The 72089-nt window shown below is 40.3% G+C and overlaps 1 protein-coding gene and 1 non-coding gene across 2 annotated transcripts; one reads left to right on the plus strand and one right to left on the minus strand.

Annotated features, from left to right (window-relative positions):
- Window positions 1-3902: 3902 nt before the first annotated feature.
- LOC114373562 lies at window positions 3903-4376 on the minus strand. Its single transcript, XM_028331046.1, has one exon. The coding sequence runs from the start codon at window positions 4374-4376 to the stop codon at window positions 3903-3905; it is 474 nt and encodes a 157-aa protein (XP_028186847.1).
- Window positions 4377-20615: 16239 nt separating this feature from the next.
- Window positions 20616-20722, plus strand: LOC114404339. Its single transcript, XR_003664929.1, has one exon. It is a non-coding gene; the product is annotated as a small nucleolar RNA R71 (small nucleolar RNA).
- The last annotated feature ends 51367 nt before the right edge of the window (window positions 20723-72089 follow it).

The following is a 72089-nucleotide window of genomic DNA, read 5'->3' on the forward strand; positions in this document are numbered from 1 at the left end:
ACCCTATCCTCTAACTCCCAGGTTGAATCACCCTCGTCGGGTCCCCACTACACTTCCACCAACGCAATCTCTTTACCTCTCAGCGACTTCATTCTTCGATCAGTAATCTTCTGAGGTTGTGCTTTATAGGTGAGGTTATCCTTCACTTGTACTTCGTCCAGTGCGAGTACATGTGATGGATCCGGGTTGTATCATCTCAGTTGAGAGACATGAAACATAGGGTGCAGATTCGATAAGCTCGGAGGTAGAGCGATTTGATAGGCTACAGGCCCAACCTTCTTTAAAATTTGATACGGACCCAGATACTTGGGCGTCAGCTTCCTAGATTTGAGGGCTCTCTCAACTCCAGTTACAGGAGAAACCTTCAAAAACACATGTTCTCCTTCTTAAAAATCTAATGGCTTTCTCCTTCTGTCATAATAGCTCTTCTGCCTATCCTGGGATGCTTTTATTTTCTCTCGAATCAATTTCACTTGTTCGGTAATTTGTTGTAGCATTTCAAGCCCAAGAAGTACTACTTCCCCATCATCGTACCAACAAAGAGGAGTTTTGCACTTCCACCCATATAGAGCTTCAAAAGGAGCCATACCAATGCTGGCTTGGTAGCTGTTGTTGTAAGTAAATTCAATCAATGGCAAACATTCCATCCAAATGCCTTGTTGCTCTATAATACACGCCTAGAGTAGATCTTCTAGAGTCTAAATGGTTCGCTCAGTCTGACCATCTATTTGGGGATGATAAGCTGAACTGAGCTTCAGCTTTGTCCCCAATGCTTCATGCAGACTTGTCCAAAATCGCGAGGTAAACCTCGGGTCCCTATCTGATACGATACTGGAAGGAATTCCATGTAACCTTACTACTTCTTTGATGTACAACTCTACTAACTTCTCCATTTTATATTTCATATTTACCGGAATAAAATGAGCAGATTTGGTGAGTCGATCTACTATGACCCACACAGCATCGTGTCCACGACTCGTCTTGGGTAAACTAGATACAAAATCCATAGATATGCTCTCCTATTTCCATTCCGGAATTTCTAGCGGCTTTAATTCTCCTGATGGTCGCTGGTGCTCAGCTTTGGCCTTTTGACATGTCAAACATTTTACTACATATTCAGCTACATCTTTCTTTATGCCATGCCACCAAAAACTTCTCTTCAAATCTTATTACATCTTAGTCATCCCTGGATGGAAACTAAGACGGCTTTTATATGCTTCTTGCAAGATCTTAACTTTCAAATCATCTAATAGTGGTACACATATCCTCCCCTTGAATCTAATTAACCGAGTTGTATCCTTTTTAAACTCCACATCCTTATCTCCCATTGCATCTAACACTTTGTCTTGCAGAAACTGGTCATCCTTTTGAGCCTCGCGTATGTGATTTATGAATTCATTGTTGATTTGCAACGCTCCCACAAATAAGCTCTTGGGTCGCATCTCGATTGCTAGATTTAGATCTCGGAATTCCTCTATTAATCTCTGTTCCAGAATCATCATGGTCGCAACATATAAGTACTTCTGGCTCAACGCGTCGGCTACTACATTAGCCTTTCCTGGATGGTAGGAAAGACCAAAGTCATAATCCTTGAGGAACTCCATCCATCTTCGTTGCCTCATATTGAGTTCCTTCTGATCGAACAAGTATTTGAGGCTCTTGTGATCGCTGAAAACTTCAAAACGAGTGCCATATAAATAGTGCCTCCAAATCTTTAAGGCAAAGACCACAGCTGCTAGTTCCAAGTCATGGGTCAGATAGTTAACTTCATGAGGACGCAATTGGCGTGAAGCATAAGCCACTACCCTTCCCTCCTGCATCAATACGCACCCTAAGCCTTGCCCGCTCGCATCGCAATACACTTCAAATGGTCTCTTAGGGTCGGGCAAAATCAACACTGGAGCTGTTGTCAATCGCCTCTTCAACTCTTGGAAGCTTTGCTCACATTTCTCATTCCAGACAAACTTCTCATACTTACGAGTTAGTTTAGTTAGGGGTAGTGCTAATTTAGAAAATCCCTCAATGAATTTCCTATAATAGCCGGCCAACCCCAAGAAACTTCGAACTTCTGTTGGAGTTGTCGGTTGTTGCCACTCCATAACCGATTCCACTTTAACCGGGTCCACCGCAACCCCATCTTTTGAAATCACGTGCCCCAGGAACTGCACTTTCTCTAACCAAAATTCACATTTCGACAGTTTGGCGAACAATTTCCTATCCCTCAGGATATGCAACACAATTCTCAAGTGCTTTTCATGCTCCTTCTTATTCTTCGAATACACTAGGATATCATCAATGAACACAACCACGAACTGATCTAAGTAATCATGGAATATACGGTTCATATAGTCCATGAAGATAGCCGGAGCATTAGTCACTCCAAATGGCATGACTAAATACTTATAATGTCCATGCCGAGTCCGAAATGCAGTCTTTGGAATATCTTCCTTCTTAAGTCGGATTTGATGATACCCCGATCGCAAATCGATCTTCGAAAATACCGTCGCTCCCCTCAATTGATCAATCAAATCATCTATCCTCGGTAGGGGATATTTGTTCTTGATAGTGGCTTTGTTCAGCTGCCGGTAGTCTACGCATATCCTCATGCTTCCATCCTTCTTTTTAACAGATATGACCGGCGCTCCCCACGGTGATACACTTGGGCGAACAAATTGTTTACTTAATAGATCCCACACTTGTGCCTTCACCTCTGCTAGTTCTACTGGAGACACCCTATAGGGCGCGATCGACACTGGATTCGCCCTAGGCACCAAGTCAATAATGAATTTCACTTCTCTCTCAGGTGGTAATTCATAAATGTCATCAAGAAAGACCTCTGGGAATTCTGACACCACCGGTATACTGCTAACTTCAGAGACCTCATCCACATTCGTGGAGAACAACACCATGTAGGTTCGAATGTCCCCCACTCCATCGTTGGCAGCATTCTCCTTCAATGGTTCATTTGGAATTACATTTCCACCAAATACTAGCATCTTCTCTTTGCAGTTTAGAAAGATATGGTTAGTAGATAACCAGTCCATTCCCAATATCACATCTAGATAAGCTAAAGGTAGGCAAATCAAATCGGCCATAAAAAATCGACCCTCAACAGTTATAGGACACTTCAAACGCATCCGAGAGGTGGTTACAGGCTCGTTAGTCGGAGTAGACACCACGATATCATATGGTAACTCCGTCCTACATAACCCCAACCTCTCCACACATGCATGAGATATGAACGAATGCGTGGCACCCGAATCATAGAGTACATCTAGCAGTTTATCAGCAATTAAACACTTACCCTATATCAAATCATCGGAGGCAGCAGCTTCTGATCCACTCATAGCAAATACTCGGGACGGTACCTTTTGTCTTCCACCACTAGTGTTATTGTTGTTGCTAACATTACTGCTCCTCGTGGGATTAGTAGATCCACGGTTGACTATGTTAGAATTGGCAGTTATCGTCGGTCTCCCAGCCATTCTACACTCCCGAGCATAATGGCCTACCTTGCCACAAATATAGCAATGATCTTCCTGTGTTTGTTGGAGTTGTGGGCAATTTCTCCTAAGATGTGGTCCTCCGCACTGAAAGCACTGTACCCTAGTCCCCTTTGATTGGCTCATGTTGGACGTAGCCATAGGTCGTTTCCCCTTGTTGCTGGAATATGGATTCATCCTCTTATTACTGTTTTCTCTAAAAGGGTGGCTTCTTTGTGGTCCTCCAAAGCCTCTGGCTTGCCTCTCTTTCATCTTTTCCTCAAATATTCGTCACTTCATCACCAGTTGATTGAAATCTGTAATCTGCATGTAGCTAACTGCCTGTTGAATCTCCAGTCGAAGCCCATTCTCAAACTGAGCACATAAGTCCTCTTCGTTCCGAGCATCTTGGTATTGAGGCTAGTACTTTAGAAGTTCATTAAATTTGGTCGTGTATTCTCCAACGGACATGTTTCCTTGCTTCAAATCCAGGAATTCCCTCGCCTTTCGCTTTATGAGATCTCGTGGGAAATAGTTCTCTAGGAATTTTTCCTTGAAGGCATTCCAAGGAATAACGCCTCTAGATGTTGCTAATGTAGGTTTCACGAACTTCCACCAGTTCTCAGCTTCTCCCTGGAGCATGAACGACGCATAAGGGACCTTATGCTCCTTGAGGCAACCCATCACCTCGAAAATCTTCTCAGTCTTAGCTAACCATAACCTAGCACCCTCTGGATCATAGTCCCCACTGAACTTCGGCGGGTAGTTCTTATGGAAAGCCATGAGTCCCCGATACTCTGCTGGCTCCACATCATGTTCTTGCACTAGAGTTTCCAGCACAGCTGTGATGCGGTCGAGGACATCACGGTTATGATCCCTACCACGTCCTGCCATACCTAACCTGTAGGGAAGCTATTAGTATCCAAGAAATTTTACTGAGAGAGTGTACCATATAGGCTATGACAGTTATATCAATCTCTCTCTCTCTCTCTCTCTCTCTCTCTCTCTATATATATATATATATATATATATATATACACACACACACACACACACAACAATTCTACTAAATCAATTGCACTTTCCTTCTTAAGACAAGAGGATAGAATTACACACAATTTGTGACTTAACGTCACTCCCCGAAACCTACTTCCAAGTTTCAAAGATACACAACATTCACACAGTAAGACCACGGACAAGTTCACTAAAATCCAACTTTTGCTCTGATACCACCAATTGTGGCGTCCCTAAATAATGACTGGTTTAATAGTAATAAATTAAATAGCACAAACCATGGGAATTTTTTTTTCTCTTTTTTTTCGCACTGTTATTTATTTCACGGTAATTAATTTCAGAAGGAAAATTATCACTATAGAGTCCTAAGTGGCTAGTTCACAACTCTATTCGCATTCATTTCTTTCTAATCACTTATAACCTCCAAACTATTTTTCTTTTTCAGAACGAAATACCAGCCATCATTTTGGGTCGTCACGTGAGAAATAATAAGGTGCGGTCAGTAAACTCTTTTCAAATAAAGTTCGTTAACATTTCTTTTTCAAATAACAAGATAAAACATAATTGTTTTCATCATCAAAAATTGTCCAAAACATGGGAGTTTGCAAAATAGCACAGTGACATCCAAAGCAAAGGTAACAACTGTGGTGGCTTCAGCCACAATATATATACAATCATCAAAATTTCTATACAAGAGGTCTACCCACCCAAAAATCAAAAGAGTAAACCCAGTAGTCTGAACTAGAGACACCCACCCACAAAAGTATGTACGCTTAATCTAAGGAGTCGTCTACTATGATGAAGAGTCATCACTATTCGTTGTCCCTCCAGGGCCACTCTCCTCTGTAGAGTCTACCTCAGATGCTGGCATAATATCCTCTAGAGAATCAACATCAGGGAGCGGGTCCTCATCATCCTCTGGTAAGTCAGGGGCATCCATAGCAGGTTCAGGAGATAACTCCTCTAGGTCCTCTTCAAGATCCTCTTCAGAGGATGACACCTCTATCAATTGAACAGACTCAACTAGTCGAGATGGAGTAGGTGTAGGTAGTATCCACTCCACAGGCTGTTGAAGTGTGCATGCGGGTTGCTTCGGATGTACTAGCGAAGTAGCAGTGAGTCGAACTGTGCCACGGAATCGGCACCTCTCATTGCCTTCGAGGGTCTCCCAAACACCCTCTAGGCACTCCATCACGATGCGATCATGGATCAACTATGCTGCCATCGTGATCTACAAGAGATAAAAGAAAGGGGGTAGACTCTTTCACAAGAAATCTAACTACATAGGTAACAATACAATGCGTCCCATAACGGCTACGCACAGTCAAAATGTCTTTTTCAAGAGATTTCCTCTCTGGTTATCGATTACCAGTGCCCAAAAACAAATTACAACAGCCATTGCACATTGGAACTTAAAATTTACACTGTGTAATCGATTACACATAAATGGTAATCGATTACCAACAACATATAACACTGTGTAATCGATTACACACAAATGGTAATCGATTACCAGCAGCTACTGAACGTTCTGTTTCAATTTTTAAACCCTGTAATCAATTACACAATGTCTTGTAATCAATTACCAGAGGGACTTTTTCAGATAAAAACACAAGATAGATAGTTGGCCAGCCGCCACACAACCCTCCCTGCTTCGTGGACTTTTGTTCCTTTATTGGTTGACTGTGAGGATCTCGCCTGCTGAGGTACGTCACAGGTTCTCACTGGCTGACTTTGCTCGGGTTGGGTCGGGATCGGCCAAGCTTGGTTTTGGGCAATAGCACCCCACCTGACGTGCCCAAGGTCTCCTGACCCCAGGCGACATATCCTCAGGTACCACTCTGTGGTCAACTAATAAAAGTTGGAAGACTGACTCTTCCACGCTTTCTCACACAGGGCTTATTGGGTTATGGGGCACCCGTCCGATGTGGTACTGGGTAGCGATCGGGTGATGGCGCAAAACAAATATCCCATTTCCACAAGCCTAGGCATAAGCACACCATCCCGAGTTGCCCACCTTTAAATTGAGCTCACGTACACGTAGGTAGCCCTTCTCCTCGTTCCTCTGAGCACCGGGTCCCCATCAACCCCTCCAAGCCTTCACAATGTCAAATCAATTCAATTCCATTTGACATGAAACTACCTTGAAAAAAAATAGAGTGGAGGCAGAAATCTTTACACAAGATTCATTCGAATTCCACAGAGTTTTTCCTACCAACATACCTCAGTAAAATCCTCATCCCCAATTCGTTAACCATTGGATCGCCTTGAAAATTTAACTGGGGGTTCCTAATACAGAAATCTAGGTTGTGACCGTTAGGATCTTCTAAAGAATATCAAGAACACGAGATATACTACCTTTCCCGTGACAACAAAAACTAGCACTACACAACAAGTTTTTTTTTTTCTGCATAATTGGCAGATTTGCTGCATAATTGGACAGCTTTTCTGCATAATTTTGCAGATTTTCAAAATCCAGCTTACATGCATCCAATTCCACTCAAATTGGATCCTACAAGTCCTAAACCATGTATAAATCATGTTCAAGCCAAAAACAAACTTCAAACCAAGGTAAAGCAAATTATAGGTATCCAAAACCCACCAAATTTAGTGAATTTTCAAGGTTTGAAAGGTGAAAATGAAAATTGGGTGATTTTGGGGGTAAACTCTCATCTTCATCAAGTCTATAACATTGAATTAGACTTGCTCAAACTAATTTTAAGGTAAAATCTCCACCTATTCAAAATTTGACCTCTCAACACTCAATTTACACTATAAATGGCTCTTTTCTTTCACATTTGGCACAAAATTTGTCATTTGCTCTGACCAAGCTTTCCTACAAGTCCTAATTGACATTCTAAACTAGAATCAACTCACTTTAAACTCAAATTTCCACTAACACCAAATTTGGCTTTCTAAACCTCAAAATCTCACACTTTTCCACCTACAACACTACCACTCACTTTAAGTTCACCCCCCTTTTCGTACTTTATGGAAAAGTTACGGAAGCCTTATGGAAGTTTTTCGGATTTGATTTTCATCTTTTTTTCTCTTCCCTTTCACCAATGTTAAGAGAAATATGCTTACCCAAGGTTTTCAGAAATTTTACGGAAGCATTCCGGAAGCCCCAGAAACCATTTTTCAACAATGTGGAGGAGCTTGCCGCCCAATTGCTTCCTCCTTAAGCAACCCAACTTCGATAATGTTCCCGAAGGGCCTAGATTTAAATTTCTATTTACACCCCTATCTTGATAAGTTCACCCCCCCCCCCATTTTTGTGTTTTTGGCCGTTTTCTTTTCGAAATCTCACGAAACTTTACGGATTCCACCGCGATGAGTGTTAAGCCTTCTAAAGCGATCATTTGAATACTAAACTTCAGATTTCAAAGCTCATTTGGAGCACAAAATTTCGTGCTCTTCTCTCCCTCTCCCTTCATTCATCTCCTTCTTCCTCCAAGCTTTTATCCATGGCCTCCTATGGTGGTGAGCTTCTTCTAGACTCATCTTCTCCTTGAAGTGGCGTCTCCTCTCTCTCTTCCTTCTCCATTCCACTGCCATTCATCTTCCAAGAAGCAAAGGAATCCATTGATGAAGAAGATCCTAGGCCTACAAGCTCCAATGGAGCTTACACCAGTGTCCACCTTGTAACAATACAACTCCAACTCCCACTCTAGGGGCATCACATTCTAGCTCAAAAGTTTTAGAAAAGCCAGGAAGAGCTAGAACAGGTGCCTTAGTAAGTTTTTCTTTGAGCAAAGCAAAGGCTTGCTCTTGTTTTTCAGCACAGGTAAATGCCACATTCTTCTTCACTAGGTCATTGAGAGGTGAGGCAATTGTAGAGAAATTAGGAATGAACCTTCTATAAAAGCTTGCAAACCCATGGAAGCTCCTAATATCTCCCACACTTTTTGGGGTGGGCCATTCTTGGATGGCCTTGATTTTCTCAAGGTCCACTTGGACCCCATTTCTACCAACTATAAACCCTAACAAAACTATATTATCTATACAAAAGGTACACTTCTCTATATTTGCATAGAGGGTGTTTTTCCTAAGGACTGAAAGAACTTGCCTGAGATGTCCTAAGTGATCATCTACGCTCCTACTGTACACTAAAATATCATTAAAATAAACAACTACAAATATACCTATGAAATCCCTTAAGACATGATGCATAAGCCTCATAAAGGTGTTTGGTGCATTAGTGAGCCCAAAAGGTATCACTAGCCATTCATACAAACCAAAATTGGTCTTGAAAGGAGTTTTCCACTCATAACCCTCTTTCATCCTGATTTGGTGATAACCACTTTTAAGATCAATTTTTAAAAAGATGTTTGCACCATGCAACTCGTCAAGTCTAGGAATGGGGTGCCTATACTTTACAGTAATGTTGTTGATGGCCCTGCAATCTGTACACATTCTCCACGTGCCATCCTTTTCGGGCACCAACAACACTGACACAGCACAAGGGCTTAGGCTCTCTTGGACCCAGCCCTTTTGCAACAATTCTTTAACCTAAGACTCTATCTCCTTAGTCTCCTGAGGGTTAGTCCTATAAGCTGGCCTATTAGGAAGGCTTGCTCATGGGACTAAATCTATTTGGTGTTCTATTCCCCTTAAAGGAGGTAGCCCAGGGGGTATCTCTTTGGGAAATATATCACCAAATTCATGTAAAAGTTCTTGGACCTTTGGGGGTAAGGTCTCAAATGTAGGAATTGTGGCAATGTTAAGGGATGTTTCCCTTGATAGGAGAAGGTAGAAAGATTGTTTAAGGAATGCTCTATTAATACCACCTTTTGTTGCAAAATGACTTTCCTTCTTAACAACCTTCTTGGAGGAATCCTTTTCCCCTTTTTCCTTCCCCTGGACCTTTGAAGACAAGGCCTTACTTGTAGAAGCAAGCTTCATGATGATGAATCAAGTTGATTCAAGTAGTTTTGATGATGACAAAGATGATGACAAAAAGCCAAAGAGAATGATTTCAAGATTCAGTAACAAGTTCAAGATCAAGATAAATTTCAAGTTTCATGAAAAGAAATCAAGAAGATTCAAGAATCAAGAGAAGTTTGATTTCAAGATTCAAGAGAAGATTAATTCAAGATTCAAGAGAAGAAATCAAGAAGACTTCACAAGGGAAGTATTGAAAAGATTTTTCAAAAAACAAACATAGCACAGTTTTGTTTTTCAAAACAGTTTTTCTCAATATTTTCTAAGTTACCAGAGTTTTTGCTCTCTAGTAATCGATTACCAGTGGCAAAGTTTGATTTAAAAAGCTTTTAACTGAATTTGCAACATTCCAATTGTTTTTTAAATGGTGTAATCGATTACAATATATTGGTAATCGATTACCAGTGTATCTGAATATTGAAATTCAAATTCAATTGTGAAGAGTCACATCTTTTCATAAAATGCTTTGTGTAATCGATTACATGGTTTTGGTAATCGATTACTAGTGACAAGTTTTGAATAAAAATCAAGAGATGTAACTCTTCCAATGGTTTTCAGGTTTTTCTCAAGGTTATAACTCTTCCAATGGTTTTTCTTGACCAGACATGAAGAGTCTGTAAAAGCAAGACCTTGACTTGCATTTCAATAACTTTTTCATATATTCTTTTACAACCTTTGAATCTCTTTGAACATCATCTTAAACTTCTTCTTCTTCTTCTTCTTCCTTTGCCAAAAGCTTTCTGAGTTTTCTGGTTTCCAATCTTTTTTCTTTCACAGAAAACAAAAGTGTGCTATTCATCTTTTCATTCTCTTCTCCCTTTGCCAAAAAGAATTCGCCAAGGACTAATCGCCTGAATTCCTTTTGTGTCTCTCTTCTCCCTTTTCCAAAAGAACGAAGGACTAACCGCCTAAATTCTTTTGTGTCTCCCTTCTCCCTTTTCAAAGAATTCAAAATGACACAGTCTGAGAATTCTTTTGCTTCTTCCCTTTCCCTTAAACAAAAGATTTCAAAGGACTGACTGCCTGAGATATCTTTTGTTTCCCCTTCACAAAGTTTCGAAGGACTAACTGCCTGAGAACTTTGTCTTAACACATTGGAGGGTACATCCTTTGTGGTACAAATAGAGGGTACATTTACTTGGGTTGTTGTAACTGAGAACAAGAGAGGGTACATCTCTTGTGGATCAGTTCAAGTGGAGGGTACATCCACTTGGTTGTTCAAAGAGAACAAGGGAGGGTACATCCCTTGTGGATCTTTGCTTGTAGAGGTTTTTACAACGTTGAAAGAAATCTCAAGAATAAGGTCGCTTGGGGACTGGATGTAGGCATGGGTTGTTGTCGAACCAGTATAAAACTCTTGTGTTTGTCTTCTTCTTTCCTACACTCTTTAATTTCCATTGTGCACTTTATTTATCGCTTTTACTTTTAGTTAAGTTTCTATTTCTGTTCTTTACTTTCTTAACATTATAGTAAAAGCCTAATTAAATCTAGTAACATTAAGAAGGATATATTTTTAATTAGTGAAGGCACATTGATAATTAATTCAACCCCCCGTTCTTAATTATTTCGAGGCCACTTGATCCAACAAGTGGTATCAGAGCAGGTATCTTGTAGAAAGTTTAACCACTTCAAGATTCATGGCCTCTTCAAATTCTTTGTTTCCTGAAAGAAATTTCATCCATAGGCCACCTATCTACAATGGTGAGGGTTACCACTATTGGAAAACCCGTATGCAGATTTTCCATGAAGTCACAGATTTAAACATTTGGGAAGCAATAGAAATAGGACCTTACATACCCACCTTAGTAAATGTAAGTACTAGCACCACAACACAAAAACCTAGAGACAAGTGGACAAAAGAAGATAGAAGAAGAATCCAGTATGATCTTAAAGCCAAAAACATTATTACTTCAGCCCTAGGAATAGATGAGTATTTTAGAGTGTCAAATTGCACAAATGCCAAGGAGATGTGGGATACTCTCCAACTTACACACGAAGGCACTACTGATGTAAAAAGATCTAGAGTCAATACCCTTACACATGAATATGAATTATTTAGGATGAACCCTAATGAGAACATCCAAAGTATGCAAAAAAGATTCACACATATAGTCAACCATCTTGCCTCTTTAGGAAAAATCTTCCCTAATGAAGATTTAATTAATAAAGTTTTAAGATGCTTAAGTAGGGAATGGCAGCCCAAGGTAACTGCTATTTCTGAAAGTAAAGATCTTTACTCTATGTCTCTTGCTACTTTATTTGGAAAATTGCAAGAACATGAAATGGAACTCCAACGACTTAATCAAAATGAAGAAACTGACAAAAAGAAAAGAAGCATAACACTTAAAGCCTCCTTATCAATACAAGAAGAAAATGAAGAAGAAGAAGAATCAGAAGATGAAGAAGACTTCTCACTCTTTGTGAAGAAGTTTGAAAAATTTGTCAAGAAGAGAAGAATCGAGAGGTGTCAAAACTTCAACAATGGAAGAAGATCTCAAGAAGACTCTCAAATTCTTAGATGCTACAAATGCAACAAACTTGGTCACATCAATGCAAATTGTCCCTCAAATGAGGAATGGCCTGAGAAGAATGATAAGAAAAGGTATGAAGAAAGAAGGACCAAGAAGGCATACATTGCATGGGATGACAATGACTCATCCGATGGTTCAGATAAGGAAATCAACCTTTTAACCAAGGACTATGAGAGTGATGAGAAAATCTCTCAAGAAGATTAAGCAAAAAGTAAAAGTACGACTTCCATCTTTGAAGATCTAGACACTTCAATCATGAAAAAGGTAACATCAAAACCATTCTCTTTTAAAATTTATTTTGGTTGAAATTTTCCTTTCAATTAATTTGATTATGATGACTAACAAAATTTTATTTGTTTGTCTTGATTGATTGAAATTTTGAGTATGTGTTTATATGTTTTTGATTGAGTGTATTTTCTTTCTCAAAGCATGAAGTTTCTATTTAAATATTTGATAATGTCTATGATCATTATTCTTCAATACTTGTGTTGATTATTTTGATATATACAATGATTTTTTTAATTATGCATGATTTTGAATGTGATATGTGAATTACTTGCTTAAGGTTCTTTCATAAAGTGTTTTCAAAATTTAATGTTAAATATATTTATTTTTAAAAGGTATTTTGATTTTCATTCAAATCCCTTTTTCCCCTTAAAGTCATTTAGCATTTAGTTTTGGCTGAAATGCTCTCTAGTAATCGAATACCAGAATAGTGTAATCGATTACAGGTAGTTAAGAAGGGTATAATCGATTACCAAATACTGTAATTGATTACAACGTATCCCTGCCCCTATATATTCAAAATTCAAAATAAAATTTTTGCAACTTCTCATTTTCTCGCAAACCCTCATGCCCAATTCTTGTTTCTGCCATATCTCACTCATTTCTTGTCCAAATCACTCCCCACAAAGCCCAAACTTCATCTTTTTTCATTCTCTTTCACTTCAACCAATTGAAATTTCAAATAACTCCCTCAAATGGCTGAATCATCAAAAGAACAACGGATACGGTACACAAATATTTTCTCTTCTCGTTCCATTATCGATCCAAAATTCATTGACATGGATTTGTTTTCCAATGACAGTTTTGAATGCATTCATGCATTTTAGAACTCAAATCTCATTCCTTTCATGTCTTTGAAATTGCCTATTTATTCTGAGTTAGTTAAAGCTTTCTATTCTAACCTCAAAATTCAAGAAAGTACTTTGATTTCTGAGGTATATGGGATAAAAATGGTCATTGACCAATCCCTATTCTATAACTTAACCCAATTACCTAATGAAGGTGTACCATTTGAAGGTACACTGAATGATGATTGGAAATTTGATTTCTATGTACATGATGCCCGCTAGTTGGTTTACACTAACCAAACAAATATGACCGGAAGGCTTCTTTCCAGATCATTGTCTTTTGAAAGCCACATCCTTCACTATCTTATTATGCGTATTTTACTTCCAAGATCTTCAAACCTTGCACAGGTTTCTGAAAAAGATCTTATTGTTATGTGGGCTTTTCATACTGGCCGACAAATTGATTGGGCACACTTAGTCCAATATCGCATACATAAGGCATTGCGATTAAATGCTCCGTTGCCACATCCACACCTAGTCACTCTCTTCCTTCAACACTTTGACATCCCTCTTGATTCTGAACCTTATGTTCCAATCAAGATATCCTTCTTAATCGGTGCCGCTGTGATTGCATCTTTTGGTTACCGTAAAGAGCATGATGACTCTTGGGTAAAAAAGGGTGCTCAACCCATTGATGAAGAAGGACACTTACCAGTTGGAGAAGATTCCTCTCTTTTTCAAAGGATTTTGGACAGGTTCGATGGTCTTCAAACCTTTGTTGGTGAAAGTTTTGATGCTTTGGAGTTACAAGTGGACATGCGATTCAATGAGATGGATTCAAGGATCACCAAGGTTGAAGGAGATGTCTCTTACATCCGCACATGCTTTGATCTACCACCACCACCACCACCATCGTCTTAGACTTTATAAATTTTTAGTATTATTAGTACTTTGATTTGTAGCCGTGTATTTCGCTATATTATTATGACATTTGAACATTTAGTATTTCTTTTAATATTTGCTTAGTATTACTGAACATTTATGGATTATGTTATATGACTATGTGGTTTATATTTTAGTTTGGTTTATTCATGTCTTGCTTCATGATTAGTTTAGAATTTTTTATGATTGATTTACAATGGATGCTATGTGCATGATTTTCTAAAATCATGTATGTTTTACGCACTTTGGCTTTTTGTTGATGCCAAAGGGGGAGAGAAAATAGGGATTAAATCAAGAATTCATATAATTAATTAATTTAATTTCAAGTGAAGCTTAAACTCAAAAACAAAGGGGGAGAATATGGAGAATTACGTGAGTGATCGGCTAGGAAAAAGAATGTGTATGTGTTTCTTGATTTCAGGTTTGTCATCATAAAAAACGGGGAAATTGTAGAAGCAAGCTTCATGATGATGAATCAAGTTGATTCAAGTAGTTTTGATGATGACAAAGATGATGACCAAAAGCCCAAGAGAATGATTTCAACATTGAGTCAACAAGTTCAAGATCAAGATTAATTTCAAGTTTCATGAAAAGAAATCAAGAAGATTCAAGATTCAAGAGAAGTTTGATTTAAAGATTCAAGAAAAGATGAATTCAAGATTCAAGAGAAGAAATCAAGAAGACTTCACAAGGGAAGTATTGAAAATATTTTTTCAAAAACAAACATAGCACAATTTTGTTTTTCAAAAGAGTTTTTCTCAAAATTTTCTAAGTTACCAGAGTTTTTACTCTCTGGTAATCGATTACCAGTTTCCTGTAATCGATTACCAGTGTCAAAGTTTGATTTCAAAAGCTTTTAACTGAATTTGCAACGTTCCAAATGTTTTTTAAATGGTGTAATCAATTACAATATATTGGTAATCGATTACCAATACATCTGAACGTTGAAATTCAAATTCAATTGTGAAGAGTCACATCTTTTCATAAAATGCTTTCTGTAATCGATTACATGGTTTTGGTAATCGATTACCAGTGAAAAGTTTTGAATAAAAATCAAGAGATGTAACTCTTCCGACGGTTTTTTCAAGATTTTTCTCAAGGTTATATAACTCTTCCAATGGTTTTCTCAAGATTTTCTCAAGGTTATAACTCTTCCAATGGTTTTCTTGACCAGACATGAAGAGTCATAAAAGCAAGACCTTTACTTGCATTTTTAGCACTTGATATAGCTTTTAATATACTTTTGAACATCTTCTTAAACTTCTTCTTCTTCTTCCTTTGCCAAAAGCTTTCTAAGTTTTCTGGTTTCCAAACCTTGTTCTTTCACAGAAAACAAGAGTGTGCTATTCATCTTTTTCATTCTCTTCTCCCTTTGTCAAAAAGAATCCGACAAGGACTAACCGCCTGAATTCTTTTTGTGTCTCTCTTCTCCCTTTTCCAAAAGAATGAAGGACTAACTGCCTGAATTCTTTTGTGTCTCTCTTCTCCCTTTGCCAAAAAGAATTCGACAAGGACTAACCGCCTGAATTCTTTTTGTGTCTCTCTTCCCCCTTTTCCAAAAGAAAAAAGGACTAACCGCCTGAATTCTTTTGTGTCTCCCATCTCCCTTTTCAAAGAATTCAAAACAACACAGTCTAAGAATTCTTTTGATTCTTCCCTTTCCCTTAAACAAAAGATTTCAAAGGACTAACCGCCTGAGATATCTTTTGTTTCCCCTTCAAAAAGTTTCAAAAGACTACCTGCCTGAGAACTTTGTCTTAACACATTGGAGGATACATCCTTTGTGGTACAGGTAGAGGGTACATCTACTTGGGTTGTTGTAACTGAGAACAAGAGAGGGTACATCTCTTGTGGATCAGTTCAAGTGGAGGGTAGATCCACTTGGTTGTTCAAAGAGAACAAGGGAGGGTACATCCCTTGTAGATCTTTGCTTGTAAATGTTTTTACATGGTTGACATAAATCTCAAGGAAGGCAGGTCGCTTGGGGACTGGATGTAGGCACAGGTTGTTGCCGAACCAGTATAAAACTCTTGTGTTTGTCTTCTTCTTCCCTACACTCTTTATTTTCCGCTGTCTTCTTCTTCAACCCCCCCTTCTTAATTATTACATGGCCACTTGATCCAACATGTAGGTGAGGACGTGTAGTCCTCTGATGGCGAGGATGTGTAGTCCTTTGAAGGCGAGGGCATGGAGCCCTCTGATGGCGAGGACATGAAGTCCTCTGAAGGTGAGGGCCTGTAGCCCTCTTAAGGCTAGGATGTGTAATCCTCTGAAGGTGAGGACGTGTAGTCCTCTGAAGGCAAGGGCGTGTAGCCCTTTGAAGACGAGGACGTGTAGTCTTTGATAGTGAGGACATGTAGTCCTCTAAAGATGAGGGCGTGTAGCCCTCTGAAGGAAAGGACGTGTAGTACTCTGAGGGTGAGAACGTGTAGACCTTTGAAGGCGAGGGCATGCAACCCTCTGAAGGTGAGGACGTGTAGTCCACCGATGGCAAGGACGTGTAGTCCATTGAAGGCGAGGACGTGTAGTCCTTTGAAGGCGAGGGCATGTAGTTCTCTGAAGGGGAAGGTGTGCAGCCCTCTGAAGGCAAGGACGTGTAGTCCTCTAATGGCGAGGACGTGTAGTTCTCTGAAGGTGAAGGAGTGCAGCCCTCTAAAGGCAAGGACGTGTAGTCCTCTGAAGGTGAGGACGTGTAGTCCCCTGAAGGCGAGGGCATGTAGCCCTCTGAAGTCAATGACATCTAGTCCTCTAAAGGTGAGGGCCTGTAACCCTCTCAAGGTGAGGATGTGTAGTCCTCTGAAGGTGAGGATGTGTAGTCTTCTGAAGGCGATGGCGTGTAGCCCTCTGAAGGTGAGGACGTGTAGTCCTCTGAAGGCGAGGGCCTGTAGCGTCCTCTGAAGGCGAGGGCGTGCATCCCTCTGAAGGCAAGGATGTGTAGTCCTATGATGGCCAGGACATGTAGTCCTCGGAAGGTGAGGGTGTGTAGCCCTTTGAAGGCGAGGACGTGTAGTCCTCTGAAGGGAAGGACGTGGAGTCCTCTGAAGGCGATGGCATTCAGCGCTCTGAAGGCGAGGACGTGTAGTCCTTTGATGGTGAGGACGTGTAGTCCTCTGAAGGTTTGGGCGTGTAGTCCTCTGAAAGCGAGGACGTGTAGTCAAATTCTTGGAGCCAGAGCATCCATCGGATTAACCTAGGCTTTGAATTAGCCTTCTGCAACAAGTACTTTAAAGCTGCATGGTCAGTATAAACAATAATGCGAGTACCAAGCAAATAAGAACGAAATTTTTCAAGAGCAAAAACTATGGCTAGTAGCTCTTTCTCAGTAGTAGTATAATTCACTTGGGCAGCATCTAAAGTCCTAGAAGCATAATATATCACCCTAGGCAATTTATCAATTTTCTGAGCAAGGACAACTCCCAATGCATAATTTGATGCATCACACATAAGCTCAAAAGGGGCTGTCCAGTCGGGTGCCTAGATGATGGGGGTGGTAGTCAGTGCTCTTTTGAGGCAATCAAAAGCCTCTTTGCATTTATCATTAAAGTCAAACTCCACCTCCTTTTGCAACAAGTTGGATAGTGGAAGGGCTACTTTGCTAAAATCTCTTATAAAGCGCCTGTAGAATCCTGCATGACCAAGAAAAGATCGCACCTCTCGCACGCAAGAGGGGTAAGGCAATTGTGAAATAACATAAATTTTTGCAGGATCTACTTCAATGCCCTTATTGGAAATAATGTGGCCTAAAACTATACCTTGCTCAACCATAAAATTACATTTTTCAAAATTTAGAACAAGGTTAGTTTCAGTGCATCTATTCAAAACCTTTTCCAGACTATCCAAACAATTATCAAAAGAGGATCCATATACAGTGAAATCATTCATAAACACCTCTATGCAATTTTCTAAAAAATCACTAAAAATACTAATCATGCACCGCTGGAAGGTACCAGGGGCATTACACAGGCCGAAAGGCATCCTCCTATAGGCAAAAGTGTCGAAGGGGCAGGTGAATGTGGTCTTTTCCTGATCCTCAGGAGCAATAGTGATTTGCATATAACCAGAAAAACCATTAAGGAAATAGTAGTGAGATTTACCTGTCAAGTGTTCAAGCATCTGGTCAATGAATGGCAGGGGAAAATGGTCCTTTTTGGTAACCTGGTTCAGCCTCCTATAGTCGATGCAGACTCTCCAACTGTTCTGCACCCGAGTAGGAATCAACTCCTCCTTCTCATTTTTTATCACGGTGAGGCCGGTTTTCTTCGAAACTACCTGGACGGGACTCACCCATTGGCTGTCGGAGATAGGATAAATGATTCCAGCTTGCAAAAGCTTGGTTACCTCCTTCTTCACTACATCAAGAATCACCGGTTGAGTCTTCTTTGTGGCTGTCTTACTGGTTTAGCCCCATCTTCTAAATTTATTCGATGCATACATGTGGATGGGCTAATACCAGGAATGTCCGCCAGGGTTCAGCCTGTAGCCTTTTGCTTCTTGAGAACAAATAACAGCTTCTCCTCTTGCTCATCAGCAAGGGAGGCAGATATAATTACTGGAAAACTTTTGCTATCATCCAAGTAAGCATATTTTAAATTTGATGGCAGAGGCTTCAATTTTGGTGTGGGCGGCTGGATAGTGGTAGAAAGAGATGGTTTCTCAGCCTATACCTCATAAAGAAAGTCAGAGGTATGTGTACTTCCTGAAACATGGTTAGTTCTATCTGACTCTATAAAATCAATCTCAAGAGGTAAAACATCACTAGACATGTAATCAATATCAAATTCAGATTCACTCTCAGCATCAAATTCAGACATATGATGAAGTGCAAATTCAGATTCAATGCATGAAGAGTGACAGGCATGCAAATTAGAATGAAGATCAGTCATGTATGCATCAACAATATGGTAAATTATTTCAACACGAAATACAGAAAGATCTTCAGATGGGTGTTTCATAGCATCAGGAATATTAAAATGAACAATTATATCACCAAACTCCATAGATAGTGTGCCTGCATATACATCTATCTTAGTTCTAGCAGTTTTCATAAAAGGTCTGCCTAGAATGATGGGAACTGATCCTTTAGAAAATCCCTCCTCCATATTCAAAATATAAAAATCAACAGGGAAAATCAGTTCACCAACTCTAACTAAGGCATCCTCTATGAAACCAACAGGATAGGCAACACTTCTATTAGCTAAATGAATTACCACATCAGTTGACTGCAAAGGACCTAGAGATAGAGAATTAAAAATAGACAGAGGCATAACACTAACAGAAGCTCCTAAATCTAGCATGGCATTGTCAAACTTACTGTTCCCTATAATACAAGGTATGCTGAATGTACCTGGATCTTTACCCAATGCGGAGACATTTCTGCCCATACTAATTCTTTCACCTCCTTTAAGCTTCCGCTTATTAGTGCACAACTCCTTCAAGAATTTAGCATATCTTGGAATTTGCTTTATTGCATCCAGCAGAGGTATGTTTACCTCTACTTTTCTAAATGTTTCCAAGATCTCCTTCTCTGCCTCTTCCATTTTTTGTTGGAAATTGCTCTTGGAGGGAATGGAAGAGGGATATGCTGCTTCTGTCAATCAGAATTACCAGTGGAAGATTCGCCTGCATAGAAATTGTTAGGTAACTTACTCTTTAAATTTTTGTCATCATCTTTTTCTTGAGTAGAGTGAAGTTTGGCAGATTCATTTGCGGATGAGGAAGATGTTGTTGGTTGAGGTCCTTGACACTGCTTTCCCGACCTCAATGCAATGGCACTCACATTTTTGGGATTCTGGACGGATTGAGAAGGTAATCTATTAGAATTCTGGGACTGTTGTTGATTCAACTGTGTAGCCAATTGTCCCATCTGATTAGTTAAGCTCTGAATGGAGGCTCTGGTCTCTTGTTGAAACTGCATGTTTTGCATAGTCATTTGCCTCACAAGTTCTTCAAGGGAAGGTTGCCGAGGAGCCTCAACTGTTTGTTGTTTCTGGGGTTGTTACTATTGTTGCTGCTGGATTGGTGGAGGAACGTATGGTCTGCTTCGGCCAGCAGCATTTTGAAAATAAGGCTGTTGTTGTTGCTACTACTGTTGTGAAGGATTCGACCATCTAAGGTTGGGATGATTCCTCCACCTAGGATTGTACCTGTTGCTGGAGAGGTCATAATTATTTTGTTGTGGCTGATTTTGCTGCTGAGGTTAAGGTGGTCTATTGTAGATGTTTGCAGCATAAGCTTTAGGTTGTTCAATTGCTTCAGATTGTTGCACAGAAGGGAAAAGGTCTATGTGGTGGTTGGTAGAGGAGCATAAACCACAGAGTCTGGCGACAGGTGTAGATTTTTGATTCATGGCCAGTTGGGTTACCAGGTTAACCAAGGCATCTAGTTTACCTTCAAGCTTCTTAGTCTCAGCTGATGAAGATGAATTTGTGGCTACTTCATGCACTCCTCTAATGACAATAGCATCACTTCTGGCACTAAATTGCTGGGAGTTTGAAGCCATCTTCTCAATTAAATTTTTGGCTTCAGCAGGGGTCATGTCTCCAAGGGCTCCACCACTGGCAACATCTATCATACTTCTCTCTATGTTGTTGAGTCCTTCATAAAAATATTACAGGAGAAGCTGCTTAGAAATCTGGTGGTGAGGGAAACTGGCACATAATTTTTTAAATCTCTCCCAGTATTCATATAGGCTCTCTCCACTGAGTTGCCTAATGCCTGAAATATCCTTTTTGATGGTCGTGGTCCTGGAAGCAGGGAAAATTTTTTCTAAGAATACTCTCTTGAGGTCATCCCAGCTCGTGATGGACCTTGGAGCAAGGTAATATAGCCAATCCTTTGCCACTCCCTCTAAAGAATGAGGACAGGCCTTCAGAAATATGTGATCCTCCTGGACATCTGGTGGTTTCATGGTGGAGCAGAAAATATGGAATTCTGTCAGATGCTTGTGTGGGTCTTCACCTGCAAGGCCATGAAACTTTGGAAGCAAATGGATCAATCCAGTTTTAAGAACATATGGGACATCCTCATCAGGGTATTGGATGCACAAGCTTTCGTAGGTGAAATCAGGTGCAACCATTTCCCTTAGAGTCCTCTCACGGGGTGGAGGTTGTGCCATGTTCTCAGAATGTTCATAATCAGAATGTTCAAAACTATAATGCTCAAAATTGCCAATAACAGAATGCCCAGGATGCTCAAAAGGTACTAAATGATGTCTAACTAATCTATGAAATGTCCTATCTATCTCAGAATCAAAGGGTTGTAAGTCAGATGGATTGCCTCTAGTCATACACTATATTCAGCATGCACAACTAGTTGCCTTCTTATGCAAGTAACGGTGTAGGTTTGAACTACAACTACCATTAAATGATATCCAAATGACTTGAAATTTTGTGACCAACCTTATAAAATGATGAGAAGATAGCACAAAAAATTTCAAACAAAAATTCAAAGTCTAACTATAGAAGCTAAAAATGATAAGTTAAGAAAAATAAGAGAAAAATAAGAGAATAATACTTGGAAAATAAAAAACTTTTGACAGAATTGCAATTTTTGGAAGAAGGAGAACTCGGCCGGCTGCCATGGCATGAGAATTTTTTTTTCTACCCCAAATACATATATAATAATTGCGATTCTGATAAGCGGAACAAAAGTTATGGCCATTTGAGGTTTTGATAAAAATCAAATTTGCTACTTTTTTGGAACTTTCAAATCTGACGAAACTAAGGGCTCCAACTGTTTTTCCCACAAAATATGGATCAAAAGAAGTGACCACAAAAAAATTCAGCCAAAAATAACAACTATAGCTACCAAAACAAAAAATCTCAATTAATTCAGCAAGGGTGGTCTCTAAAATCCGTCGCTAAAGGATTTCCACTACTACCCTGTCTTCCAGTTCAACAAAAGTGGTAGCTGAATCCGTCACAAAGCACTATTCACAGCAAACACAAAAACTGAAACAGGGGAAGCGCTGAACAGAAAAACTAAAACAAAACACCACACTAAACAAAATAACAAGACTCTAAACAACACTTAACGCAACACGAACACAACACTAACACGACACTAACACAACACACGAAAGCATAAAACAACTAAACATAAAACACGAATCACTAGCTATTATGAACCTTTGGACACTGCTCCCTGACAATGGTGCCAAATTTTATCGAGGCCGTACCCGAATCAAATAAACATTAAAATGTAGTAACTAGGAAGTGATCCTAGGTCGTTTCCCAATGAGCAATGATACACCAAATGTTCATGACAGATAGTAGGAAAATCGTAACGAATGGGGGGGGGTTGTTTGCTTTTGTAAATTAAACAACAAATAGATGTGAATTAGAAAATATCAGAATTAAAACACGTTGCTTCCCCTTGATTCACAAGCAAGCCTCTTATCCTAGGTTATGATAGTTTATCCTTTATCAGTTCAACCACTTAATCCAACCCTAAATTAAATTACTAAGCGAAATTTAATATAAGGCATTCATTATGTGATTAAGCAACACATACACCAATTAATCATAAACGATCATTAAGCATGAACGTAAATTAAGCGCAGAGACAATTAATCAAGCACTATGCATGCATGAATTAATAGCAACAAATTTAGAGTAATTAGTGAAGAGGAAAAACTGAATAGAATTTAACAGTAATAATAGAACCTCAAAGAGAACTGTGCTTGATCCTCAAGAGAAAACAATGTTAGGGACTTAGCCTTCCATTAATCAATAGAGAACGAAATTATAGACTGAAGAACGAAATTTTATTGCTAAAACGAAAAGTCAAAACTGGAATTGCAAAACGAAAAAATGTCTAAAAGAAGAAGAGAAGCCTAAAACTAAAAACGAAAAAGGAGAGGAGAGAGGAGAAGAGAAGGGAAGAGGAACCTAAACTAGAACCTTGGTGCTGTTATATAGTTGTACAATGTAACAATGCGGTAAATGTGGACTTCATATGCAACAATGCACTGTAATGGAAAGTTGTACAATGTTCATGACATTCTTTTCCTTTTTTGTGATTTTGATTTGATTTTTGAAAGAGGTGATAATTCATGCAACCTCATCCTATCTTTTGAAAATCTCTTCAGGAACTCCCTCAGAGTGTATGTCCTGTTTGATTTACTCACTTGACAATTTTGGAGTGACGGTGATGGAGCCATTTAATTAATCCACTGAAATCCCAGGGTTTGTTACTCCCCCTTTTTTCGTTTAAAAAATCTTGACGGGTGAGAACTTTTGATCTGCCCCTAGGTTCGCTTAAGGCTCATGCACGGTGCCCCTCAATGCCCCAGTGTAATGTTTTGAGGTACCAATCGTTGTCTTTCGTCATTACCTTGTAGTAGGGAACCTATTGGGTGAGAACTTATAATCTGTCCCTAGGTTCACTTGAGGTTTATGCATGGTGCCTTTCATTGCCCTAGTGTAAGGCTCTGAGGAATCCATCATTGTTTTGTTTTCACAACCTTGTAGCAAGGAAGAATGAAAGAGGCAGTTGATTCTCGCAAAAATAATTTTTCAAGGACGAGAAATAGTTGAAGGATTTTTTCAGTTGACAGATTAAGTCAAATGACTCCTATTCTTTATAACTCACTTCTCTCTAAAAAAGACAAACTTTCCGGAATGATAAAATGAGGTCAAATGAATGTCTATATTTTACTTGAAAACATAGACAATCAAATGCTTTTTTCCTTTTCTTTTTGAACTTTTCTGCTTTACTCGTTGTTTACGACATCCTCACCAAATGTGTAGCACGAGTAATTTCTGATTGGACGGTTTCGGAAGTCCAAACTCAGGAGCGCAGGTCACTTGAGCAAAAAAACCAATGGCTTGCACCCACATTCCGGTGGAAGTTGAATAAGCAAAGATGTAATTGTCAGAGGATGGGATAGACAAGGATGTCAAATTTATCCATATTATTTAGCATTGTAACTGTGGTTTACAATAATGGCATAAACTTGAAAATCCTAACGAGTCATTACAGACATCTAGCATCAACCTTCAAATTTCCCCATGTGTGGCATCTCTTGTGAATGTCAGGATTCACAAGCGATTCTCCTCAAATTTCAGCCAGCCCGCATCAATTAGACTTTGAACCTTACGCTTCAAGGTCATACAGTGTTCAATGGAATGTCCCGGATCTCCTCCATGATATGCACATGTTGTGTTCGAGTCGTATCCTCGGAAAAATGTGTGAATGTATGTATACATGATTTTGATGATGTCAAAAGAAGAATCAAACAAGGCTCATTTGCTTCAAGATTAATACAAGATTGTTTCAACAAACAAATCCTTGATTCAAGATTTCTTCAAGATCAAGCCTTGCCTCAAAATGAAAGGTTTCAAGTCATCTAAGACACATGTAATCGATTACCAATACATGTAGTTGATTACCAATGGTTTGAAAGTGTGTAATCGATTACACATCATATGTAATCGATTACTAGAGACTCTAACTGTTGGGAATTCAAATTTCAAATGAAGAGTCACAACTGTTCAAGAAAAATAACTACGTAATCAATTACACTAATTCTGTAATCGATTACCAGAGAGGATTTTCAAGGAATATCGCCAACAGTCACATCTTATCATTTGGATTTTGAATGGCCATCAAAGGCCTATATATATGTGTGACTTGGGATGAAATTGGCAGAGAGTTTTTCTGAACTGAAATGTCTTATCCTCTCAAAAAGATTCCTTGGTCAAACACTTGTATATTCAATAAGGAATCTTGATTGATCTTCAATTGTAATATCCTTCTCTTAAAGAGAGAAACTTCTTCTTCTTTTTCTTATTCAAAAGAGATTGATTAAGGGACTGAGGGTCTCTTAAGTTGTAAGAATTCCTGAACATAAGGGAAGGGTTGTCCCTGTTTAGACTTTGTAAAAGGAGTTTTACAAAGAGAGTGGAAAATCTCAAGTGGGTTGCTCGAGGACTGGACATAGGCACGGGAAGTGGCCGAACCTGTATAAATCACGTTTGCATTTCTCTCTTCCATTAAACTTCTTTTATTTATTGCTATTTATCTTTAGCTTTAAATAAATCTATTTTGAATTGTCTTTTGAAGTAATTCATATTAAGGATGCATTGTTAATCCAAAAAGAGAGAGTGAAATTTTAATTGGGGAATAGTTTTTGTATCTTAATTCAACCCCCTTTCTTAAGATAACTGAGACCATTTGTCCAACACTCTCCTTTCAAAAACCAGGAGATCGTTAATGGTCCAACGCCTTAACGTTTTTCTCCTTTCAAAACCAAGAGATCATTAATGGTCCAACGCCTTAATATTTCTCTCTTTTTCGAAAATCAAAAGATCGTTTAAAGGTCTAATGCCTTGAATGACTTTTATTCGGTTAAAATATATCTTTTGAAAAAAGGATAAAAACAACTTAACCAACGTTTAGTTCTAAAAGAACTACGTAGGTCTGATTTCCTCATCACACCCGAGGATACGTAGGAGCGAGGGAAACAACCTTGTCAACCACAAAAAAGTAAAAAGCATAAAAAACACAGAAAAGTAAAATACATAGAAAACATAAAAAAGGAAAATACATAGTTTTGAAGTCGTAATTGCACATTTGATTAAAGGTTGCCGTCATTTGTGACAGACGCGTGGGGTGCTAATACCTTCCCCGTGCATAAAAACAACTCCCGAACCTTTCACACTTAAAGTTCGTAGACCACACATTTCAGTTTTTTCGACGTTTTCCCCGAATAAACATTGGTGGCAACTCTGCGCGTTTTCCTCCCTTGGAAGACTCACTCGTGAGTCTCGCGTCGCCCTCCCGCTGAAGGGTAAGTCGCGAAAATATTTATTTAAATAAGGAAAGTAATGCAATAAAACAAACATTTTTATGTATTTTCATGTTGATAATTCCTACCAAAAAGTACGACAAACCAAAGGTGTCCCATATGAGCACCTAAGTTTGTATTGAAACTAAAAATAAGAACAAACCTACCTAATGAGTCCGTATGTATGTGAATCATGAAGATGTTGGATGCACATGTGATTTTACAAAAGAGGGTTGCATTACTCAACACATTCATCATATCACCTATTTTAGGGATTTGATGCATCATAATACCTATTTTGGGCACCAACAAAACACAAGGATTTAAGCTCTTACAAACCAAACCCTCATCCAACAACTTCTTTACTTGAGGAATAACCTCAACCTTAAGAGGTATGGCAGTGCTAAGGGATGTTTCCCTTGAAGAATGAGTGCTATTTTGATATGACCTTTTGTTGCAAAATGGTTTTCCTTCTTAACATCTGTCTTGGAGGAATCCTTTTCCTCTTTTTCCTTCCCCTTGGCCTTTGAAGACAAGGCCTTACTATCCTTCTTTTTCTTTTGTTTTTCTAGTTTTTCTTCCTCAGTCCTCTTATCTTTCATAGTTAGTTGATCTTTGGCCACCCATGAAGGTGTTTGAGGATGCAACACAAACTTTGTTCCAAGGTGGGTGAGAGTTATCTCATTAGTTAGACCATTATAGATGATTTTCCTATCATATTGTCATGGCCTACCTAAGAGAAGGTGTCTTGCCTCCTAGGAACTACATCACAAATCACTTCATCCTTATATGTTCCAATGGAGAAGGGCACTTTCACTTGTTGATTGACTATCATCTCCCTTTGCTCAATGAGTCATTGAAGTTTGTAAGGCTTTGGATGGGGAGTGATAGCAAGGCTTAACTTAGAGACTAATCTTGTGCTACAACAATTGCAACATGAACCACTATCTACAATGAGAGAGCAAGTGTTATAAAAAAGTTTACACCTTGTCTGAAAAATATTCTCTCTTTGAGATTGGGTCAAGTCACAAGATTGGTCTCCTAGAAGCCTTCTGACCATTAAAAGGTCCCCTTCTTCTTGGGGGTAGATTTCTTCACTAGATTCTTCCCCTTTTGCTTCTTCAGTTTCACTAGAGGAAGTTGAAGTAATAACCTCATCTTGGCTACAATAAATGTCTTGGCCTCTCATAATCATGGTTTTCTTGGTGGGGCATTGAGAAGCATTGTGTCCTCTTCCAAGACATTTAAAGCACTTTATAGAGCTAGTCTTCTCTAGCATACTAGCCTTAGGGGGTTGCTTTTCGATTGTCTTCCCCTTATCATCTTTGGGCTTAGAAGGTGCAACCCCTAAGATAGACTTTGGTCTTTCTTTGGATAAGAGTGAGAGTCATAATATTTTCTAATAGACTTTCTTTTAAGTTGTTGCTCTACCCTTATTTCCCAATCTAAGTAAGCCTTTACATTGTCCTTCACATGGAAGTATGAGATGTTAATTTTAGCCTCTTAAGGCTTTCTTTCCTTCTCTCTCCTATGGGAGTAAGGTCTAAGATGTGACCTATGCCTTTTTTCATAATAGTCACGAAGTTCTTCACTTAGGCTTTTACAAGAGTCATGACTACTATAGGTGGCATGTTTTTCTTTTCTTAACTCTTTTAGTATTTTCCTTCTTTCTTCTTCCCTCATTTGCTCCCCCTCGTCTTGATTTATTTCTACCCTCTCCTTTCCTTTTTCTTTTCTTTCCATAACTTGAGGGAACTCAACTCATCAAAGATTCTAGATAGAGGATCCTTATGACTAGTACCCTCACCATTAACACTAGATGAATGATGACTCATGTTGATTCCTAAGTTATGGTTTTTTCTTGTTGGGGGTTTGTAAAAGGTAAAATCTAGGGTTCAAAAGAACTCAAGATAAGCGTGATAAGCAAGAAGAAAGTATTATGTAATTACAAGATAAAGTAAACTAGTAAAGAAAATAAGCTATGAAAGTAAACAAGAAATGTAAACTAGGTGGATCCTATGAGTGTTTGGATGACCACATTTAATGTTCACAAAAAAACACTCACTATCCTAAGGAAAAATTGCCTAAAATTATTGCACACAAATGGAAGTTTGGTAAACTATTGGAGGCTCCCAACACACTTCCAATGAAAGGCCTTTTTGTTACAAAACTTCAAAGTAATGAAAGTAAGCAAATTGCCAATTACGAAATCACAAAATGGTCCTCAATTTTGGTGGCTGTTCTCTCTTCGGTGATTCACTCAATTTGGAGTGCTTCTTATTCCAATATCTCTTAAGGTGGTTGGCCCCTTGCTTCTTGACTCAAATTCTTCAAGGTATGGCACCAATCCTCCTTTCCAATTCCCTATATGGCAACTCACAAACAAGGAAACAAAGAGATAAGCAATAACCAAAGACCAAAAAAATGAAATGAAAGCTAAACCAATAGAGTTTTAACTAGATAAATTTTCAAGGATTATTCAACAATTAAAGCAATGAAAAGCACATAAAAGCAAGTTAGGACTCAAAGATAAACCTAGAATGGCTCTAGAGTAGAATAAAAAAACTAAAAAAAAAGCTCAAGAAAACCCTAGTTTTGGCACTTGTTTTCACACTAATTTTCAATTTAAATTTCATAACTATGATTGGTATAAAATAGGAACCAATTATAGAACAAATTTTGAGTCAAACAACAAGCACAGTTCCCTTTCACTTTTTTTTTGGACATTGATTTTTCTGCCAACGTGTATGATTTTTATTATTTTTTTTTCATTTATCCAAATCACTTGGTTTGTTTTTTATAATTTTTCTCAAGATGTCTAGAAAATTCAGTTAAAATTTCAGCTCAAAATTCGTAGTGACCAATTCCCAGTAATTTTTACAAGTTCGTATGTTCAAGCTCGCAACACCAGCGATTTCAACATAGAAATCAAGAGTAGTGTTTATGTTGCTTAAGGCTTGGATAGTTACAATTTGTCTTGGCTTATGCTCAATTGTCTTGAATAAAAAAATTCAAGAGAGCTTAAGACTTATTTTGATTCACAAATCCAACCACAACTCAGCACCACAATTCAACTTCTTCGTAGGCGTCATGTAGGAAATTTAGAAAACAAAAAAGAAGTTCAACAACAAGACTACTTCTAGGAATTGATTTAGAACATGTTATGAACTAAATAAAATGCATGAATTAGACTCAAATTCAAAATATAGGCTAAGAATGACAAGAATACGTAAACAAGTGTATCTAGAAATCAATCAAAAAAATCAAAATTCAACACAAACTTTGAAAATAATGTGAAAATTATTATGACTAAACATGACTCTAAGATAACATGGATTAAGTGATTTACACTTAGATTTTCGTGTTTTTTTTTCTAATAAATATTTTGGAAGAAAATTTAGATCTAAAGTTTTATCACAAGAAGATTATGACTAAAGAATGATAGAACCTAAAATCGGAACAAAAACATGATTCAAGAGTAGATCTATAAAATTTGAACCATAGAAATGCAAGAACAAGTGTAGATCTAAGATTTAATCAGTTAATTTTTTTGAATCTACTCTAAACAGCACCAAAACCACAAGACAATGAAGGATATACATTGAGAATAAGATGAAGAACAAGGAATTAAAATGAATTGACCGAACAAAAAGATAGAGGAAGCAAAAGAACATCGCCTAGATGAAGATGCTCTTGATACCACATGATGTAGCTCCATGTGGAGCTTGTAAGCCTTGGATCTTCTTCATCAATGGAGTCTTTTGCTTCTTGAAGAATAATGGCAGAGGAATGGAGAAGGAGAAAAGGTGATTGGAGATGCCACTTCAAGGAGAAGATGATTCAAGAACAAGCTCACCACCATAGGAAGCCATGAATAAGAGCTTGAAAGTAGGAGAAGATGAGTGGAGGGAGAAGGAGAGAAGGAACACAAAATTTTATGCCTCAAATGCGGTCTAAACTTTAAAGTGTAATTCTCAAATAATCAAAGTTGAAAAAATGCACACACAAGACCTCTATTTATAGCCTAAGTTTCACACAAAATTGGTAGAAAATTTAAATATCTATTCAAATTTCACTTGATTTTGAATTTGAATAATGGAGCCAAATTTGGAGCAAAAATTTCACTAATTACCATTAGTGAATTTTAGCAATGGTTCAGCTAACTAATCCAAAATCAAGTTCAAGTTTCTCCACTAAGTGTGCTTAGGTGTCATAAGGCATGTAAAACATGAAGGACATGCACAAAATGTGACTATATGATGTGCCAATGAGGTGTAGCAAGCAAATGCTCACCTCCCCCTTAAGATGGTCCAAAATTTAATTGGATTAGGCTTCTCCCAATTTAATTAAATTTATCTCCCAACACACACATCAAATAGTGCACTTAATACATTTGAAATTAGAAAACTACCCCTAATACAAAAACTAGTCTAGGTGCCCTAAAATACAAAGGCTGAAAATCCTACATTACTAGAGTACCCTCCATACACTATGGAGCCCTAAATACAAGGCCCAAAAATAATGAAACCTTAATCTAATAGTATCACTACTAGAAAATAGGGTTTCAACATCAGTTATTAAGGACTTTCCACATCGGTTATTAACCGATATTGAAAGTACCAAAGTTGAAAGTAACATGGTTAACATCGATTTTCCAAAACTGATGTTAATATAAAATTACAACATCAGTTATTAAAATAACCGATGTTATACAATAAGAATTATAAGAAAAAAGTAATGTATCTTCATTTCAACATCGGTTTTGGTAAAAACAAATGTTGTTTATGAAGCTTGACATCGGTTTTTTAAAGAACCGATATTGGCTTTTTATTAGAACCGATGTTATTTTTTAGGATTCTTTTTTTAATATTTTGTCTATTTTTTTAATAACCCCAAAATTAACCTACAAATTTTAAAAGCAGAATCACAACATATTGTTAAAAGTAGAATAATTAAGAAGAGGGGGGTTGAATTAATTATTAATGTGTCTTGACTAATTAAAAAATTATCCTTCTTAATGTTACTAGATTCAACTAGGCTTTTACTACTAAGTTAAGAAAGTGAAGAACATAAACAATAACTTAACCAAAAGTAAAAGTGGCAATTAAAAGTACCCAACGGAAATTAAAGAGTGTAGGGAAGAAGAAGACAAACACAAGATTTATACTGGTTCGGCAACATCCCGTGCCTACATCTAGTCCCCAAGCAACCAACGGTTCTTGAGATTTCTTTCAACCTTTTAAAATCCTTTACAAGCCAAAGATCCACAAGGGATGTACCCTCCCTTGTTCTCTTTGAACAACCAAGTGGATGTACCCTCCACTTGAACTGATCCATAAGAGATGTACCCTCTCTTGTTTTCAGTATAACAACCCAAGTAGATGTACCCTCTACTTCTGCCACAAAGGATGTACCCTCCAATGTGTTAAGACAAAGAATTCTTAGGCAGTTAGTCCCTTTAATCTTTGTAAGGGGGACACAAAAGATATCTCAGGCGGTTAGTCCTTTGAAATCTTTTGTATAAAGGGAAAGGGAAAAAGATATCTCAGGCGGTTAGTCCTTTGAAATCTTTTATCATGAGGGAGAAGGGAAGAAACAAAAGAATTCTCAGGTGGTTAGTCCTTTGAATCTTTTGGCAAGAGAAAGAAGTGAATGAAGAAGAAGAGTAGCACAAGTTTTTGTACAATGAACTTTTCTTGGAAGAGAAAGTATTGAACAAAAACTCTTTGAGGGTCATGTACCTTCAGAGGACTACACGTCCTCGCCTTGAGAGGGTCATGTACCTTCGGCTTCAGAGGACTACACGTCCTTGCCTTCAGAGGGTCATGTACCTTCACCTTCAGAGGACTACACGTCCTCTCCTCCAGAGGACTACATGTCCTCGCCTTCATAGGACAACACGTCCTCGCCATCAGAGGACTCCACGTCCTCACCTTCAGAGGACTACACGTCCTCACCTTCAGAGGACTGCACGTCCTCACCTTTAGAGGACCTCACGTCCTCACCTTCAGAGGGATACACACCCTTATCTTCAGAGGACTATACATCCTCCCCTTGAGAGGAGTACACGTCCTCGCCTTCGGAGGGCTGCACATCTACACCTTAAGAGATTTTAAGGTAGAAGGCTACGCGTCCTCGCTTTCAGAGGGCTCCACATCTACACCTTAAGAGATTTTAAGGTCCTATGGCCTTAAATGCTTAATCGAGACTTGCACTCCCGGTTAAGGGGCCAGTAGTTTCATTTTATCAGTTCCTAGGCCACTCCCTAATATTGGAGGAGGGCCAACTATGCAAGAACAACCAGAGAGGGAGGCTATCACGCAACTACTATGCATACCGGGGCAAGATTTCACCCGTGCCGCTGCAAAGAGACAAGTGCGGTTTGTGAGCACCAACATGACCACTCTTACACAGATATGTATGACATTGCTACTTAGCAACATTCTGCCCTGCGACCGTAATGCCGATCTCCCCCTGCGGAAGTATCAGTTGGGGTCGCGTCCACAAGACACCTAGTGGACCCGGAGAAGTCCAATAGGGCCCTGGGGTTTCCAGCTTTGGTTACGGGCCTCTATCAGTCCTACTGGGTGCCCGTACCCCCCGACAAGGTCATTCCATCGCAACATAGGTAAGTATGCATATGGTTCAAACTGATTTCTGATGTCATCTATTGTTTGCAGGGATCGTGCCCGCAAGACACCCAGTGGACCCGGAGAAGTCCAACAAGGTCTTAGGGTTTCCAGCTCTGATTACGAGCCTCTGTCAGTTCTATAGAGTGCTCATCGCCCCCAACAAGGTCATCAGGCCCCTATTAACAGGGCTTTCATCGAGAAGTACTGTGCCCCCAGGTAGGCGCAGGGCAAGGCATCATAGCAGCGGGCAACAGATGCATCGCCACCACCTCTGGAGTTCACCTCAGCTCATCCACAAAAAGGTTAGAGTGTTGCCTAGGACACATGGCTGACCAATAGGCGACCAAGTCCAAAGCCAAAAGTAAGCAAAGTACTAGGTCCGTGACCGACAAGTCATCATGCGTCCAACTCAAGACGTTAAAAAAGCGCTACTAGGAGGCAACCTAGTAACTTTTAAATTTCTTCTTGTTATTTGATCACCTTTTGTTTCGCAAGTCATAGTATGACACACCTAGTTGCTCATGATCCTAGGAATTTAAATAAAGCAAGGAAGGTAGTCATACCTCACAAAATATATATATGTATGTTTAGGTAGCAAGATACCTTAGATATACATGTATATAGCAAAAATACCTCACAAAATATATGTATGTGTGTTTAGGTAGCAAGATACCTTAGATATGCATGTATGTAGCAAAAAGATATCTCACAAAATATATATATGTATGTTTAGGCAGTGAAAATACCTTAGATATGCATGTATATAGCAAAAATACCTCACAAAATGTATATATGTATATTTAGGTGGCAAGATACCTTGGATATGCATGTATATAGCAAAAATACCTCAAAAATATATACACATGTTTAGGTAGCAAAATACCTCAAAAAAATGTGTAGGTCTTGTGCACTTTCGTTCACACACCTTTTTCGGAAAAAAAGATGTGATCTCGGGCATCAACCGTGTCCAAGTTACAAGCTGATAAAAAAGGAGAGAAAAAAGAAAAAAAAAACAAACAAAAAATATATCTTTTGACTGAAAAGCCAACACGCTTTTGAAAAGAGATAACTTCCAACTTTTCTTTGAAAAATTCATTGAGCATAATCAGTTTTTGAAAAAAATGTGTATACACTTGAAGGACGAACGCTATGAAAGTTTTCCCGAACACCCAAAAATGGACTCGGATGAATGCACAAATTGATAAAAGAACATATTTTGGAAACACTGGGTTGACTAAAATAGAGAAAATGAAACCTGTGCCCTAGTATCACATGACCAAAAAAAATTTCGACACTTGAGTGTCCACATAGGTGCATGCATGACTAGTTTTGCATAAAATTTCCAAATCATCATTATTGCATTTGTATCATGAAAATAATGTGGGACATCCCCTTTTATCCCTGAACCAAACCAAACACTGACATATGTCATGTCCAGCCATTCTACAAAGCCTTGAGCCAAAATCCCAACTTACCATAAACCTTGTCCCAGGGTGAGGATGTCAATCCTTGCCCTTGGAAGAAAACAAAAAGAGAAAATTCCCAATCAAAGATTGAGAGAAAGCAAAAAAGAAAGGAAAGAAAATTCCCGATTAAGGATCAGAAGAAAACAAAAGAAATATGCAGAAAGGTCTTTGGGCCAGACAACATCTGAAAAAATACAGAGTTACCACCAAGTAAACAAAAGAAGGGGGGAAACCACAACCTAAAGTGGTCCTCTCCCTTCGATTGCCAACCAAAGTCCTGTGCGTCGGTGACTTGTTCACCTCACACTAAACAAAAACAGAAAAGGAAAAGGCCAAGAACACTCAAAGCCAAAGTTTCCACCAAAAAACACCATTCCCAAGAAAAAGTCCTATTGATCCATGATCACGCATGTAATCTTTGGTTTGATAGGAAATAATTTGCAAAATCAAGTCATGGCATATCTATGATTTGGAATTAGGATGAAACACTTACCTGTGTGAGATTGATACACCTTGAGTGATTTTCTTCTATTTTTGTTGAACCCAGTGTTTCCTATAAATGGTCATTTAGAAACAAAATGCTAACATCCAAAATCTCATTTATGGTTATGAGAAGATTTCATCAGCATACTCCCCTTCCCCGATAGACACATTGTTTTTCATCCGAAAAGCATATCTTGCTCTGATTAGTTGGAAGTTTTGTCTCTTTACTAAAGCATGTTCACATTTTAGTGAAGAAAACACCGAGACTATTTTTAGTCTCACAACTTATCCAGAACTACGTAGGTCTGAATTCCTCATTGAGGATACGTACGAGCAAGAGCCTCACTTTTGTCGGCCACCCCCACAATCTCTGTCATACTGACCCTGGGGTCATGTGACATGCGAAGATACCCAAGTGGTTATCCGTTTAAACTTTCTTTTGCTATCTCTAAGACTCAAAGCATGATAGCACGCAGAGGCTAATGTCGTCTTCTGCGCCTTTTTTCATCCAGAGGCGGCGGGCCCGATGACATGCGGGAACCATTTGGTCCCACACTTCTTTTGCTATCTCTAAGACTCAAAGCATGATAGCACGTAGAGACTAACGTCATCTTCTGCGCCTTTTGTCATCCAGAGGCGGCGGGCCCGATGACATGCGGGAACCATTTAGTCCTGCACTTTTTAACTTTCTTTTGCCATCTCCAAGACTCAAAGCATGATAGCACGCAGAGACTAACGTCGTCTTCTGCGCCTTTTGTCATCCAGAGGCGGCGGGCCCGATGACATGCGGTCATCCGCACGCTCGATGAGTGATAAATGCGCAGAGACAAATTCTGTGCCCTTTGTCATTCAGGAGTAGCAAGATGAGTGATAAACGTGCAAAGACAAATTCTGCCCCCTTTGTCATTCAGGAGCAGTAAGATGAGTGATAAACACGCAGAGACAAATTCTGCGCCCTTTGTCATTCAGGAGCAGCGAGTCGAGTGATAAACGCGCAGAGACAAATTATGGTCATTTTGCGCCCTTTGTCATTCAGGGACAGTAAGTCGAGAGGTGGGCAGAGACAAATTATGGTCATTCCGTACAAGAAGAAATGGATGATTACATAATCCGTAAGGTTCCGTAACATCACGGAAGGAAAACAAGTATTGTTACGTAATTTGTAAGTTTCCGTAACATTACGGAAAAAGAATCAACAAAAAGGCAAGGGGTGTATTTAGTAAAAAAATAGGGGGTGCAAATAGCAAACAGGCCCATTTGGGCCTTCTAGGAAGTTCTCCAGAAGGCGGTGCCTTCTGGAGGAAGCAACCTAGCTCGCCTGGGCGAGCTGGGTGACAAGCTTCTCCTTCCTTTTCCTATAAATAGGGGAAGGAGGGAAGAACAAAAATGTTAAACCCTCCTGGTATCTGAGATTCACTTAAAATTAGTGAGGAAAATTGTTTCTCTGAAGAAAATCCTAGCCAAGGCACTTCCGTAATGCTTTCGTGACGTTTCCGTGGGTGATTTCGCAAAGATTTTCAACCGTTCTTCGTCATTCTTCGTCGTTCTTCAGTCTTCAACCGGTAAGTTCCCGAAATCAAACTTTTTAATTCATTCTATGTACCCTTAGTGGTCCTCATTTGTTTCGCGTGCTTTTATTTTCATTTCATTTACTTTTCGTACCCCCTTTTGACGTGCTTTAGTCATTTATTTAAGTCATTTTCTCGCCTAATCAAAAATTAAATAAATTTCCACCGATCATTCATATTATAGCATCCTTTAATTTCTGTTAAAATGAATTTCGACCGTTCGGTCATGCCGTAACGACGTTTAAAACCAAAAAGAGGCAAAATAATATTATAATCATCAAAAATATCTTTTAGTAAAATAAATTAAAAAAAATCAATCAGACGTTTTCTTTGGGATTTCCCTTTCTTAATCGAATCGACTAATAACCAAAGTGAAACTAAGGCTAAAATCAATTCATAAACCAAACTTTTTGTCATCGCCTAAAAAAGCCATTTTTAGGTCCAACGCCTTGAAATGGTCTTTTCCGCTTTTATTGGTTAAATGTAGATTTCTAAAAAGGCCTAAAATCAACATGTAACTTTATTATCTCTTTCAAAAATGGTCCAACGCCTTAATGTTTTCTCTCTTTTCAAAAGAATCGAAAGATTGTTTAATGGTCCAACGGCTTAAATGACCTTTTCATTCAATAAAAACATATCTTGCAAAAAAGGATAAAAAAAACAACTCAACCAAACGCTTTGTTCCCAAAGAACTACGTAGTTCTGATTTCCTTATCACAATTGAGGAATACGTAGGAGCAAAGGGAAACACCCTTGTCGACCACAAAAAAATAAAAATATAAAAAGGCATAAAAAGACATAAGAACGTAAAAAGGGAAAATAACATAAATTGAAGTCATATTTGCACATTTGATTAAAGGCTGCCGTCTCTTGTGATGGACGTGTGGGGTGCTAATACCTTCCCCGTGCGTAAATACAACTCCCGAACCTTTCGCTTAAAGTTCGTAGACCACGTCTTTTCCGGTTTTTCTGACGTTTTCCTCAAATAAACGTTGGTGGCGACTCCGCACGTATTCCTTTCTTGGAAGACGCATCCCGCGAGTCACACGTCACCCTCTTGCCGAAGGGTAGGTTGCAACAGCTTCTAATCTAGCCACAGGTGCAAATGTTTCTTCATAGTCTATACCTTCTTCTTGGTTGTACCTTTTTGCAACTAGTCTAGCTTTATTTCTAATTACTATACCATTTTCATCTAGTTTATTTCTTAATACCCACTTAGTTGCTATAATGGGGTAGTTATGTGGTTTCTCAACTAGTTCCCAAACATTATTTCTCTCAAATTGAATTAACTCTTCTTGCATAGCAACTATCCATTGATCATGTATTATGGCTTCTTTAAAGTTTTTAGGTTCTATCATAGAAACAAATGCCATGTTATTGCATAAATCTTTGAGAGAGTGTCTAGTTGTTACCCCTTTTGAGATATCTTCGATGACATTGTCAAGAGGATGATGTCTTGAGGTTTTCCATTCTTTGGGAAGATCATCATTTTCATGGGCTATGTCATCTTGAACATCCTTGTTTTCTTCATTTCTCTTTTGTTTTAGATTCCTTTCTTGATTGTGCATATCTTCCAAAGAATCTGCAATATCATCAAGAAACTCTTTTGTCGGAGAGGTCATATTAGTTTCATCAAAAGAAACGTGTATTGATTCCTCAATTGTCATGGTTCTTTTGTTGTATATCCTAAAGGCTTTGCTATGTAGGGAATAACCAAGGAAGATGCCCTCATCTGCCTTAGCATCAAATTTACCTAGGCTTACTTTACCATTGTTTAGGACAAAACATTTACATCAAAAAGCATGTAAATGAGCAATGTTTGGTTTTCTATTGTTAAACAGTTCATATGGGGTTTTCTTATGAATAGGTTTTATTAAGTCTCTATTCATAATATAACATGTGGTGTTGACAGCTTCTGCCCAAAAATATTTTGGAAGTGGAGTGTCATTTGTTAGATCAAGTGGCCTCAGAATAATTAAGAAGCGGGGGTTGAATTAATTATTAATGTGTCTTGACTAATTAAAAATTATCCTTCCTAATATTACTAGATTCAATTAGGCTTTTACTACTAAGTTAAGAAAGTAAAGAGCATAAACAATAACTTAACCAAAAGTAAAAGCGATAATTAAAAGTACACAACAAAAATTAAAAAGTGTAGGGAAGAAGAAGACAAACACAAGATTTATACTGGTTCGGCCACAACCCGTGCCTCAGGCGATTAGTCCTTTGAATTCTCTTCGAAGAGGGAGAAGGGAGACACAAAAGAACTCAGGCGGTTAGTCCTTCGATTCTTTTGGCAAGAGGGAGAAGGAATGAAGAAAAAGAATAGCACAAGTTTTTGGTCAATGAACTTTTCTTGAAAGAGAAAGTATTGAACAAAAACTTTTAGAAAGATGAAGAGAAATGAATCAGAAAGTTTTGTAAAAAATGATATTGAAATTGATGCCATGGTCACATATTTATAATCATTTGATGACTTAAGTTAAAGTTTGTGACTCTTGGCAATTTCATTAAAACTAGTCACCTTTTAAAAATTGTGACTTTTGAAAACTAGTCACTTAAAAAGTTGTGACTTTTGAAAAAATCTTCAGAAACAAGTCACTTTAAGAATTGTGACTTTTGGAAATTTATTTTTCAAAACCAGTCACTAGTAATTGATTGCCATCAAGGTGTAATCGATTACACATCAACAGAAGTGACTCTTCATGTTTAAATTTGAAAATCAAAACATTTAGAAACTCTGGTAGTCGATTACAAGTATTGTGTAATCGATTACACAAGTTTAAAATGATTTGAAAATGTTTTATCACTAGTTGTGACTCTTGAAATTTGAAATCTAACGTTTTAAAACATTGGTGTGGAAGTAATGGCTTCCAAGATTATTTTGATGATGCCAAAGAATCAAGAGTTAAGCAAGTTCCAAAATGTTTTATCACTAGTTGTTTTTCACCTTCTCGCTAAGCCAATATATTGGCTTAGTGAGCATCTGCTAAGTTCAACATTCCTAGGCTAAGCGTGAGGAAGAATCCAGAAGAAGATGAGCTGTACAGATTCACTAAGCGCACCACTTCATCTCTCTAAGCGCACCGCTTCAGTTCATCCGCTAAGCGAGAAAGGCATGCTAAGTCAAAAATCACTAACGTGTGCTAAGCGGTCCAAACATGCACAAAGCGCACGAGCACGAACAAGGCCACCTATTTAAGCCTGAAATCAGATTTTGTGAACGGAGTTTGGACTGGGATTCAGAGCCTTGCATGTCTAGGGTTTCTAGAGAGAGAAAGGTCCAAGTTCCAAAGACTTTTGAGAGATTTTGCTGTGTGAAGATCTGCAGAGACCAGAGCTCAAAGCAAGAGTCGGTTAGAGAGCTTGAGATGAATTTGTGAGTGATTGTGAGATCCTAGAGGTGGAGGAGACATCCTCACCACTTGTATTTTTTCAATCTTTCATCTTGTTCTTCTCTTTGTTGTTAAGAAGGCTTCCTGGTATGGAAAGCTAAATCCTCTGTTGGATCTTCCCTGTAGGTACCTGATGTAAATATATTTCTATCTATTTAATGATGTTTTGTGTGTTCTTTGTGCTATATGCTTTTCATTCCAGTATGCCTTTACCTTGATCACATAGATGCATGCTTTGTTAGGGTCATTCAACAGTGGAAACTGGTCTGACTCTAAAGTCCTTGATAGTGCAGGGCTGAGTTGTCGTGCTTTCACGAGGAATCGGGGTGCGATAAGTTAGTTGAGTATGTGTGCCTTAAAGCTGTCCTGGTTGAGTTTAGTCTTACAAGAGGAATCTGCGGACAAGGCTTAATCAGGATTAGGCTAAGCTATCATGAGGAATCGGGGTTTAGTATCTCAGGAGACACCATAAGAGCACATGAGCATTGTTAGATAAAGAATATCTTTTTAGCATCAGGCACCTATTAGGAAGACGTGTTCTCTACTTGTTTTTACACATCATTTCTCTCACGTGATTTTCTTTCTTTTTGCACAGATAGTTTATACACTTGTTCATATTCACACTTATTTTTACACAATAGACGCCTATTTGCTGAAATAGCTTACCAAATAACACAAGTTCCTCGAGTGTTCAATACTCGGTTCTTACCGTTTTATACTACTTGTGCGATTCCGTGCACTTTTCGGAAGCTGAATAAGTTCTTAGCACCGTTTCCAGGGAACTTCTTTTTATTTGGGAAGTTAGCTCGTTTTTAGGTGTCTATTCTTTATTTGTTATTTTTTGATTGTTTCTGTGAATATTCGTTCATAATTTCTATTTGTCTTTTGTTGTTTAACTGGATAATCATTGTTTTGTTAGTATTGTATATGCATAGATCTCCCACAGGCAATTTAGTTCCTCTGGACTTAGAAATGGAAGCTACGTTGCGAAGGAATATGGTCGAGCGGAGAAGGAAACTTCTGCAAGACAGAATAGTTGCATCCATTCTTGAGGGGGAGACTCATTTCTCTGACTTATTATCACCTGATTCACCATCGTCAAGGGAATCTGATGTAAGCTCCATTAGAGCTTGTAGGCATAAGATCTTCTTCATCAATGGATTCCTTTGCTTCTTGGAAGATGAATGGCAGCAGAATGGAGAAGGAAGAGAGAGAGGAGACGCCACTTCAAGGAGAAGATGAGTCAAGAAGAAGCTCACCACCATAGGAGGCCATGGATAAGAGCTTGGAGGAAGAAGGAGATGAATGAAGGGAGAGGAAGAGAAGAGCATGGAATTTTTTGCTGTAAAAGAGCTCTGAAATCTGAAGTTTAATTTTCCAATGATCAAAGTTCAAAAAAATGCACACACATGACCTCTATTTATAGCCTAAGTGTCACACAAAATTGGAGGGAAATTTGAATTTCAATTCAAATTTTACTTGAATTTGTGGAGCCAAACTTTGGAGCCAAAATTTCACTAATTATGATTAGTGAATTTTAGTTATGGTTCAGCCCACTAATCCTAGATCAATTCCAAGATTCTCCACTAAGTGTGCTTAGGTGTCATGAGGCATGTAAAGCATGAAGGACATGTACAAAGTGTGACTATATGATGTGGCAATGGGGTTTAGTAAGCAAATGTTCACCTCCGCCTCTAAAATTTAATTGGATTGGGCTTCTGCCAATTAAATTAAATTTATTTCCAACCACACACATCAAATATTCACTTAGTGCATGTGAAATTAAAAAACTACCCTTAATACAAAAACTAGTCTAGGTGCCCTAAAATACAAGGGCTGAAAAATCCTATATTTCTAGGGTACCCTACCTACATTATGGAGCCCTAAATACAAGTCCCAAAATTAATGAAACCTTAATCTAATATGTACAAAGATAAGTGGGCTCATACTTAGCCCATGGCCCCGAAATCTATCCTAAGGCTCATGAGAACCCTAAGGCCTTCTCTTGCATCTTTGGCCCAATCTTCTTAGAGTCTTCTATCCAATGCCCTTCGGGGGTAGGATTGCATCAGAATCTGCAACTCAATTACCTGAAGCCACTACCATGGCAGAAGAGCATGACCAGAGGATTACCCTTGAGGATTATTAAAGTAGTTCAATACCACAATTTTTTACCAGCATTGCATGTCCTGAAGTGCAAGCTAACAACATCAACTATCCACATTCCTTAATTCATTTAATACATGGGAACTTATTTCAAGGATTACCTAATGAAGATCCCTATGCACACTTGGCAACATTCATTGAAATATGTAACACAATTAAGATTGCTGGTGTACTAGACGAAGCTATTAGGCTCAGCCTTTTCTCATTCTCATTAGCAAGAGAAGCCAAGAGATGGCTCCACTCATTCAAGGGCAACAGTCTAAAAACCTAGGAAGAAGTTGTTGAAAAGTTCCAAAGAAATACTTCCTAGAGTCCAAGACTGCAGAAGGGAAAGCTGCAATTTCTTCATTTCATCAGTTTCCTGATGAATCTCTGAGTGAAGCATTGGAGAGATTCAGAGGCTTGTTAAGAAAAACTCCCACTCATGGGTTTTCTGAGCCAATCCAATTGAATATGTTTATAGATGGGCTGAGACCACAAACCAAGCAACTATTAGATGCTTCTTCAAGGGGAAAGATAAAACTGAAGACCCCGGAAAAAGCAACAGAGCTAATTGAGAATATGTCAGCCAATGATCATGCAATTCTACGAGACAGAACCCACCAACCCACGAAGAAAAGCTTGATAGAGCTATCATCACATGACACGTTGATGTAAGCTCCATTGGAGCTTGTAGGCCTAGGATCTTCTTCATCAATGGATTCCTTTTCTTTTTGGAAGATGAATGGCAGCAGAATGGAGAAGGAAGAGAGAGAGGAGACACCACTTCAAGGAGAAGATGAGTCTAGAAGAAGCTCACCACCATAAGAGGCCATGGATAAGAGCTAGGAGGAAGAAGGAGATGAATGAAGGGAGAATAAGAGAAGAGCACGAAATTTTGCGCTCTAAAAGAGCTTTGAAATCTGAAGTTTAATTTTCAAATGATCAAAGTTCAAAAAAATGCACACTTATGACCTCTATTTATAGCCTAAGTGTTACACAAAATTGGAGGGAAATTTGAATTTCAATTCAAATTTTTCTTGAATTTGAAATTGAATTTGTGGAGCCAAACTTTGGAGCCAAAATTTCACTAATTATGATTAGTGCATTTTAGTTATGGTTCAGCCCACTAATCCAAGATCAATTCCAAGATTCTCCACTAAGTGTGCTTAGGTGTCATGAGGCATGTAAAGCATGAAGGACATGCACAAAGTGTGACTATATGATGTGGCAATGGGGTGTAGTAATCAAATGCTCACCTCCCCCTCTTAAATTTAATTGGATTGGGCTTCTACCAATTCAATTAAATTTATTTCCCAACATGCACATTAAATATTCACTTAGTGCATGTGAAATTACAAAACTACCCTTAATACAAAAACTAGTCTAGGTGCCTTAAAATACAAGGGCTGAAAAATCCTATATTTCTAGGGTACCCTACCTACATTATGGAGCCCTAAATACAAGGACCAAATATAATGACATCCTAGTCTAATATGTACAATGATAATTGGACCCAACCTTGGCCCATGGGCTCAAAAATCTATCCTGAGGTTCATGAGAACCCTAGGGCCTTCTTCAACAGCTCTAGCCCTATCCTCTTGGAGCCTCTTGCTCATGGCTCTTGTGACTGGTCCCTTCCTAGGGAGGATTGCATCATCCCCACCCCCTTGAAGAGGATTTGACCTCAAATCTATTAGTTCCTCCTTCTCAATATCAGCTCCACCTACAAAAGGAAGTAAATCATAAATGTTAAAAGTGGTGCTGACTCCATACTCTTCTGGGAGGTCCAACCTATAGGCATTGTTATTAATCCTCTCCAAAACCTGAAAAGGTCCATCCCCTCTAGGGCTAAGCTTGGATTTCCTTTTAGTAGGAAATCTATCCTTCCTAAGATGGAGCCAAACCTAGTCACCCTCATTAAGAACTAGTTATTTTCTTCCTTTATTGCCTTTAGTTGAATACACCTTTGTTTGGTTCTCTATTTGGTTCTTAACCCTCTTATGCAACTTCTTTACAAACTCTAACCTAGATTCCCCTTCTTTATGTATAAAAGAAGTTTCCAGTGAGAGGGGAATGAGGTCTAACGATGTTATGGGATTAAACCCATAGACAACCTCAAAAGGGGACTTCTTGGTGGTTCTATGAACCCCCTTGTTGTAGACAAATTCTACATGAGGAAGATACTCATCCCAAGACTTATGGTTGCCTTTTAGAAGAGACCTTAAAATGGTGGATAAAGACCTATTCAATACCTCTGTTTGCCCATCAGTTTGTGGATGACAAGTGGTAGAGAAAAGAAGTTTAGTTCCTAGCTTAGCCCATAAGGCTTTCCAGATGTGGCTAAGGAACTTAGCATCTCTATCTGACACAATGGACCTAGGCGAACCATGAAGTCTCACAACTTCCCTGAAAAAGAGTTTTGAGATGTAGGAAGCATCATCCACCTTGTGGCATGGTATAAAGTGTGCCATCTTGCTAAACCTATCTACCACCACAAAGACAGAGTCTACACCTCTTTGGGTTCTAGGAAGCCCAAGGACAAAGTCCATACTAATGTCTACCCAAGGTGCAGATGGGATGGGTAAGGGTGTGTATAGCCCATGAGGCATCACCCTAGACTTGGCTTGTAAACAAGCCACACACCTAGTGCAATGCTTATGGACATCTTTCTTCATATGGGGCCAATAAAACTTTTCTTTGAGTAAGACAAGGGTCTTGTCTATCCCAAAGTGGCCCATAAGCCCACCCTCATGGCTCTCTTTCACAAGTGATTTCCTAATGGATCCTTGGGGTATGCAAAGCTTTCCCTCTTTGAACAAATACCCCTCAGCCAAATAGAATCAATCTTGGGCCTTTTCCCCACAACTCTCATAAATAGGAGAGAAATGTTCATATGAAGCATACAAGTCCCTAATATTATCAAATCCTAAAATTTGAGCTCCTAGGGAGCAAAACAATGTGTGTCTCCTAGAGAGGGCATCAGCTACCACATTTGTTTTTCCTTTTTTGTATTTGATAACATATGGAAATTGATCTAGGTACTCTACCCATTTTGCATGCCTTTTTTAAACTTGCTTTGCCCTCTAATGTACTTAAGTGATTGATAATCACTATGAATGACAAATTCCTTGGAAACAAAGTAATGTTCCCAAGTTTGGTAGTTGAGGGTGGCACTATGAAGTTTTTCACTAAAATAAGCAATAGGGTGCCCACCTTGTAACAATACAGCTCTAACTCCCACTCCAGAGGCATCACATTCTAGCTCAAAAGTTTTACAAAAGTCAGGAAGAGCTAGAACAGGTGCCTTAGTAAGCTTTTCTTTGAGCAAAGCAAAGGCTTGCTCTTGTTTTTCACCCCAGGTAAATGCCACATTCTTCTTCACTAGCTCATTGAGAGGTGATGCAATTGTAGAAAAATTAGGAACGAACCTTCTATAGAAGCTTGCTAACCCATGGAAGCTCCTAATATCTCCCACACTTTTTGGGGTGGGCCATTCTTGGATGGCCTTGATTTTCTCAGGGTCCACTTGGACCCCATTTCTACCAACTACAAACCCTAAGAAAACTATATTATCTACACAAAAAGTACACTTCTCTATATTTTCATAGCGGGTGTTTTTCCTAAGGACTAAAAGAACTTGCCTGAGATGTCCTAAGTGATCATCTAGGCTCCAACTGTACACTAAAATATCATCAAAATAAACAACTACAAATCTACCTACGAAATCCCTTAAGACATGATGCATAAGCCTCATAAAGGTGCTTAGTGCATTAGTGAGCCCAAAAGGCATCACTAGCCATTCATTCAAACCAAACTTGGTCTTGAAAGCGGTTTTCCACTCATCACCCTTTTTCATCCTGATTTGGTGATACCCACTTTTAAGATCAATTTTTGAAAAGATATTGGTGCCATGCAACTCATCAAGAAAATCATCAAGTCTAGGAATGGGATGCCTATACTTTACAGTGATGTTGTTGATGGCCCTGCAATCTGTACACATTCTCCATGTACCATCCTTTTTGGGCACCAACAACATTGGCACAGCACATGGGCTTAGGAATTCTTGAACCCAACCCATCTCCAACAATTCTTTAACCTGAGACTCTATCTCCTTAGTCTCCTGAGGGTTAGTCCTATAGGCTGGTCTATTAGGAAGGCTTGCTCCTAGTACTAAATCTATTTGGTGTTCTATTCCCCTTAAAGGAGGTAGCCCAGGGGGTATCTCTTTGGGAAATATATCACCAAATTCATGTAAGAGTTCTTGGACCTTTGGGGGTAAGGTCTCAAATGTAGGAATTGTGGCAGTGCTAAGGGATGTTTCCCTTGATAGGAGAAGGTAGAAAGATTGTTTATGAAGGAGTTCTCTTTTAATATCACCTTTTGTTGCAAAATGATTTTCCTTCTTAACAATCTTCTTGGAGGAATCCTTTTCCTCTTTTTCCTTCCCCTTGGCCTTTGAAGAAAAGGCCTTACTATCCATCTTTTTCTTTTGATTTTCTAGTTTTTCTTCCTCATCCCTCTTAACTTTCATAGTTAGTTGATCTTTGGCCACCTTTGAAGGTGTTTGAGGATGCAACACAAATTTAGTGCCAAGATGGGTGAGGGTAATCTCATTAGTTAGGCCATTGTAAATGATCTTCCTATCAAATTGCCATGACCTTCCGAACAGAATATGTCCTGCCTCCATGGGAACTATATTACAATTAACTTCATCCTTATATGTCCCAATGGAGAAAGGTACCTTCACTTGTTGGTTAACTATCATTTCCCCTTGCTCATTGAGCCATTGAAGTTTATAAGGTTTTGGGTGGGGAATGATAGTGAGGTTCAACTTGGAAACTAATCTTGTGCTACAACAATTGCTACAAGATCCACTATCCACAATGAGAGAACAAGTTTTATCTAAAATTTTGCATCTTGTATGAAAGATGTTCTCTCTTTGGGATTGAGATAGATCACAAGATTGACCTCCAAGGAGCCTTCTAACCATTAAGAGGTCACCTTCTTCATGAGGGTAGACTTCCTCACTAGACTCTTCACCATTTACTTCATCTTCACTTCCACTAGAGGAAGGGCAATAAGTAGTCTTCTCTTGAATACTACAAATGTCTTGACCCCTCATGATCATGGTTTTCTTTGTGGGGCATTGAGAGGCAATGTGACCTCTCCCAAGACATTTGAAGCATTTAATGTTGCTAGTCCTTTCTTGGGAACTAGTCTTAGGGGTGTATTTCTCTATGGTCTTACCCTTATCTTCCTTGGTTTTTGAAGGTGCAGCCCCTAAAATTCCATGGGCTTGGTCCTTCCTTGGATAAGAGTGAGAGCCATAAGATTTTGAAGAAGGCTTTCTTTTAAGTTGTTGCTCCACTCTTATACAAAGTTGGACTAGCTCATCTAGGTCCCTATATGGAAGGAGTTCAACCTTGTCCTTCACTTCCATATTAAGCCCACTAAGGAACCTAGCTATGCTTGTTCTTTCCTCCTCCCTAAGTCCAGCTCTTAAAAGGAGTAGTTCCAGTTGTTGTCTATATTCTTCAACACTCATACTCCCTTATCTAAGCCTTTGGAGCTTGTCCATAAGCTCCCTTTCATAGTAGGAGGGAATGTGCCTCTTCCTAAGGGCTCTCTTAAGATCATTCCAATACTTTACTGGAGGATCCCCATGAATCCTTCGTTCCCTAACAAGGGAAGTCCACCAATAGAGGGCATACCCATGAAAGCTAAGGGTAGCCAATGGAACTTTTCTCTCTTCACTAATATGATGGCAAGCAAAGAGTTGTTCAACCTTCATTTCCCAATCTAAGTAGGCCTCAACATTATCTTTTCCATGGAAATATGGGAGGCTAATGTTAACATCTCTAGGCCTTCTATCCTTTTCTCTTCTTTGGGAGTGATGTTTAGTATGCGAACTATGGCGCCCTCTATAATAGTCGCTAAGTTCTTCACTTAAACTTTTGCAAGAGTCATGACTACTATAGGAGACATGTTTTTCTCTTTTCATTTATTTCATTATTTTTCTTCTTTCTTCCTCTCTTATTTTTTCTCTTTCACCTTGACTTATTTCTTCCACTCTTTTTTTTTACCTTTTTTTTACCTTAGGAGTAGAACCCTCACCATTAACACTAGATGAAGAATGAAGACTCATGTTGGTTCCTAAGTTATTGTTCTTTCTTGTTGGGGGTTTGAAAAAAAAAGGTAAAAGAAACTATGGTTGAAACTAGCCAAAATAAACACTAAAAGAGGTGTGAAAGATAAGGTAAAAACTAATTGGTAAAAGGAAAGCTACCTAGGCGGTTTGATAATGGAGAGTAAAGGAAATAAGCTATGAAAGTAAGCAAGAAATTAAAGTGCAAGAAATGCAAACTAGGCGGATCCTAAGAGTGTTTGGATGACCTCATTTAAGGTTTCCAACAAAACACTCACTATCCTAAGGGAAAATTGCCTAAAATTATTACACACAAATGGAAGTAGGGTGACCTATTGGAGGCTCCCAACTTACTTCCAATGAAAGGCCTTTTTGTTACAAAATTTGAAAGCAAAGCAAATTGCCAATTACAAAATTACAAAAAAAAGTCCTCAATTGTGGTGGCTATTCTCTCTTTGGTGTTTCACTCAATTTGGAGTGCTTCTTAGTCCAATAGCTTTTAAGGTGGTTGGCCCCTTGCTTCTTGACTCAAATTCTTCAAGGGATGGCACCAATCCTCCTTTCCAATTCCCTATATGGCAACTCGCAAGCAAGGAAACAAAGAGACAAGCAATAACCAAAGACAAAAAAAAAATGAAATGAAAGCTAAACCAATAGAGTTTTAATAAGACAAATTTTCAAGGATTATTCAACAATTAAAAGCACACAAAAGCAAGCTAGGACTCAAAGAGAAACCTAGAATGGCTCTAGAGTAGAGTAGAAAAACTAAAAAGAAAAAAGACTCAAGAAATCTCTAGTTTTGGCACTTGTTTTCACAATAATTTTCAATTGATGTTTCAGAACTAGGGTTGGTATAAAATAGGCACCAATTATAGAACAAATTTTGAGCCAAAACAACAAGCACACTTCCCTTTCACTTTTTTTTTCCTGGACACTGATTTTTCAGCCAACTTGTGTGATTTTTATTATTTTTTCCTTTAATCCAAATCGCTTGGTTCTTTTTTCGTAATTTTGGTCCAGATGTCTAGAAATTTCAGTAAAAATTTCAGCTCATAAAACGTAGTTACCAATTCCCAGTAATTTATACAAGTTCGTATGTTCAAGCTGCCAGCACCAGCAATTTCAACCTAGAAATCAAGAGTAGTGTTTATGTTGCTTAAGGCTTGGATAGTTACAATTTGTGTTTGCTTATGCTCAATTATCTTGAATAACATCATTCAAGAGATCTTAAGACTTATTTTGATTCACAAATCCAGCCACAACTCAGCACCACAACTCTACTTCATCATAGGCATCATGTAGGAAACTTAGAAAACAAAAAAAAAAGAGTTCAACAACAAGACTACTTCTAGGAATTGATTTAGAACATGTTATGAACTAAATAAGATGCATGAATTATACTCAAAATTCAAAAGATATGCTAAGAATGAAAAAAATACATGAACAAATGTATCTAGAATTCAATAAACAAAATAAAAATTCAACACAAACTTAGAACATAATATGACAATTACTATGACTAAACATGACTCTAAGACAACATGGATTAAGTGATTTACACTTATATTTTTGTGTTTTTTTATGAATGAAAAATGATAGAACTTAAAATCAACACAAAAACATGATGTAAGCTCCATTGGAGCTTGTAGGCCTAGGATCTTCTTCATCAATGGATTCCTTTGCTTCTTGGAAGATGAATGGTAGCGGAATGGAGAAGGAAGAGAGAGAGGAGACGCCACTTCAAGGAGAAGATGAGTCTAGAAGAAGCTCATCAACATAGGAGGCCATGGATAAGAGCTTAGAGGAAGAAGGAGATGAGTGAAGGGAGAGGAAGAGAAGAGCACGAAATTTTGTGCTCTAAAAGAGCTCTGAAATCTGAAGTTTAATATTCAAATGATTAAAGATCCAAAAAATGCACACACATGACCTCTATTTTATAGCCTAAGTGTCACACAAAATTGGAGGGAAATTCAAATTTCACTTGAATTTGAAATTGAATTTGTGGAGCCAAACTTTGATTAGTGAATTTTATTTATGGTTCAGCCCACTAATCCAAGATCAATTCCAAGATTCTCCACTAAGTGTGCTTAGGTGTCATGAGGCATGTAAAGCATGAAGGACATGCACAAAGTGTGACTATATGATGTGGCAATGGGGTGTAGAAAGCAAATGCTCACCTCCCCCTCTAAAATTAAATTGGATTGAGTTTCTACCAATTCATCTAAATTTATTTCCCAACACACAATCAAATATTCACTTAGTGCATGTGAAATTACAAAACTACCCCTAATACAAAAACTAGTCTAGGTGCCCTGAAATACAAGGGCTGAAAAATCCTATATTTCTAGGGTACCCTACCTACATTATGGAGCCCTAAATACAAGGACCAAATATAATGACATCCTAGTCCAATATGTAGAAAGATAATTGGAACCAACCTTGGCCTATGGGTTCAGAAATCTACTCTTGGAGCCTCTTGCTCATGGCTCTAGTGACTGGCCCCTTCCTAGGGAGGATTGCATCACGCCTTATTGGCACAAAACAAGTTTCTTTCTAAGCAACTGGAAATTTTAACAGAAACACTTGGTAAGCTGCCAACTAAGTTGTCTATGGGACAACCTACACACTCTTTTGTTTTGCAGGTTACAGGTTGTACCATCTGTGGTGAGGCTCATAAAACAGGCCAATGTACTCCCATTGAAGAAAACACTCGAGAAATTCATTATATGGGAAATCAACAACGACAAGGGTATACTCAAGGAGGATTTTCAGGCTTCCAGCAGGGTCCATATAATCAACAAGGACAGTGGAGGACACACCCTGGCAATCAGTTCAACAAAGACCAGAGGGGGCCTTCAAACAGGCCAATCCAACAAGGACCTAACATATTCCAGAGAACTACTAAGCTGGAGGAGACCTTGACTCAGTTGATGCCGGTAACAATGTCAAATCATAAAAGCACTGAGTCACCACTAAAGAACCTTGAGGTCCAGGTGGGACAACTAGCCAAGCAGATAGCTGACAAGTCATCCAACAGTTTTGTGGCAAATACAGAACAGAATCCCAAGGAGTAATGCAAAACTGTGATGACAAGGGGTAAAAGGTATGTGGAGGTTAAGGATGAGGATAGTGTTGTGCATAAGAAGAAAACTGCTGTCAAGAAAAGTATTGATGGCAAGAAAAATGAGGTGAGAGGTGAAAGTAATAAAAAAAAAGAAGGAACAAATAATGGTCAAGAATAAAGAATTAAGGACCAAGAAAAAGAAAAAGAAATAGAAAATGAAAAAAATGAAAAAGAAGAAAAAAATAATCTGACTGCAAAGAAGAGTAGGAGTGGAAAAGTTGTGGATGAAGGTGTGGAAGTACCGTATCCTATGGTACCTTCCAAGAAAGAAAAAGATTGTCATCTGGCGAGATTTTTAGATATTTTCAGGAAACTGGAAATAACCATGCCCTTCAGAGAAGCGTTGTAGCAGATGCCACTCTACTCTAAATTTTTGAAAGATATGTTAACAAGGAAGTACAAATATATTAATCAGGAAAGCATCATAATGGAAGGAAATTGCAGTGCTGTGATCCAGAAGATCCTTCCATCCAAGCTTAAAGATCCTGGAAACTCTAGCTTATATAGCAAGTTTAATCCATGGAAACTCTAGAATCATGTTAAAAACATTTATCACAAGACATGTGAGGAGATACATGGAGAAAAATGAAGAAACAACAATGGAAGAGAAGGTAAAGCAAAAAAAATTAATGGAGGTTTAAGGAGCACTTGCTTGAAGCTCTTGTGCTCTGATTACCACTCGATGGAAGCTTGCTTGTGGGGCTTCTATGGAGGCTGGATCTTTGAGCTTCAATGAGGTCCTTTAATGGTGATTTTACACCATGGAGATGCAGCGGAAGACAAAGGAGAAGAGGTGAGAGTAGGCGTCATCCACTAGGGAATAAGCCATGGAAGAAGGAGCTTCACCACCAAGATGAGCCTTGGATAAGAAGCTTGGAGAGGATGCTTCAATGGAGGAAAAGAAAGAGGGAGAGAAAGAGAGAGGAGGGAGCATGAAATTGAAGGAAGAAAAAGGGAGATAAGTTGAACTTTGAGTTGTGTCTCACAAGACTCTCATTCATCAAAGTTACAACAAGTGTTACACATGCTTCTATTTATAAACTAGGTAGCTTCCTTAAGAAGCATTCCTTGAGAAGCTAGAGCTTAGCTACACACACCCCTCTCATAACTAAGTTCACCTCCTTGAGAAGCTTCCTTGAGAAGATTCCTAAAGAAGCTAGGGCTTAGCTACACACACCTTTCTAATAGCTAAGCTCACATCCTTGAGATGAGAAACTAGAGCTTAGCTACATACCCCCTATAATAGCTAAGCTCACCCCCATGACAAAATACATGAAAATACAAAAATTCCCTACTACAAAGACTACTCAAAATGCCTTGAAATACAAGGCTAAAACCCTATACTACTAGAATAACCAAAATACAAGGCCCAAATGAAGGAAAAACCTATTCTAATATTTAAAAAGATAAGCATGCTAATACTTAACCCATGGGCTCGAAATCTACCCTAAGGCTCATGAGAACCCTAGGGCCTTCCCTTGGATCTCTGGCCCAATCTACTTGCAGTCTTTTATCCAATGCCCTTGCGGGGTAGGATTGCATCACCATCAAGCAAATTCAAAGATATGCCAAGTTTCTAAAGGAGTTGTGCAGCCACAAAAGGAAGCTCAAAGGCAATGAAAGGATTAGCATGGGCAGAAATGTATCAGCATTGATAGGTAAATTTGTTCCTCATATTCCTGAGAAATGTAAGGACCCAGGTACTTTCTATATACCTTGCATCATTGGGAACAATAAATTTGAGAATGCCATGCTAGATCTAGGAGCATCATTTAGTGTCATGCCTCTGTCCATTTTCAATTCTTTATCTCTTGGACCTTTGCAATCTATAGATGTGGTGATTCATTTGGCAAATAGAAGTGATGCATACCCCGCAGGTTTCATAGAGGATGTGCTGGTTCGGGTTGGTGAACTTATTTTTCTTGTTGATTTTTATGTTCTTAATATGGAAGAGGGATTTTCGCATGGTTCAGTTCCAATTATTTTAGGTAGGCCATTTATGAAAACAGCCCAAACCAAGATAGATGTTTATGCTGGCACATTGCCTATGGAATTTGGTGATATTGTTGTTCATTTTAACATTCTTGATGCTATGAAACATCCATATGAGGATCATTCTATCTTTCTTACTGAGATGATTGATCAGATTGTTGATGATTATATGTTTGATTTTGATTCTCTTCATGGTAGGAAACATCCATTTTTATTTGATCTGCATACTTGTCATTCCTTATGCATTGAATCTGAATCTAAGTTTGAATTTGATCATGTATCTGATTTTTATGCCGAGAGTGAATTTGAATTTGAGTCTGGTTCTGATTTTCTGGGTGTTGTACATCTTGATGTTGATTTTTTAGAGTCAGAATGCACTAACCATGTTGCAGAAAGTACATATACTTTTGACTTGCTTCATGAGGTACAGGCTGAGGAACCTTCTTCTTCTCCTACCCTGGTTCCTCCCACTGTTTAGCCACCACCCACACCAAAGTTGAAGCTCTTACCAGCAACCCTCAAATATGCTTACTTGGAGGACAAGGAAAAATTTCCAGTGATCATCTCTGCCTCCCTTGCTGCTGAGCAAGAGGAAAAATTTCCAAGGAAAATGCTAAGCCAGTGAGGATCAAGAAAAGATCACATTCACCTGTCCCTTTGGCACTTTTGCCTATAGGAGGATGCCCTTAGGCCTATGCAACGCCCCTAGTACCTTCCAGCGGTGTATGCTTAGCATTTTCAGTGACTTTTTAGAGAGCTGCATAGAGGTGCTTATGGATGATTTTACTGTTTATGGATCCTCTTTTGATGCATGTTTGGATGGTCAGGATAGAGTTCTTAATAGGTGCATTGAAACTAACCTTGTGCTGAATTTTGAAAAATGTCACTTCATGGTAGAACAAGGTATAGTTTTAGGGCATATAATTTCCAGTAGGGTCATAGAGGTAGACCCTGCAAAAATAGTTGTTATTTCACAATTGCCTTACCCCTCTTGCGTGCGAGAGGTTCATTCTTTTCTTGGTCATGCAGGGTTTTATAGGCGCTTTATCAAGGATTTTAGCAAAGTGGCCCTTCCACTATCCAATCTGCTGCAAAAGGAGGTGGAGTTTGATTTTGATGACCGGTGCGAAGAGGCTTTTAATTTCCTCAAGCATGCAGTGACTACCACCCCTATCATTCAGGCACCTGATTGGACAGCCCCATTTTAGCCAATGTGCGATGCATCCAATTACACATTGGGGGTTGTCCTTGCTCAAAAGATTGACAAGCTGCCTCGGGTAATCTACTACGCTTCCAGGACTTTGGATGCTGCCCAAACAAATTACACTACCACAGAGAATGAGCTATTAGCGATAGTTTTTGCTCTTGAGAAATTTCGTTCATATTTACTTGGTACTCGTGTTATTGTTTATACTGGCCATGCAGCTCTGAAGTACCTATTGAAGAAGGCTAAATCAAAGCCTAGATTGATCAGGTGGATGCTTTGGCTCCAAGAGTTTGATTTGGAAATCCGTGATCGGAGCGGTGCACAGAACCTCGTGGCTGACCACCTGAGTAGTATTGAGCGTGCATCTGAGGACTCACCCATTCGGGATGATTTTCGAATGACCATTTGAGCCATCATCATCTATTTTATTCTGTGTGTTTTGCCCCCATTGATTGCTTGCACAGTAGCCTTGGCTTGACTCTTGTTGATACTTCTTGCTTCACATGCATGTTGGGAGATGATTTAGGCATTTTGTTCTTATAAGTGTCATACCCTAATTTCGTCCGGGGACCTTTGCTCGATGACGTGCGACCATTCTTTGGTCCTCGTGAGGTGCTTGGCACCCATCATTAGGCAATTTGTGAAATTTCAGGACATGCCGAAAAACCAAAAAAAGATATTGATGCACAATCCGTAAGTTTCCGTGACACACCGGAAATCAAATGGAAGCATCGTTGCATAATTAAGTGAGGTTCCGTAACATTCCGTAAGTCAAAAAGGGGATGATTATGTAATCCGCAAGGTTCCGTAACATTACGGAAAGAAAACAAGTATCGTTACGAAATTCGTAAGTTTCCGTAACTTTACGAAAAAAGAATCACCAAAAAACAGCAGAGGGGGGTGTACTTAGTAAAAATGGGGGTGCAAATAGCACCCAGGCCCACTTGGGCCCTCCAGAAGATTCCTCCAGAAGGCGGTTGCTTCTGGAGGAAGCAACCCTGCTCGCCTGGGCGAGCTGAGCTCGCCTGGGCGAGCTGGGCGGCAACCACCTCCCCTATTTTGCTATAAATAGGGGAGGAAAGCAAGAAGGAATGGTCCAGCCCCTTAGGCACTTCTCTCTCTTTCGAATTTGCTTGGAAAAATTGTTTCCGTGAAGAAAATCTAAGCCGAGGCGCTTCCGAAACGTTTCCGTAACGTTTTCCGTGAGGAATCTCGCAAAGGTTTCAACCGTTCTTCGACGTTCTTCATTCGTTCTTCATCGTTCTTCGATCTTCAACGGGTAAGTACCTCGAACCAAGCTTTTCGATTCATTCTATGTACCCGTAGTGGTCCACATTGTGTTTCGTGCATTTTTATTCTCGTTTTGTTTACTTTTTATACCCCCTGTTGACGTGCTTAAGCCATTTTACTTAAGTCATTTCTCGCTTAACTTAAAAATAAAATAAATTTCCACCGAACGTTTGAAACTTAATTCCGACCGAACTTTAATTCCGAACTTTAATTCCGACCGTTCGGTCGTGCCGTAACCACGTTGGAAATCAAAAAGAGGTAAAAAATAATATAATAATCAAAAAGACATCTTTTAGTAAAATAAAGCGGAAAAATCAATCGGACGTTTTCTCTTTGGGATTTCTCATTCTTAATCGAATTGATTAATAACTAAAGTGAAACTAAGGCTAAAATCAACTCGCCTAGTCAAGCTCGTCCACAAAAATAGGCTTTTGAAGTTCGTCATTTCAATTTCCCACTAAGTAAAATGGATCATTTTTAAGGTCCAACGCCTTAAAATGATCACCTCTTAAAATAAAAAAGAATCACTTGATAAGCAAGAACTACGTAGGTCTGAGTTCCTCATTGAGGATACGTAGGAGCAAAAGCCCCGCTTTTGTCGACCACCCCAAGAGATCGTTAATGGTCCAATGCCTTAACGTTTCTCTCCTTTCAAAAACAAGAGATCGTTAATGGTCCAATGCCTTAACGTTTCTCCCCTTTCAAAATCAAAAGACCGTTTAATGGTTCAACACCTTAAATGACCTTTTGTTCAATAAAAACATATTTTGCAAAAAAGACAAAAACAACTTAACCAAACACTTTGTTCCGAAAGAACTACGTAGGTCTGATTTTCTCATCGCAATTGAGGAATACGTAGGAGCAAAGGGAAACACCCTTGTCGACCACAAAAAAGAAAAAAATATAAAAAGGGTATAAAGGATATAAAGAACATAAAAGGGAACATAAAAATCAAAGTCATGTTTGCACATTCGATTAAAGGCTGCCATCCCTTGGGACGGACGTGTGGGGTGCTAATACCTTCCCCGTGCGTAAATACAACTCCCGAACCTTTCACTTAAAAGTTCGTAGATCGCGTCTTTTCCGGTTTTTCCGACGTTTTCCTCAAATAAACGTTGGTGGCGACTCCGCGCGTATTCCTTTCGTGGAACACGCATCCCGCGAGTCACGCGTCGCCCTCCCGCCGAAGGGTAGGTTGCGACAGTTGGCGACTCCACTGGGGACTGTTTTTTAGAGAGTTAGGCCATTTAATCTTGTGCAATGTTTTATCATGACTTTCTCCTTTGTTGGTTTCCCTTTATTTGTCTTATGTTCTTGTGTATATAAACTTTTTGTTGCTTTTAGTGTGTTTTAGAATGTATGCATGAGGTAAATATTTATTCATTTGATGCACACAAACACTAACACTATTTGCACACACTGTGAGTGAAAAAGGGCCCTATACCCGGGTTCATGGGAACATAAGGAGTGGAGGTGAATCTGTGATCATGCTAGGTCTCCGACTTGCTTGATTACAGTGAACCCTCATCTAGAGCTTTTCTCTTTGAAAACTTATTGTTGCTAGTAGTCCCTACTGCTGCAATATGTTCTTCGAAGGGGATGATACCTCTAGAAACCATCAAGAGAGATATGACTACCTTGGGGATTATTGCTAAAAGCCTAGTTAGTTCTCTCCCTTATAGGTCCCTTAAATAGGGGCACGGAGCAAACACGCTGCGTGCCATTTTTCACACTGCCATGCATAAGTATCATATACCCGTTTGCTTATGTTCAGTGAATATTATCATACTATGTACATCCCCGTATTGTACCTTTCGCATGTGCATCATGTGCGGGTTCCGCCTTAATCCCCTCTCTTGGGCAAACCAACGGAGGGTCCGTGTCACCTTCTTAAATACATACGTTGGGCACTTTGCTACCCCAAGACGTTGTATCTAAGAAAGAGACAATTTCCCGAGCTCCCGTATTCATAAATTGCATCCGTGTCATATGCATTCCTTCATGCATTCATCCATTCCACCCATGATAGATGTCGGAGTTTTGATTCGCACTAGATTTTATTTCACTTTAGTAAAACATGGGATCAAGTCAAAAGCCTTCGCTTAAAAAGAGGGTTTATCAAGTCAAAATCAAGAGCTTAGAGGTCACCAGTTTACGAAAGTTGGGGCAATTAATGGGTCAACTTCAACGGCAAGCCTTCCGCAAAGCCTATGGTAAGCATTTGGGACCTAGCTAGGGTAGAAGTCTCCATGGAACCAATTGCCTCCCTCGCCCAGTATTATGATCAGCCGTTGAGGTGCTTCATCTTTGGGGACTTCCAGCTATCACCAATGGTGGAAGAATTTGAAGAGATCATAGGATGTCCTCTAGGGGGAAGGAAACCATACCTCTTCTCAGGGTTCTACCCCTCATTGGCCAGAATTTCTAAAAAAGTCCAAATCTCGGCGTAGGAATTAGACCGCCAAAGGCAAGTCGAAAATGGGGTGGTCGGAATACCGAGAAAATATTTGGAGGTAAAAGCAAGAATCTTGGCAGATAAAGGCGAGTGGACCCCATTCATAGATATTCTCACACTGTTGATTTTCGAGGGAGTCCTCTTTCCAAATGTGGATGGGTTGGTGGACTTGGCAGCGATCGACGTTTTTCTCGCCTATCATAACCACAAGGAAAGTTCGGTTGTCGCTATGCTAGCCGACCTATATGACACCTTCGACCGAAGATGTGAAGAAAGCAATGCAAGGATTGTTTGCTGTACTCCAGCTCTCTATGTGGGGCTGGTTTCACACCTTTTTCTCCAAGAAGGTAGGCCCGTCTATCCGCTACAAGGTTACCGCTCGTGCGTCGAAAAAGGAAAGGCGAATTGGGACCAACTCTTGGCTAGCATGGGGGGGCGTCTGTTAATTGGTTCCCTCGCTAGAAGGAAGGAAGAATCAGGATTCTATCTTCATGCGAAGGATGTCCAAATGTTCCCTTGATGGGAACAAAGGGTTGTATTAATTATAATCCCATTCTCGCCATAAGACAGCTTGGCTACCCCATGAGAGGAGCGCCATTAGACGAAAGCATCACGCCTTTCATCGGACGGGGTTTTAGTGACCACAACGCGAGGGTACTCCAAGGAGTTCGCAAGGCATGGGATGCGGCGTTAAGAAAGGACAGAGAGCTTAGGGGAAGCAGTAATGGGATCATCGGCGGCTATCATAAGTGGCTGAGAGTCCGAACACAAGGATTGGATTGGCTCCCAAATCTAAAGACTGTGAGGGACGATGAGGTTAAAGCTTCGGAAGAAAGTGATGAGGTACAAGCCCTAAAGGCAGAGCTTGAAAGAGCCCGAGTAGTCGAAGAGAAGTTCAAGTCCATAGCCATCAAAGTCTGAAAAGAGTATGATGAACTAAGGGACGTCAATATGGCCACCGCTGATGCCTTGGAACGAGAAACCAAGAAGGCCCAAAAGGAAGAACACGTGCCAGCAAAGTTTTGAGGGGCTTTATAGGGCAGCAATAGTAAGCTCAAACTCCGAAGAGGTGAAAGGAATCATCACGGGTCAAAGGCATGATCTTGAAGGACGAGTTAAAGGCTTACCTTAGGTCGAAAAGAAATTTGTCCCAACAGTTAAGCGAGACTGAAGGGAATATGTGGGCCATCATCGATGAGTGCAAAGAGAAGCTAAATCTAGCGGCGACTCACGAGCAAAGGCTAGAGGATGAGTACGCCAAGATATCAGCAGAAAGCGAAGCAAGGGAGAGGGTAATTGATTCATGGCACCAAGAGGCAACAATGTGGACGGACCGATTTGCTCTTACTTTGAACAGGAGTCAAGAACTTCCCCGATTGCTAGCCAAGGCCAAAGCAATGGCGGACACCTACTTCGCCCCCAAGAAGATCCACAGACTTCTCAGCTATTGTCAGCATATGATAGACTTAATGGACCATATGATTAGAAACCGCTAGGAAGTTTGTATTGTCGCTCAGATCTTGACTAGTTATAACTTTTTGAAAAAAATGAGTTTATCCCACGTTTTTACTCCAAAAATCAGTGCGAATCAAGTCACTCCCGCATTTTATCCCTAGCATGCATTGTATGTTGGTCTCGTCCTTTGTCACGGGAAGCCGGAAGGTCCATATCACCTTCTTAATTGTACACATGGGGCACTGCGCCCCCAAATGCACAAGTAAGAAGAGATAATTTTCCGGGCTCTCGTGTCCGTAAAATGCATTCATATCATGCATCGCATAAGCATCTCTTCATAACATCATAATGGACATATCCTGCATTTGTCCGTTATCATATTCCAGCCTCACATTTTGCATGAGTCATGGCATCATCATGCATATGCGTTCAACAAACTTTTTGATCTGCAAAATTGCATACCATTTGTTTTCATGTTTGCTCATCCTTGCGTTTTCCTCTACAAAACAAAAACAAAAAAGGGGGAAGCGTGAAACTTCACACTACATTCTTAGTTGCATGTGTTAGGCACCATGAGCCAACCATGTTGGGATCATAAACCCATTTCTAAAAAAAAAAAAACACACAACAACAAAACAAAATAATTGAACATGGTACCTAATGCATGGTTAACTAGGAAATGGTGTTTCTTCGGGCATCTCAATTTCATAATTACATTTTCCGTGCATAAGCTTAAAGTATGCCCGAGTCATTCATCCCTATGAGATGTTGTTGAAGTATTGGCGATCAGAATTGCCATTCCTTGGATTATAGGGTTGAACCAAGCTCATGCTTTTACAAAAAGGTTCATCAAGTCAAGTTGAAATATGGAAGTAACCGTCTTGCAAAATTGGGGCAAAAGATGAATCGAGTCACATCACTGCTTCGTCTACTGCCAAACATATTTAGGATTATTGATGTCCTTGTTACTTCCAGTTTCACCTTGACAAAGATGTCATGGACCATGTTGAAAATCTAAATTGATTCAACCCCATATCCTGCGTAAAAATTCGCAATACTTCAACTGTACATCATTCGCATACATCCATGCTTTTCATTGGTTGCATTGCTCATTGCATTCTTTCCTTGAAAAATAAAATAAAATGAACTTAATCATTGTTATAAAAAAGAAAGGGACACGCTTTACGACGCCCTTACCGAACTCGTGCTAGAGCTAGAGTAATGGGTGAAGTAGAGGAGATACAAGAGAAGATGAAGGCCGACATGGAGGCCATTAAAGAGAAAATGGCCACAATGATGGAGGCCATGATGAGCGTGAAGAAGATAATGGAAGCCAATGCGGTTGCAATTGCCGCTACCAGCGTTGTTGCTAAGGTGAACCCGACGTCCCCATCCGGCCTCAAGCAAATGAATCATCCAACCTCAAATATGGTAGGCAAAGATTTAGGAAGTACGGGCGGCCCCCATGATGTGCAAATTCAAAACGAGCACGCCTTCCCGTCATATGGCTTGCCTCTCAACTATACGCCACCCAATATGGCGTACACTCCCAATAAGAATGTCAATAACTCCACTCCTATACCCATTGAAAGCCAGCAACCCCAAACTGATCATGCACATGTCTCTTAAACTGTGGAAGAGACCCATGAAATTCCCCATCACAATCTAGCCGACTTCGAGCCTTGGCTCGGATATACCACTGAAGGGCAAGCAGTTGGTGGTATACCCCTACAAAACCCTTTGGAGGGCCCTCAGTATCACCCACAACTGCACCTCTTGCATTCCACAGCGGTTAAAAACCCTTATGACTATGGCAGGAATGGGAAAGTTGGATCATCTAGAGGAAAGGCTCAGGGCCATTGAAGGAGGTGAAGATTATGCCTTTGCTAACCTAGAAGAGTTGTTCCTAATACCCAAACATGGTCATTCCCAAGTTCAAGGTGCCGGACTTTGGCAAGTACAAGGGGACTACTCGCTCCAAGAACCATCTAAAGATGTACTGTCGGAAGATGGGGGCATACGCAAAAGATGAGAAACTGCTGATACATTTTTCCAGAGAAAGTCTTACTAGGACAACTGTCGCCTGGTATACTAACTTAGGAACCTTCTTGAGTCCATTCTTGGAAGGACCTAATGGTTGCCTTCATTAAGCAGTGTCAGTACAATTCTGATATGGCTCCGGATAGGATGCAACTACAAAAAGTGTGCAAAAAGGGGGCACGAATCTTTCAAAGAATACGCCCAAAGATGGAGAGACTTGGCAACTCAAGTAGCACCCCCAAAAACAGAGAAAGAGATTATCACAATGATAGTAGACACGTGACCGGTGTTCTACTATGAAAAAAAATGGTGGGTTACACACCTTCAAGTTTTACAGATTTGGTCTTCGCCAGCAAAAAGATCGAAGTGGATCCGAAAAGAGGCAAATTTGATCATGCTACTAGGACGACTGAGAAAACTGGGGCAAATGAAGAGGGTGAGAAAGAGGGAGAAACCCATGCTGTGACTGCCATTCCTATACGGCCAAGTTTCCCACCAACCCAACAATGTCATTACTCAGCCAATAACAAACCTCCTCTTTACCCCACCACCCAGTTATCCACAAAGGCCATCCCTAAATCAACCACAAAGTCTGTCTACCGCACTTCCAATGACGAAGACCACCTTTAGCACAAACCAAAAAAAAAAAAACAACACCAACAAAAAGGAATTTTGCAGCAAAAAGCCTGTAGGGTTCACCCCAAATTCCGTTGTCATATGCTAAACTTGATCCCATATCTACTTGACAATTCAATGGTAGCCATAACCCTAGCCAAGGTTCATCAACCTCCATTTCTCCGAGAATACGACTCGAACGCAACGTGTGCTTGTCACGGAGAAGCCCCGGGGCGTTCCATTGAGCATTGTAGGGCTCTGAAGCGTAAGGTGCAAGGTCTAATTGATGCGGGCTGGCTGAAATTTGAGGAGAATTGCGTGTAAATCCTGACATTGACAAGAGATGCCACACATGGGGCAATTTTGAAAGCTGTTGTTAGGTGTCCCTAATGACTCATCAGGGTTTCCAAGTTTATGCCATTATTGTAAACCACAGCTACAATGTTAAATGAAATGGATAAAGTTGATATCTTTGTCCCTCATCCTCTCACAAACGCATGTTTGCTTATTCAACTTTCACCGGAATGTGGGTGTAAGCCATTGGTCTGTTTGCTCAAGCAACCTGCGCTCCTGAGTGTTGACTTCCAAGACCGTTCAATCAGAGATTACTCATCTTGCACGTTGGTGGGAGTGCCGTAAAACAACGAGCAAAGTTCAAAACAAATAAGTTTCAAAATAAAGAATAAGTTTCAAAATAAAAAAATAAAAAGGCATTTGATTGACTGTGTTTTCAAGTAAAAATATAGACGTTCATGTGACCTCATTTTGTCTTTTTAGAGAGAAGTGAGTTATCAAGAATAGGATGTTGGACAAATGACCTCAGTTACCTCAAGAAAAAAGGGGGGTTGAATTAAGATGCAAAGACTATTCCCCAATTGAACTATCAATCTCTCTTTTCGGATTAACAATGCACACAGGGATAACCCTTCCCTTGTGTTCAGGAATCCTCTACAACAAGAGACCCACGGTCTCTTAATCCCTTTTCAGAAATAAGAAGAAGAGAAGAAGAGGTCTCTCGTAAAAGAGGTAGATTGTAAAATGAAGATCAATCAAAAATTCCTTATTGAATAAGCAAGTGGTTGACCAAGGAATCTTTTTGAGAGGATAAGACATTTCAGTTCAGAAAAACTCTTGATCTTTCGAGAGGATAAAACTGTTTGGGCAATGAAAACTCTCTTTAAAACATTTGAATGGCCGTTCATAAAACATTTGAATAGATATGTCTCTTGGAAATTATTTTCTGAAAATCCCCTCTGGTAATCAATTACAAGACTTATGTAATCGATTACAGGTTTTAAAAATTTGTATTAAAACATTTTCAACCACTGGTAATCGATTACCAGAGAGCAAATCTCAATTTGAAATGATAGAATTCTTTGGTCAAACCTTTTGTTTTTTTCAAATTGGAAACTTCTTCCAAAAGATTCTAGAAATCAACTTGATCATATATCTTGACTTTCTTGGATTCTTGTCTTGAATAAAACTTAGAAGCACTTGATCCTTTAGCATCATCAAGACATCAAAACATCTTGCTTCTACATAGGAGTCATTTGACTTAATCCATCAGCTGAAAAATCCTTCAACTATTTCTCGTCCTTGGAAAATTCTTTTTGCAAGAATCAATTGCGTCTTTCATTCTTCCTCACTACGAGGTTGTGAAAACAAGACAACAATTGGTACCTCTAAGCCCTACACTGGGGCAATGAAAGGCCCCATGCATAAACCTCAAACGAACCTAGGGGCAGATTAGAAGTTCTCACTCAATAGGTTCCCAGCTACAAGGTCATGACGAAAGACAACGATTGGTACCTCAAAGCCTTACACTGGGGCAATGAGGGGCACCGTGCATGAGCCTCAAGTGAACATAGGGGCCGATCAAAAGTTCTCACCCATCGATGTTTTTAACAAAAAAAAAGGGGACAAACCCTAGGATTTCAATGGATTGATTAAACATCAAACGACTCCATTGCCGTCACTCCAAAATGGTCAAGTGACTAAATCAAAAAGAACATACACTTTGAGGGAGTTCCCGGAGAGATTTGCAAAAGATAGGATGAGGTCGCATGAATTATCACCTCTTTCAAAAGGACAGTCAATCTGTGTTTTCCAAAAAAATCAAATCAAAATCAAAATCACAAAATAGGGAAAGAATGCCATGAACATTGTACAACATTCCATTACATTGCATTGTTTCATATAAAGTCCGCATTTACCCAAATTTCACAACAAAGGTTGCATGCATTTGCATCCCTAAAAATCATGTTAACTGCATAGATTTCCTACATCTAATGTCCAAATCTTGTGGATTTGGGATGACCGGCCCTCTCGATGAGTCGATCTTTTGCTTTCTCATAAGGGTGGACCCTTGGGTACTTGTACCTATCACCTTTAGAGGACTACATGTCCTCGCCTTGAGAGGACTACATGTCCTCGCCATCAGAGGACTACATGTCCTCGCCATCAGAGGACTTCATGTCCTTGCCATCAGAGGGCTGCACGCCCTCACCTCCAGAGGACTACCTGTCCTCGCCTTGAGAGGGCTACACGCCCTCACCTTGGGTACTAGTTACCCTCACCGTTGAGAGGACTACACGTCCTCGCCATCAGAGGGATGCACGCCCTCACCTCCAGAGGACTACCTGTCCTCGCCTTGAGAGGGCTACACGCCCTCACCTTGGGTACTAGTTACCCTCACCGTTGAGAGGACTACACGTCCTCGCCTTGAGAGGACTACACATCCTCACCATCAGAGGGCTGCACGCCCTCACCTCCAGAGGACTACATGTCCTCGCCTTGAGAGGGCTGCACGCCCTCACCTTGGGTACTAGTTACCCTCAACATCAGAGGACTACACGTCCTCGCCTTGAGAGGACTACACGTCCTCACCATCAGAGGGCTGCACGCCCTTACCTCCAGAGGACTACATGTCCTCGCCTTGAGAGGGCTACACGCCCTTACCTCCAGAGGACTACATGTCCTCGCCTTGAGAGGGCTACACGCCCTCACCTTGGGTACTACTTACCCTCACCGTCAGAGGACTACACGTCCTCGCCTTGAGAGGACTACACGTCCTCACCACCAGAGGGCTGCACGCCCTCACCTCCAGAGGACTATAAGTCCTCGCCTTGAGAGGGCTACACGCCCTCACCTTGGGTACTAGTTACCTTCACCTTCAGAGGACTACACGTCCTCGCCTTCAAAGGGTCATGTACCTTCAACTTCAGAGGACTATACGTCCTCGCCGTCAAAGGGTCATGTGCCTTCACCTTTGTAGGGCTACACGCCCTCACCTTCAGAGGACTACACGTCCTCACCATCAGAGGGCTGCACGCCCTCACCTCCAGAGGACTACATGTCCTCGCCTTGAGAGGGCTGCACGCCCTCACCTTGGGTACTAGTTACCCTCACCGTCAGAGGACTACACGTCCTCGCCTTGAGAGGACTACACATCCTCACCACTAGAGGGCTGCACGCCCTCACCTCTAAAGGACTACATGTCCTCGCCTTGAGAGGGCTACACGCCCTCACCTTGGGTACTAGTTACCCTCACCGTTGAGAGGACTACACGTCCTCGCCTTGAGAGGACTACACGTCCTCACCATCAGAGGGCTGCACGCCCTCACCTTTAGAGGACTACACGTCCTCGCCTTGAGAGGGCTACACGCCCTCATCTTGGGTACTAGTTACCCTCACCGTTGAGAGGACTACACGTCCTCGACTTGAGAGGACTACACGTCCTCACCATCAGAGGGCTGCACGCCCTCACCTCTAGTGGACTACATGTCCTCGCCTTGAGAGGGCTACACGCCCTCACCTTGGGTACTAGTTACCCTCACCGTTGAGAGGACTACACGTCTTCACCTTGAGAGGACTACACGTCCTCACCATCAGAGGGCTGCACGCCCTCACCTCTAGAGGAATACATGTCCTCGCCTTGAGAGGGCTACACGCCCTCATCTTGGGTACTAGTTACCCTCACCGTTGAGAGGACTACACGTCTTCACCTTGAGAGGACTACACGTCCTCACCATCAGAGGGCTGCACGCCCTCACCTCTAGAGGACTACATGTCCTCGCCTTGAGAGGGCTACACGCCCTCACCTTGAGAGGACTACACGTCCTCACCATCAGAGGGCTGCACGCCCTCACCTCTAGAGGACCACATGTCCTCGCCTTGAGAGGGCCACACGCCCTCACCTTGGGTACTAGTTACCCTCACCGTTGAGAGGACTACACGTCCTCGCCTTGAGAGGACTACACGTTCTCACCATCAGAGGGCTGCATGCCCTCACCTCCAGAGGACTATAAGTCCTCGCCTTGAGAGGGCTACACACCCTCACCTTGGGTACTAGTTACCCTCACCGTTGAGAGGACTACACGTCCTCGCCTTGAGAGGACTACACGTCCTCACCATCAGAGGGCTGCATGCCCTCACCTCCAGAGGACTACATGTCCTCGCCTTGAGAGGGCTACACGCCCTCACCTTGGGTACTAGTTACCCTCACCGTCAGAGGACTACACGTCCTCGCCTTGAGAGGACTACACGTCCTCACCATCAGAGGGCTGCACGCCCTTACCTCCAGAGGACTACATGTCCTCGCCTTGAGAGGGCTACACGCCCTCACCTTGGGTACTAGTTACCCTCACCGTCAGAGGACTACACGTCCTCGCCTTGAGAGGACTACACGTCCTCACCACCAGAGGGCTGCACGCCCTCACCTCCAGAGGACTATAAGTCCTCGCCTTGAGAGGGCTACACGCCCTCACCTTGGGTACTAGTTACCTTCACCTTCAGAGGACTACACGTCCTCGCCTTCAAAGGGTCATGTACCTTCAACTTCAGAGGACTACACGTCCTCGCCGTCAAAGGGTCGTGTGCCTTCACCTTTGTAGGGCTACACGCCCTCACCTTCAGAGGACTACACGTCCTCACCTTCAGAGGACTACATGTCCTCACCTTTAGAGGACTACACGTCCTCGCCATCAGAGGACTACATGTTCCCCATTTTCAAAGGGGGGCATGCCCTCACCTTCAGAGGATTGCACGTCCTTGCCATCATAGGACTACACTCCCTCGCCTTCGAAAGGCGACACGTCTTGAACTTCAGAGGGCTACGCGCCCTCGCCTTTAGAGGACTATGTGTCCTCACTTTCAGTGGGCTCCATATCCACACCTTAAGATAATTTAAGGTCCTCTGTCCTTAAATGCTTAACCGAGACTTGCACTTCCGGTTAAGGGGCCAGTAGTTTCCTTTTAACGGTTCCTGGGCCACCCCCTGATATTGGAGGAGGGCCAACTGTGCGAGCACAACCAGAGAGGGAGGCTATTACACAGCTACTATGCATACCGGGGCAAGATTTCATTCGTGCCGCTGTAAAGAGACGAGTGCGGATCATGCGCACCAACATGACCACTCTTACACAGATATAGATGACATTGCTACTTAGCAACATTCTGCCCAGCGACCGCAATGCCAATCTCCCCCTGCAAAAGTATCGGTTGGTCTGTGTCGTCCCGACATGGGTAAGTATGCATATAGTTCAACTGATTTCTGATACCATCTATTGTTTGCAGGGATCACACCCACAAGACACCCAGTGGACCCGAAAAAGTCCAACAGGGCCCTGGGGTTTCCAGCTCTGGTTACGGGCCTCTATCAGTCCTACAGGGTGCCCGTACCCCCCGGCAAGGTCACGTCATCATAGGTAAGTATGCACATCGCTCAACTGATTTCTGATTTCATCTATTGTTTGCAGGGATCGCGCCTGCAAGACACCCAGTGGACCCGAAAAAGTCCAACAGGGTCTTGGAGTTGTCAAGCTCTAATTACGGGTCTCTGTCAGTTCTACGGAGTACCTGTCACCTCCAGCAAGGGCATCAGGCCCCCTACTAATCGAGCTTTCATCAAGAAGTACTGCGTCTCCAGGTAGGCGCAGGGCGAAACACCACAGCAGCCTGGGGATGGTCGGTAGCGGGCAATAGACGCACCGCCACCACCTTTAGAGTTCACCTCTGCTCATCCACAAAAAGGTTAGAGCGTTGCCTACAACACATGGCCGACCAGCGGGCTACCAAGTCCAAAGCCAAAGGTAAGCAAAGTACTAGGTCAGTGACCGACAAGTCATAAGGCGTCCAGCTAAAGACGTTAAAGAAGCGCTACTAGGAGGCAACCTAGTACCTTTTGAATCTATGCTTGTTATTTGATCACTTTTTATAGTAGGACGCACCTAGTTGCTCATGATCCTGGGGATTTAAATAAAACAAGCGCAAGCTCGGAAGGTAGTCATACCTCACAAAATATATATATGTATGTTTAGGTAGCAAGATACCTTAGATATGCATGTATGTAGCAAAAAGATACCTCACAAAATATATATATGTATGTTTAGGTAGCAAGATACCTTAGATATGCATGTATGTAGCAAAAAGATACCTCACAAAATATATATATGTATGTTTAGGTAGCAAGATACCTTAGATATGCATGTATGTAAACAAAAAATACTTCACAAAATATATATGTGTATGTTTAGGTAGAAAGATACCTTGGATATGCATGTATATAGCAAAAATACCTTAACAAAACATATATATGTATGTTTAGGTAGCAAGATATCTTGGATATGCGTGTGTATAGCAAAAATACCTCACAAAAATATACACATGTTTAGGTAGCAAAATACCTCATGAAAAAAAAAAAAAAAAAAAACAAAAAAAAGAAATGAACAAATGAAAAAAAGAGAAAAAAGAAAAATAAGTTGTCTAGCTGAAAAGCCAACATGCTTTTGAAAAGAGATGACTTCCAACTTTTCTTTGAAAAAATTCATTGATCATAACCTATTTTTGAAAAAAAATGTGTATACACCTGAAGGGTGAATGCTGTGAAAGTTTTCCCGGACGCCCAAAATGGACTCGGATGAATGCACAAATTGATAAAAGAACATATTTTGGAAACATTGGGTTGATTAAAATAGAGGAAATGAATCCTGAGCCCTAGCATCACATGACCATAAAAATTTGACACTTGAGTGTCCGCATAGGTGCATGCATGACCAGTTTTGCATAAAGTTTCCAAATCATCATTTTTGCATTTGTGTCATGGAAATAATGTGAGGCATCCCTTTTATCCTTGAGCCAAACCAAACCCCGACATGTATCATGTCTAGCCATTCTACAAACCTTGAGCCAAAATCCTGACTCACCATAATCCTTACCCTCGGAAGCAAAAAGGAAAAGAAGGAAAATTTCCAATCAAAGAGAAAGCAAAAAAGAAAAGAAAGGAAATTCCCAATCAAAGAGTGGGAGAAAGCAAAAAGAAAAGAAAGAAAATTCCCAATCAAAGAATGGGAGAAAGAAAAAAAGAGAAAAGAAGGAAAGAAAGCTCCTGATCAAGGATCAAAAGAAAATAGAAGAAATGTGCAGAGAGGTCTTTGGACCGGACAATATCTGAACAATACAGAATTGTCACCAAATGAACAAAAAAGGAAGGAAAGGAAACCACGACCTAAAATGGTCTTCTCCCTTTAATTACCAACCAAAATCCCGTGCGCTAGCGACTTTTTTTCTCGCCCCGCACTAAACAAAAACAGAAAAAGAAAAAAGCCAGGAAAATCAAAAGCCAAAAACACACAAAAGCCGAAAGAAGAAACCACCAAAAGAACCCATTCCCAAGGGAAGCCCTATTGATCCATGATCACGCGTGTAATTTTTGATTTGATAGGAAATAATTTGCAAAGTCAAGTCATGACATATCTATGGTTCGGAATTAGGATGAAACACTTACCTGTGCGAGATTGCTACACTTTGAATAGATTTCTTCTATTTTTGTCGAACCCAGTGTTTCCTCTAAATGATCATTTAGAAACGAAATGCTAACATCCAAAATCTCATTTATGGTTATGGGAGATTTCATCAGCAGACTCTCCTTCCCCGGTAGACGCATTGTTTTTCACTCAAAAAAGCATATGCTGCTCTAAATCAGTTGGAATATTTGTCTCTTTGCTAAAGCATGTTTGCATTTTAGTGGAGAAAACAACGAGACTTTTTCAAGTCTCACAAGTTATCCAGAACTACGTAGGTCTGAGTTCCTCATTGGAGGATACGTAGGAGCAAGAGCCTCGCTTTTGTCGACAACACCGCCTTTTGTCGCCATGACTCAAGAGCTGGTAGCCCGCGGAGACACCTTACGGTTATCCGCACCTCGTCATTCAGTGACCCCAAGTGTGATTCACGGGCAGAGACCAATATGGTCATCTGCACCCTTTCCGGAGATGTCAGCATTTTCCGATGGAGACTTTTCAAGTCTCACAAGTTATCCAGAACTACGTAGGTCTGAGTTCCTCATTGGAGGATACGTAGGAGCAAGAGCTTTGCTTTTGTCGGCCGCCCCATAATCTTTGTCATACTGACCCTGAGGTCATGTGACGCGCACCCTTTTGTCATCCAGAGGCGGCGGGCCCGATGACAAGCAGAGACCAAGTTTGGTCATTCTGCACCCATGATACGCGGAGATACCTTATGGTTATTCGCACCCTTTTGTCATCCAGAGGCGGCGGGCCCGATGACAAGCAGAGACCAAGTTTGGTCATTCTGCACCCATGATACGCGGAGATACCTTATGGTTATTCGCACCCTTTTGTCATCCAGAGGCGGCGGGCCCGATGACAAGCAGAGACCAAGTTTGGTCATTCTGCACCCATGATACGCGGAGATACCTTATGGTTATTCGCACCCTTTTGTCATCCAGAGGCGGCGGGCCCGATGACAAGCAGAGACCAAGTTTGGTCATTCTGCACCCATGATACGCGGAGATACCTTATGGTTATTCGCACCCTTTTGTCATCCAGAGGCGGCGGGCCCGATGACAAGCAGAGACCAAGTTTGGTCATTCTGCACCCTTGTATCATCCAGAGGCGGTGGGCCCGATGATACGCGGAAATACCCGAGTGGTTATCCGTATAAACATTCTTTTGCTATCTGTAAGACAGAACGCTTGATAGCATGCAGAGACTGACATAGTCTTCTGCACCTTTTGTTCCTCCGGGAACAACAAGTCATTTACATGCGGAAATTTCATGGTCGCCCGCGACTCTCGTCAACCGAGAGAAGCCAAATTAGTGTCATACACTAATTTTCGGGGACCTTTGCTTGATGACATGCGACCATTCTTTGGTCCTTGTGAGATGCTTGGCATCCATCATTAGGCAATTTGTGAAATTCTAGGAACGACAAGTCATGGTCACCCGCGACTTTCGTCAACCGAGAGGAGCGAAATTAGTGTCATACACTGATTTTCGGGGACCTTTGCTTGATGACATGCGACCATTCTTTGGTCCTTGTGAGGTGCTTGGCACCCATCATTAGGCAATTTGTGAAATTTTGGGAACAACAAGTCATTTGCATGTGGAGATTTTATGGTTCCCCGCGACTCTCGCCAAATCGAGAGGGACGAAATTAGTGTCTTATCTTTACTTTCCTTTTATCTCCAATAAAAGACAAGTAAAGAGGGGCAACTGTCATACCCTAATTTCGTCCGGGGACCTTTGCTCGATGACGTGCGACCATTCTTTGGTCCTCGTGAGGTGCTTGGCACCCATCATTAGGCAATTTGTGAAATTTCAGGACATGCCGAAAAACCAAAAAAAGATATTGATGCACAATCCGTAAGTTTCCGTGACACACCGGAAATCAAATGGAAGCATCGTTGCATAATTAAGTGAGGTTCCGTAACATTCCGTAAGTCAAAAAGGGGATGAATATGTAATCCGCAAGGTTCCGTAACATTACGGAAAGAAAACAAGTATCGTTACGAAATTCGTAAGTTTCCGTAACTTTACGAAAAAAGAATCACCAAAAAACAGCAGAGGGGGGTGTACTTAGTAAAAATGGGGGTGCAAATAGCACCCAGGCCCACTTGGGCCCTCCAGAAGATTCCTCCAGAAGGCGGTTGCTTCTGGAGGAAGCAACCCTGCTCGCCTGGGCGAGCTGGGCGGCAACCACCTCCCCTATTTTGCTATAAATAGGGGAGGAAAGCAAGAAGGAATGGTCCAGCCCCTTAGGCACTTCTCTCTCTTTCGAATTTGCTTGGAAAAATTGTTTCCGTGAAGAAAATCTAAGCCGAGGCGCTTCCGAAACGTTTCCGTAACGTTTTCCGTGAGGAATCTCGCAAAGGTTTCAACCGTTCTTCGACGTTCTTCATTCGTTCTTCATCGTTCTTCGATCTTCAACGGGTAAGTACCTCGAACCAAGCTTTTCGATTCATTCTATGTACCCGTAGTGGTCCACATTGTGTTTCGTGCAT

The sequence above is a fragment of the Glycine soja genome, chromosome 2, assembly GCF_004193775.1.
Source record: "Glycine soja cultivar W05 chromosome 2, ASM419377v2, whole genome shotgun sequence".
Classification (NCBI taxonomy): Eukaryota; Viridiplantae; Streptophyta; class Magnoliopsida; order Fabales; family Fabaceae; genus Glycine; species Glycine soja.

Coding starts and splice junctions, on each gene's coding strand:
- LOC114373562 (XM_028331046.1), bottom strand. CDS start 4,376: ATGGCAGGACGTGGTAGGGATCATAACCGTGATGTCCTCGACCGCATC.